Source organism: Phaseolus vulgaris, chromosome 3 (genome assembly GCF_051622355.1).
Source record: "Phaseolus vulgaris cultivar YP4 chromosome 3, ASM5162235v1, whole genome shotgun sequence".
In the NCBI taxonomy this organism is placed as follows: domain Eukaryota; kingdom Viridiplantae; phylum Streptophyta; class Magnoliopsida; order Fabales; family Fabaceae; genus Phaseolus; species Phaseolus vulgaris.
The window spans coordinates 7,691,229-7,763,317 of NC_143500.1; the positions used below are offsets into that span (position 1 = coordinate 7,691,229).

The 72,089-nt window shown below is 30.9% G+C and overlaps 6 protein-coding genes across 9 annotated transcripts in view; 1 reads left to right on the forward strand and 5 right to left on the reverse strand.

The window, feature by feature from the left end:
• Positions 1-29,687: 29,687 nt before the first annotated feature.
• On the reverse strand, positions 29,688-31,361 carry LOC137806415 (scopoletin glucosyltransferase). The gene has a single exon (XM_068606530.2). It carries the CDS (start codon positions 31,267-31,269, stop codon positions 29,833-29,835), a length of 1,437 nt encoding a protein of 478 aa, XP_068462631.2. The 5' UTR covers positions 31,270-31,361; the 3' UTR covers positions 29,688-29,832.
• Positions 31,362-38,996: 7,635 nt separating this feature from the next.
• LOC137805784 (scopoletin glucosyltransferase) lies at positions 38,997-40,442 on the forward strand. The gene has a single exon (XM_068605708.2). It carries the CDS (start codon positions 38,997-38,999, stop codon positions 40,440-40,442), a length of 1,446 nt encoding a protein of 481 aa, XP_068461809.2.
• A 4,554-nt stretch (positions 40,443-44,996) lies between these two features.
• On the reverse strand, positions 44,997-46,628 carry LOC137806416 (putative UDP-glucosyl transferase 73B6). The gene has a single exon (XM_068606532.2). It carries the CDS (start codon positions 46,539-46,541, stop codon positions 45,117-45,119), a length of 1,425 nt encoding a protein of 474 aa, XP_068462633.2. The 5' UTR covers positions 46,542-46,628; the 3' UTR covers positions 44,997-45,116.
• Positions 46,629-56,499: 9,871 nt separating this feature from the next.
• Positions 56,500-58,174, reverse strand: LOC137806417 (abscisate beta-glucosyltransferase). Its single transcript, XM_068606533.2, has one exon. The coding sequence runs from the start codon at positions 58,098-58,100 to the stop codon at positions 56,676-56,678; it is 1,425 nt and encodes a 474-aa protein (XP_068462634.1). The 5' UTR covers positions 58,101-58,174; the 3' UTR covers positions 56,500-56,675.
• An 8,303-nt stretch (positions 58,175-66,477) lies between these two features.
• LOC137806418 (putative cadmium/zinc-transporting ATPase HMA1, chloroplastic) lies at positions 66,478-68,640 on the reverse strand. Of its 4 annotated transcripts, none has more exons than XM_068606536.2 (4): positions 67,751-68,613; positions 67,196-67,330; positions 66,907-66,987; positions 66,478-66,821 (listed from the first exon to the last, which is right to left on the reverse strand). In XM_068606536.2, exons 2-4 carry the CDS (start codon positions 67,314-67,316, stop codon positions 66,649-66,651), a joined length of 375 nt encoding a protein of 124 aa, XP_068462637.1. In that variant the 5' UTR covers positions 67,317-67,330; positions 67,751-68,613; the 3' UTR covers positions 66,478-66,648. The 4 variants fall into 4 exon arrangements, 3 of the variants coding, with proteins under 3 accessions (XP_068462637.1, XP_068462636.1, XP_068462635.1); XM_068606535.2 differs by having other exon boundaries at positions 67,196-67,366; positions 67,751-68,596; XR_016519696.1 differs by having other exon boundaries at positions 66,907-67,366; positions 67,751-68,640.
• A 2,590-nt stretch (positions 68,641-71,230) lies between these two features.
• LOC137806422 (CBS domain-containing protein CBSX1, chloroplastic) overlaps positions 71,231-72,089 on the reverse strand; it is a 4,804-nt gene continuing 3,945 nt past the window's right edge. The window contains exons 7-9 of the mRNA XM_068606541.2: positions 71,992-72,049; positions 71,783-71,901; positions 71,231-71,681 (exon numbers count right to left, since the gene is read on the reverse strand). Coding sequence (XP_068462642.1) covers positions 71,824-71,901; positions 71,992-72,049 — 136 coding nt within the window. The 3' untranslated portion in view covers positions 71,231-71,681; positions 71,783-71,823. The remainder of the gene's footprint in view (positions 71,682-71,782; positions 71,902-71,991; positions 72,050-72,089) is intronic.

Consider the following 72,089-nt stretch of genomic DNA (forward strand, 5'->3'; position numbering starts at 1 on the left):
AGTCTACCTATGTATCGTTTTTGTTAACATATGGGTTTTGGTATAGTCCCCCATACTTTTGTATTTTCTTTTTTTTCTTCCTTTTTTTAATAATACTTTTTTTATGTGATGACAAATAATTGTTGTTATTTGAGGTGTCAGTCTAGCTGAGATGTCAAGTAGCATAGTGATGCCTAACATGAAAGCTTTTTATAAAAAATAATAATACTAAAGTATAATTTATTGTTTATTTATATTATTAATTACTAATAAATTTGTACATATGTATGTTTAATGTTATATTCATATGTGTTTTTTTTTTTAAGTTTGGGTAGTGGATTTCAATTCCACATTGAAATAATTTTTATTGTAAAATAGTGTAAATGTTTAAATTGGTCCTCTGAATTGTGTGGTATTGTATTTTTAATTTTTGAAAATAGCATTATTATGAAAAAAGTTATTGAATGTGAAAAAGTTACTCAATTTTTCCTAACATTAAAAATTATGGGTTAAAGTTAACATCTATACCGAGGTGAGATCGATATTATCTGTGTACAAGAGTTGAAGTTGTACACATACATGGTAAGCCAAATAGAAAATTGTTTTTTTTACCTTTTCAAAAGTTATGACTTCATAATATGTCATTTTCAATTTAGTTCTTCAACTTAACCTCATTTTGATTCCTAAAATTAATTTTGAATCTTTAATTAAGTTCTATATATATATAAAAAAAATATCAGTAAATACAACTTTATAGTTTATCTTGACCTTTGCATTATCTATCTTTATATCGTGTTCATCATTTAAAATTTAAATATTCACAAGATTAAATGTAATGTTAAAAATATACTTTTAAACATTACAAGAGATTAAAAATAAGTTTTAAAAATATTATACGCATTAATAGTATATAAGTTAATAAGTTGATTTAAATAAAAGATTTTATTTGAAATCTTACAGAATTTTATTAGTGATGTCTTGGATTTAGTTAATAACTGTTGCTATATTTAATTATTCATCAATTAGTTTAATGATTATATAAATAAATAGATATCATGCAATATACTATAACAATGAAAAGAGTATATGCGCAATATATAACTTTAAAATATACTATAACATTTTTTTAATTTAAACTTTAGTTGAATAAAAGATAATCATTCTATAAGCACAACAAACAAATATCATATATTAACTTTCATATATTTATTTAGTCCAAGGAGTCAAAACAATTATAGTGAAAAAAATAACTCCAAATCAACATTAAATTTTGAGGTTAGAGGAAAAGACTTAGAAAATAGCTTTAGAGTAAAAATATATATTTTAAATAATACTTAAATATTTTATTATTAAAATAAAAAGAGTATATAAATAAAAAAATAGAGTTTTTATTTCAAAAGAACATCCATCTCTCTAAAAGTTACATATTTTCTTCCTGTGCCTTCTATCTAAATTTTTGAGCATTTCTGTCATCAAAATGACGATTAGAGTTTGTCATTGAATTTTTGACAGTGAATATTTCAAGATTGTATGTTTAGAGTTTTAGACAAAGTAAGTTCATTTTTGCTCATTTTTCTTTTGAGTCGGTTTTGATTTGGTTAGGTTTACTTTTAATATAAGTCTTTGCATGTGACGTTTTTTGCTTTAGGATCAGTCTCTGTTAGCTCAGAGTCCTATAGTGATATAGCTAGATTTTGCTTTATCAAGACTTTGGGATGCAAGTTTAGTTGTCATTGGGCCCTGTAGGTGTTGAAGCTCTTAGTGAACACCTACTCAAACTCAGGTAAGGGGAGCTAATTTTATTTTAAATAGAACCCTAGGTTAGAAGATTTGGATGTGGGGGGTGACGTAGTCACCAATCTGAATTTTTTTTGCATGATTACTTAGTTTTTAGTAGACACACACATATATTGGTTTCTAAATTAGTTTCTATTATTGTTAAATAGTTTCTAAATTGGTATCTAATTAGCAACCAAGGATATTGCTACCAATTTTTTTTAGTTTCTAAAATGGTCTCTAATTTAGTTACTATTGCAATTAATTATTTTGGTATCTAAAAATTGGTTTTTATTTCATGATTTTCTTGTAGTGTTTATAGATAGATGATGATTCTTTTAAAATAAAACCTGGATAACTGAATTTCTATTTATATAATTTTTTATTTATTTTAATAATGAAATATTCATGTGTCATTTTAATTGTACCACTTTTATTCTAAGACTAATTTTTTCGATTCTTACAAAATATATATATATATAATTTAATATTTAATACTGGTGCAATATTTATTTAAATAATTAAATAGAATATTTTTTTTATAATTTATTTTATTATTCCATTTATAGAAACTGGGTATGAAATAATCGAATATATAAATGTATGAGATGCTGCCACATGTAAGAAAGTTTATAATCTCGTGTTTTGTATAATAAAACTTTGGAACGTCAATGAAATAAATAATAAATATTTTGTAGCATATCATATTTATATTTTAAGAAAATCATTAAAAAAAATTAAATTTAGAAATAAAAAATAATTAATTACTATATTTATTAAATTAGTTTCTATTAGTTATAATATAGACTGAATTAAATTAGGTCAAACGGATTTATCTTTAACTTATTAAGTTCACTCTCTTGATTGAGTTATTTAATCAGACTAAGTTTTACAACATTAAATAATAGTTATGATGATGATAATAATAATAATGACTAGATAAGATGGTGAAGAGGATGAAAATCTTATCATAAAATAATAATGATGATAGTATTAATAAAATAATAATAACAATGATAATATTAATTAGAATATCACCAATAATAACAATAAAAATTATGTAAGGTTAAATTAAAATTAAAATTGAAGGTAAAAATAATGAAAGAGAAGAATGAAGGATACGTAGTTTCTATCCAATTCATTTTTAAGATAAAAGTTACAATAAAATAACTATTTTATCATAGCATATCTAACATTTAAGTCGTAACCAATTAATGGATTAATTTGAAGATAGTTTGTTTATAAAATAAATTGAGTTTTTAAAATACTTTAAAGTAAGAAACTTCCGTGTGTTTTTCTCTTTTAAACATTTAATTATTTCATCTGACAATTATTTTAATTTTTGTGCATGTACGTAGTTCAAAATTTTCACCAAAGTTATCACCATAGTATATTTATTACCTATTATAATACATAAACGTTAAAATATATGGGTTAAAGTCGGATCGCCTTGCAGGTACACATACCTAACCATGAGAAAAAGTCGAGAGGTCTAATTGATGAAGCTCATCCTAATAAACTTGTCAGTCATAAGTCCAACTTGAAATAAGAGTGAATCGAGAATCCAATCTAAGAAATTCAAAGAATCCGAGAAGTCAACACTTAAAGAAGATTAGGTTCTAGACCCTTTGTAAGAATAGGTATATTATTGACATTTTACTCATGCTGACAACTTATTTTAAACCTTTTATTTAGTTTTTTTTTTATATCAATCTTAATTTTATCAATTCATGAATATGAATATATGAACTAATAGTTACAAACTTTATATTTTTTTTTCTTTTTTACCATCAACCCATGCAACATAACTGTTTGACCAAATCATACTTCTCACTGCACACTGTCAATGCAGAGAAACCTGGCAGGATCATTGAATCTTACTATAGGAAGCTGTTGTATTCCACTACAAACTTTATATTTCACTCAACACTAATTTAGATTCGAAATTTAAATGATACTTCATATTATTTCATTAAAGTATTTGCATAATTTAATAAGTCTTGGTCTAATATATCTAAGTAACCGAGTACTGATATATATATATATATATATATATATATATAAATGAAGATAATGGTAAAAGATAAAAGGAATATAGTTATGAAGGTCTAGCTGAATTAGCTGAGCAGGGTAAGTAAATTACTGTAAATTCCCTTATATGTGTTTCATATTCCTATAGGTAAAAAAATTAAATAGATGTAGTTCTTTTGGTTAAAAAAACACATTTTAATAGTTATGTTCTGATTAATTGTGAGAGAAATACGTGAATTATATGTTGAAACATTAAAAATACATAATTAAAAAAGTGAAAATAATGAATTCTAGTTTACAACAGGAATTTATTGAATCTCCTATTTATAAAAAAAATACAATTCCTTTAAACTTCTTTTTATAATGAAATACACCATCTTAAAGGTTAATAACTTTTATTATTAATAATAAATAAATTAAATAAATGGTTCATTTCAGAGATATTCCAATCTTAAAAAAAATAACTAAAATATCAAAATTCATCTGAATTACAAACATATCATAATACAAACCTATAAAGATCTAAGATGCCATAAGAAATGTAAAAGTTAATAACTAATCTAAATTATTCTTATTTATTTGCATAAGAGTAAAGGAAAATCAAGGAGAAAGTTCGACTAGTATAAATTAAATCTTCATGCCATGTTAGGTTATGAGAAACCTCAAATTATTTGTGCCTTTGCCATTTGAAAAGTTCATTGATTTATATTCCTCTTGGTGTGGCATGGTTATGGTGAGATGCATTTTGTGATCCAACAACCTTTAAATTAGGGTGTAAAGTCAAGCTTCATAATAATTCAAAGAGGCTTTTTCAATTGATGATGAATCATCCTAATCATCATGCTCCTCTTCCTCCTTTGACCCCACCAATGCATCCCCTTTGGTATATCAAATGAAGAAGTGTAACCAAATGACCCCAAATTAAAGCATATGGAGAAAGTCAATGAGCCCACTTCACACCCTTCAAACTCTCCTTTTTCTCCCATCATTTGGTCATTGCTATCACCAAACTACCACACTCATGCTTCAATCACAAATCCTCTTTAGCACCCTTTTGGCCAAATTCATTTCATTAGTTAATTCAATTACTATAACACAAGTATTTAAGGTGGGGTGGAATAAATCTCATCTTAAGATAATATTAAACAATACAAAACTAATTAGTGTTATTAACACATGCAATCACTTACTTTAAAGTACATTGGTGAATTATTCTAATAGGTTAGGCTAATAAGATTGTTTAGCTTCATTTTTTATTTAGGATAAGTTAGACAACTCCATTTGAGATACTATAGTCCTAACTAACCCCCTTCATACCATTTTGTAACTACCATCTTTATAATATCTTCAATGTGAAGTTCTTCTATTTATTGAAATAAATTGGAATCATTTTTTTTTTGAAGTCCAAAATACTCATGGTCAAGCACATCAAGATATGGAAATCTATTTGAAAGAGTGACTTTCAACAATTATTTTTTTGGCACATACCCCACACTCAAAAACATAGTTATTTCTCAATTACAATCCATCATCTTGACATAAATTGGGTGGGTTCTTAACCTAATTTGTATGTTTTGCTCACACTTGTTGGTATGAAAATGTGTAAAGTTAATAACATAAGCATGAGCTATGTTTGTAGTTTTGAGCATTAGACTTTAATGTGAATAGTGACAGTGTTAGAAATTTGTCCAGGTGTCAGCAGCTTCATCTTCACTTGGCTAGTCCCATTAATTCAATGTTCCCCTCACTGTTCTTTTCCACTTCTTCACTTTATCTTCCTTTTTCTTTCTTTGACCATTCCCTCATTCAAAAGGCTTAGTTTTCTTGCTTTAAGGTGTTGGAGAGCATGTGAAATTGATAGAATGGCTTGAAGCATTGCAGTTGAGATTGTGATCTTTTTAAGGGCCCTTCAAATTTGGTTCATCTACCTTTCTGTTGTTTGTCTAATTCAACTTTCTTTCTTGCTTCAACAATTTTCCTTTTCATTCTGTGCAAGGCTTCAACATCACTCTGATGCTGCCAAACTTTCTTATGCAATGATTCATAGAGGAAAACAATTGTATATTTAGTCTCTAAATCAGATTCAACTTCATTTTAACTTTTGTACTTCAGATTGACTTTTTTTAACTTTCAAAATGTTTTTTTTTCCGAACTATCTATGGTTTTGTCAATAACAAAATTGATGGAGAGTGACACATTTTTTTAAAAACTAAAACTAAGTTTTAAAAAATACAATAACAAAAACACATTTTTTTTTCTATTTAGGAAATAACTAAATAATCCTTAAAACTATTTTACATGCATAGCTCAAAATTAACATTAAATAAAAATGAACTTTTAAAATAATAATTAATTAAATTAACTATTATTTTAAAAATAAAAAATATTATTAGTATCTCACTCTTCTCTAGAGAAGTGATAAGTCTCCATGGTTTATCTTCAAGCATAGTGTTGGATAGAGCTCCAAAAATTGAAAACCATCATTCGAGGATACTTTTAGAAAAACTTGAAATTAAGTTGTACTCTTCAAATTTTTATCCTCAAAAGAATGGTCAAAATAAAATTGAAAACATAGCTTTTTCCACTATGCCTAGAGTAATCATAAAAGACAAACACAACTCTAGAGATGAGCATGCACACCATAAAGTAGTTCACAAAACTACTTATATTTCTACTTTTGAGATTGTATGTGGGCTAAATCATCTTTCTTCTTTTGAGTTGTTACCATCTCCTATAGGATTTGTGCCTAAGGAGAAAGTAACCACAATTGAAAATTTTAAAATGCATAAGATGATTAGAGAACACATACAACAATCAAAAAAGAAATATTGTAAAAAGTTGTCAAACACAAAAGAAAAAGAAAAATGGCAACTTAGTGAAATTAATTTTCAAACTAACACCTCTGCTTTATTTGATGATTTCCGTAGGTACACGTTTGACCCGGGAGGGCAATCCTAGTTCTCAAAGCAAGAGGCTGCTATCTGAGATCAAGCCCGAAGATTTGAGGATAAATCTTCTAAAGAAGGAGATGATGGACACCATCCAGCCACAACAATCCCCCTAGGAAGCAAAAGCATTGGATTTGAGGACAAATCCTTTTCAAGAGGGAGGGGATGATGGAGGAGGGCCAAGCACAACCTCCCATGAAAGGCTAGACCCCAAGTCAAGAGCGTCTAGACCCAAGCCAAGCATCTAAAACCAAGCTAGAAGCGTCTAAGATCAAGCTAGGAGCGTCTAAGACCAAGCTAGGAGCATCTAAGATCAAACTAGGAGCGTCTAAGACCAAGCTAGGAGCGTCTAGGACAAGAAGACTTGGATCAAGCTATGAATGGGAGAATGACATATTGGTACATGTTCCGTGAAGGCCCATCAAGTGTAGCCTAGTTTTAATTGGGGTGTAAATAGCATAGCCATGTGGACAAATGTTTATTTTTATGCACATTAGAATTAAGGAGGAGTTAACCTTGATTAGCTAAAGGTTTCTAGAAGCCTTCACTAATCAAGTTCGACCATGTGTAAGTTGGAGGGCCATGTGCACCCATGTGCCATGTGCTCCATGTGCCTCCATGTGCCACTTCTTTACATTTCATTTGGCTTACATTTGTGTAGCAATTAGGTCATCAAATCTGGTCCTCTTTAGCCTATAAAAAGAGGAGCCTACACCTTGTATTTGGAAGATTGAATAGAGTATTGTTATGCTGTCAATTTAGTGCCATACATTACTCATTGCCTAGCTTCTAGGTTTTAATCTTCATTTCACCACCTTCAAAGGGGCTGGCCGAACCTCCCCATGTCCATACTCTTCATGCACTTTCAAGGTCACCACACCTCCTAGGAGGACCTTGTCCACTCTCATCCATAAGCTTCCGCACCATCTTCAACCAATCATCCAAGAAGAGCTCATAGGAAATCCATCACTTCCATTCTCACTTTTTGTTGTTCCAATCCCCAAATTCAGCCACTGCAGAAGCTTTTGACGAACTCAGGGAAAACAACCTCGGGAAGGCATTCTTCAAAGCCCCATTCCCCACCCAATTATCTTCCCATAACAAAACATCCTTACCAGTACCCACCTTCCAATTGATAGCTTATTCGAAATTCCGACCCCAACCTTCCAAGCTCCAGACCTCCCTCAAGTCTTCCCACCAAAGAGAATCCTTGTTATCTTTTTCTCCCTCTCTCAAACTTCTCCAACCCCCATACTTGGAATCAATAACCTTCTTCCACAAACCATCATTATCCGACCCCAGACGCCAAATCCATTTACCTAGTAATGCCAAATTAAAGGTTTTAGGTCAATAATCCCAAGACCACCATCCTCACGAGCATCTCAAACCTTTTTCCAAGAAGTCCAAACAACCTTTCTTCCATCAGAACCCGACCCCAACTGTTGCATTTTTTTTACTTTCAATTGCTGGTAAATTCCTTGTTGAAGCAGTTTTGGTAAATTGAGAGGAGATGCAACTGGTGTTTTACTTTGCTGTTTAATTGGTGAGCAGAATTTAATGCAGATTTTTTTTGAAAAAAAACACTATTTCTGTAATCGTTTACATAGCTGAATTTGCTGGTTCTAGGCAATTGTATAACTTTGTTGCAGCTGCTGACAATTAATAAATCTGAAATTGGCTTGTATTTTAAAGTTATTGGTGCAGTTTTTATTTTCAAAATAGTGCATGCAGGAATTAGCAAATAAATTGATTACGAAGTGGTGTCCCTGCTTGAATACAAAGCTGGAATTGGAAATTGTTGATTGGTTTAGTGCAGATTTCGTGGCTTTAATCACTTGGATTTGAATTTGTGGCAGAATTAAAACATTGTATGTGATTTGATTTTTTGATGCAATTCATTGCGCGAGAATTGGTGAAAGTTTGCAATTAAAAAATAATTTATTGTGGGACCCGCGAGAATAGAATTGTGAAATTGCATTTAAATTGGTGAAACAGGAAGCGAGAATTTGGTGAGAATCTTGCCATTGGAGACTTCTTGTGGGACCCTCGAGAAGTGGATTGAGAAAAAAATATAACCAGTGGCTATTCATGATAGCTAGAATCATTGATCAATTTTTACCATTTCCATTTTGCTGAATTGAAGGAATTAGCGAGGCAATTGATTCCTGCACCATATCACTACACCCAAGACGAAAATACTTTTAATATATTATTTTTTTATTAAGGATTTTTTTTATTGGGAATGGGCTTTTGATTTTTTTTCAGGATTTTTATGTCCGGAACACAAAAAACTCTTTTCGATCTATTTTTCTGGAATGTATTATTTTTAATTCTGAATTTTCATATCTGGAATAAAGGGTATTTTCAGAATTTTAAAAATGTGTTGGGTGCAGGTTAAAAAATGTTGGTGTAGAAGAATTTTCCAGGACGGGGAAATTGAACTGAAGCCTTTTGGGCCAAAATCGTGACTTGCTTGCATTTGGGCTGTACAAATTACATATGGTTTCTTCTTCCTGCACCCCTATATTTTTCTTCCTGCACCTCCAAAATTTTCTAAATAGCGAAACTGGCCTTGACCTTTTATTTGAAAAAGGGCACCATGGTTACCGGAAATCGGGATCTGGGAGTGTTCTAAGGATTCATCAATCCAGAACTGAATCATTTTTTTTTCTAGATAAGGGAGTGTTCCGGAAGCAAATTTTGCAAAAAATTATTGATTTTCGAATTGATGAATCCAGAAACCTAATTTTGTTACGGATTGGTGGATCCGGAATGTTTTTTTTTTTTTTAATTATGGATTTCTGAATCCGGAGTTCATATTTCTGATACGGATTGGTGGATCTGGAATGCTTTTATTGAATGATGGATTTTTTTAATGTGAAATGCATATTTTGAATTATGGATTGGTGGATCCAAAATTTTACTGGAAGTGCTAATCCGAAATTTTTCGGATTCCATAATCCATAATGCAAAAAAATAAATACAAATCAAGTGCATTTTAGGATTTTAAAAAATAAAAGGGACAGTTTGATCTTTGCATAACATTGTGGGGTGCATGAAGAAAAATGTAGGAGTGCAGGAAGAAACTGCCATTCCATATTTGGAGAATTATTTGAGGCAAATTAAATCAATTTGAACCTACACCTGATTTGCACATCAAATGATGGAAATGATTTTAAATGAAAGGGGAGTGTGAATAAAAAAATACTTCCAGAAATCCCTTATCTGGAATATATTTCTGGATTTGGATTTTTGTAACACATTTTTAAATTCTGAAAATTCATTTTCGAAAACATTTACTGATTTTGTGTTTTTGGATTTTCTTTTCCAAAATGATTTTTTTACATTCCAGATTTATTTTTTCGCAATGAGATTTAATTTTCGAATTGTATTTTTTGAATTTTGGATTTTCAAATCCTAAATAAAGAGTAAATTCAAATTTTTTGAAAGGTGATAGGGTGGAGGTTCAAATTGGTACGGTGTTGGAAGAATTTGCCATTATTGGAATAGTGAGATGCAACTTCACTTTGGTGTTACGAGAAAGTTGGCCCATAATTTTATTCTTAGCTTTTATTTTCATCTTGTAATTTATTCTAGTGCTTATCTTTAAGTGCTTTCTTTTTTAGTGCCTACTTTATTTGATAGCCTTTAGTTTCTTGATTGTCTTGAATTTTTTTTGACAATTGAGTTTATCTCATGTGTAATCTCTCTTGAGTTTCACTTTTCAAATTGAACTTTTATTGTTTTTATTATTGGCCTTTTGAAGTGGAATGTACTTTGGATTTGTTCTTTGTGAGACTAAAGCTAAGTTCTAGGTAGCATCCTAAGAGAAGACAAAAGACTATGTAAGGGGTACTCACCTTTGGAGGACAAAACAAGTAGATGCTTGGAGAGAAACACTTGTGAGAGAGGAGAAGATAACTTTGAAGATCTAATTTTTGTAATTGGCCATTATCTTTACTTTAGGTGTCTTGGAAGAGCCTTTGGTGTTCTTCCATATCTTGAAAGTTTTCTTTTAATTGTTTTCTTTAGAAAGTGCTTTTAGACAGTAAGTGTGTCTTGAAGACTCACAAGTACTAACAAGCCTAAGTTTTGTCTAGTTTAATTTTTGCAATTTAAATTCTTACTTTTTAATATTTTCTTTTAGTTTTTTTCTTTAGAAAACTCTTTGTTTGTGTTGAAGAAGTTTTCATAGGAAGGATATTTGTGAAGTGCATTGGGATAAGTTGTGGCTAGGAAAGACTTGGTATTTAAGAGTATCTATTGTGACTCACCTCTCTTTCCTGCGAATTTACCTTGTGTGCTAACCTCACTTTTCTTCTTGTGAAAAAATCTTTTAATAATATGTCTAGGCATTCTTCTAACCATAGAGTAAGTAACTTGAGATCTTTTTGAAAAATGTTTCAAACTTTTGGATGCTAAATTTCATAGAAAGAAAGATGAAATTTTGAAACGAACTGATACTAAACTTGTCATTATTGACACGAAGCTTAGAATTCTAAGGAAAAAAAGAAGAAATAAAAGGGCTTAGAGAAAAAGGAAAAAAAATTATAAATGGAGAAAAAAATATTAGAAGAGAAAAAAAATTTAGAGAAAAATTACAAGCTCTTAAAGAAAGAAAGATGCAGGAAGAAGAAAGAGAGAAAAAAATAAAAATAAAGGAAAATCCTTTGTTTAAGGCTAAACCAAACATTGACATAAACTCTTCTTTTATAGAAAACTCTTCTAAGGATGTGCTTGAAGAAAAATATGTGTCTGAAGCTGAATTAGATAAAGATATGAACCTTTCCTCCACATACAAGGCAAATGAGGGGTTGTTTGAAAAAGAAGAATAGGAATCTAGAAAGGACGAGGAGTATCTTATAACACCTCATACAAGCCTAGTTGAAAAAAAAGCCTTAAAGGGGATTGCAATACTTTGAACTCTCATTTTCCTTTAAATCATGATACTTACTCTTATTCTAAAAAATCACAAAAACAACACTTTGTGATGTTGCCTATCTTGGACAATGAACAACACAAAGTGAACAAAAATATTTTTGAAAAGGGCCTTATTTCTTCCCAACAAAACTTTTATAAAAAAAAAAACAAAGGACCTTAGTTCTTTACTATTTTCTTTGAATACAGTTGTCTTAAATTTCTTATCTAACTTCTCTTTTATGTTTAATGTAGGTTAATATTTGACCCTGAAGAAAATACTTGATAAAATAAATAGAAGTTGTTGTCATTGAGCATCATTCATATCTTAAGGCAGATCCTTTTCAAGAGGGAAGGAATGATGAAAATCATCAAACTTTGAAACTTTCGACTAAGAAGTAGACGAAAAGTGAGCTTTAATGAAGAGATTATAGAGTCTTTTTTCTTCTTCTTAACTTAGTAAAAATTGTGTAAAGTAGTTAGGATTTATTGGACCTTGTATTTTGAGCCTAATTAGAGTAAGGTGTAAATAGAAAAACGAGTAGGGTGTAAAATAGGAAAAGAGGGGTGCAAATAGGAAAATTGACAAGGATGGCATGAAGGTGCACATGTCCTCTTCTCAATGGAGAGGATTTTCCTCCAATGAAGACATGTCACTTGTCACTCTCCCAATGGAGAGAATTTGCACCAATAAGAATGTGACATTTGTCACACTCATTTGAGAGGTTTTGAGATACTTTTTACTATATATAAGAGTATGTTCTACATGTATTTTCAACTTTGAATTGAATTAGTAATGAGTAATGAAATGCTGCCTATTTTTTGTCATTCTATTTGTTTCTAAGTTCTCTCTAGGTTAGTCTTCTTCAAAACTTAAACTAGACTCTTTCCTTCGAAACAAAACCAACGCTCACGAATGAGTGGTGATAAAAATCGCAATTCACACATGTTTAATAAACTTGCAATTCAAATTTCATCATTGAATGTCACCAAAAATAAACATAAGATGAACATGGATAAAAACGCATAAGTATTTCGCAATCGCATAAAAAAAATGAAGGTGGATGAAGACGCAACAAGAAAATTCAAGAAAATCTGCAAAACAACTCAGATTGTTTTTCACACCTTCACAATCATTGTTCCACCACATATTTCATGATTTTGCAAAAAAGTGGCCTAGATTACTTTGTACATCACTTAATTTCTTTTTTGAACCACAAAAAAGTTTCAGAAAATTTTCCAAAATTTTCAAAAATAAATTTTGGAGAACGTCGAGGACATGCAAAATATGAAAACTTTTCTCAAATAAGAATATCTCAAACTCATTAACCATTAAGATGAATAAATCAGTATTAACAACCTGATATCTTATAACGAAAAGATGCAGAAAAAGTATGGTGAACATGTATATGAATGATAATAGTGCAGTGAGACTTTGAAACTTCGTAACTGTAGTATCCCTTACGGAAATACGATATAAAAATATTCGAAATCTTTTCAAAGAATGACGTTAAAATCTATATACGAAGATAAATTATACACTGACTTAGTCTGTATCTTCTTTTTTTTTATCTCAGATGAAAAATTATTTCTTATTCTTTTCTCATAAAAAAAAAAATATCATAAGCTAGTCAAAAATTCTTAAGATATTGGTTATAATTCTATGAGCAAAATCTATTAAATATTTTAGATTGTCAATGATTAGGTTATTAAAGCCTACAAGAGTATCTACAATTGTTGGATATATGTTTTCTTGAGAAGATACATTCGGGATATTTGATGTCAATGACTCATGAAATTATAAGAAAATAATTAAATATCAATTAATTTAAACACAAAAAATAATTAATTATTTTATTGACTAAATTAGATACTATATTAGTATATAAAATAGTTTTTATTACTAATATAAAATTATAAAGTAGTTTTTAAATTGATATCTACTCGTAACTACTTAAGATTCAAAATTAGTCACTAATTTAATTAAAGACTAATTTAGTTATTAAAGTAATTAGTAGTTAAAATGTTGATAGTTAATGTTAGATACAAATTTGGAAACTACTATCAATTTTTTTATTAATAATAAAAACTACTCCTCTATCAATTTTTATTAATGATATAGAAACTACACCTCTATCAATTTTTATTAATAATAGAAACTATTTTAGATACCAATAATGTTTTAGTTTATAAAGTGGTGTATAATTTAGTCAACATAATAACTAATTATTTTTTATCTCTAAATTAGTTGATATTTAATGATTTTCTTGTAGTGTTAGTCAATCATATAAGAGATCATGACACCACCTCTGTTTGGGTTGGAAGTGGAATCATAATATTATATGGTTGACTCATGGCTCATTGGTGTCAAATCTCCTTGGTATATATCTATTAGAAAAAACCCAACATGGTATCAAAGTTGATAATTTGTCTTGGTAACCAGCTCAAATGGGGACAAACATGTTTTGTTGTGGTAAAACCCAATAGCAATTAGGGTCACTACTATGGGAGAAGTGTGTTAAGATGGTTTGTCTTAGTAACCAACTTAGATAGAGAAAGCATGCCGCGTTGTGGTAAAACTTAACTCACACTTGAGGAGGAACGATTAGGAGAGATTGTTAAAAATTCAAGTATGAGTTGAAAGTCCTAAATTAAGTAGAAATAAGAAAGTTGATAAATATACAAGGAAAAGACTCACAAACATATTGTCTTAAGATTTTGAGTTGTAGGTAGTGTCATGATCTTTTAGAACAACCTTGATAATTTGATCATAAAAACATTCTTAAAGGTTGTACTAATAAAACAACTTTCACTCACAAGAAAATTAAGTTATATATTGAGTTGCCAACAAAAATAGAGAAATTTCAAGAAATATGGCAACCACATAGGACAAAACAAATAAAAAAACAAAATTGCTTCTAAAATCATGAACTTCTAATTTTTATTTGATAAGAAGTACATGAATTTTAGAAGACAATTTTTTCTTAATTATGTCTTGAAGAACCTGTTCTTCTTGGCTTTTTTGTATATATGTAGCTTGATATGTTTGATGTTTATTTCAAATGGGTGTTTGATCCTGGAAATTGTCATGAAACAATAATGCAAATCTAATGACAAATTCTTCTCAAGGGGGAAGGGATGATGGAAACCGTCCAACCACAATATCCACAAAATAAGAAGGATGAAGTCCTAGAGCTTTGTTCGAAGACTTGCTAGCACATTTGGGTCTAATTGGGATTTTGTATATCTTTTGTAGGTCTAATAAAGAGGACAACTCTAGGATGAATGATTGTATAGATTATCTCAAAGAAGACCTCCATACCACGAAAGAATACTAGAACCTTGATTAGAAGACTAGAACTTAATTGACTTTAGCACGAAAAAGTCATCATCATTTTGGGCCATACTTTAGTTTACAATAAATATATAAAGTAGTTTACAATTTCATTAGCCATGTATTGGTCCTAGTAGCATAGAATAATTGGCATCACCCCTTTTAGACCACTTTTTCCCACAGTTCACTTCACAATTTGCACCTAAACCTCACTTCAATTCCACTTTTGCATGCATTCATGAATTTTTACAGCAAATGCACTGTATTGTTAGAAGTAATAATTTGTCTCTAAGGATGGATATCGAACCCACAAGGAACAGTTGAATAATCAAGTAAAAGATTCACTAAATAGAAAACAAAATAATAAAGTTTGTTGGAGTTTGATATGGTTTCAATGATTAATAAGAAAACAAGTTAAAAATTTTGTTGCTTCAATTGGAAAAATAGGAATTGGGGTTCATCTTTCTCACTCTTTTGTATTTTGATTAGCATGAAAATATTGTGTCCTTTGATTGATATTGATGCCCGTATAAAAATCATTTATATTGATTTCTTGCATATAAAATTATTAAGAAAGTTCAAAATATTGATTCCTTGCATATCTATAAAAGCTTCTTATCATTAAGATCAGACGTTGATAGCAATTAACCTTTCAAATCTATTCCTAGCATTCAAATATATTAAGCACTATCATTTGGGTCAGGAACTTAAAAGTACTTTCTAGTCAAATCTAAATTTCGAGATCATGGGAAACCAAACATTACAAACAAAATGACAATACCAATCATCAATCAAGAACATAATATTATGTTTAGATATCACCTCAATACATAAGAGTTTGAACAAATTACTCTCAATCCCAAAGGATAAAAGAAGCCACACATGATGAATGTTATAAATAGGGAGAGCAAGAAAAGAAGATATAGGATGTTTCTCCTCAACGGCTACCTCCTCTAGGGTTTCTAACACCTCCTATTCTCCCAATTGGATTACCATTCACTCAATGATGTTTTTCTCTCAATCATTCATGTTTAGGGTTATGCCTCAAGCCTCCTATTTAACCTAATTTTGCTTGGACTAAGTGACTTCTCGCTTGAGTGTTGGGCTTGCATGGGCGAGAAGCACGAAAAAAGGCACAAGGTTACTGAGCAATCTCGTTTGGGCAAGATTGAGCTCGCTTGAGCGATATTCTCTGGTGGTGTCTGGCTTCGGCAAGTTTTGGGCGAGTGCTGGTGTGTTCCAGCTTTCCCTTTTTAACTTTGTATATTTTCCTTTTGCCCAATCCTCTTCATTTTTTCCTAAAATTATGAAGTTAACACAAGTTTGAGAATAAATTGTTCTTATTCAAATTTAAATCACAAAATATGTAAAAAAATGTATAAATTCATAAATTAGGGGCTATTTTATGTTTATTTTATCAATTAATACCTATAAGTGTCTATATTTTAATATGAAATATTACTGAAATTTGACACTTATCATGCATCCATCCAACTCCATACATAACCTGAAACTCCAAAACAAGCAAAGAGAAAAAGTATTTTCCATCAACAATAAATATCACCAAAGATATATATATATATATATATATATATATATTCACCATATAACTCATGTCTAATAATAAGTAACACAATGTTTGATCGTCATATTTACACTCTTCCAATAAGTTTCAAAAAGTTTAGTTACCTCTTCCTTGACATTTAAGCAATTAATCCTGACTTGAGCGTTATAATATGAATCTTTAAGTTTTCATAATTTAAGCGTTGGACATAGAAACCACTAAAAATAGAAAAATAAAGAGATTTTCATTCTTCTACATCACGAATATATATTCTAACATGTTCGCTATATCAAACAAGTGAATATCATATTTCAAATACAATGATAATTCTCATATGGTTAACATTTCTTTATAATTCCATATCTATTATACACTACAATTTTTTTATTACAATCACAAGTCACATCTAACAATATTGATTAGAGAATAATTTATAAAGTAATTTTTCTTTAAAAAATTAAGTGTAAAAAATAATTTTTCAGAAATGTAAATTTAAGTCTAAATCGAATTTAAAATAAAATAGAAAATATGATAATTTAATAAATAAATATTTTTTATTATGCTTATTTTAATATAAAATTTATATTAAAATTAAATTAATTTTATTTATCATTTTAATATTTTTTATTTTTTATAAGAATAATAATATATTTATAACTATTTAATTAATCATTTTATTATATTTATTTAAATATAATCGATTAAATTTAAATATATTATCATTTAAAGATAATTGAAGATGGTGCAAAACTGAATCTTTCTTTACATTGAAAAAAAAAAATATTATTTCAGTTTTCCTGTTGATTCGTTTTGATTTTTGCGCTTTCTATGCTTATTGAAAATTTTGTAAAAAATTATGTAGTTACTAAATTTAAGAATTATCTATCTCTAATAAATCAACTTCTCTCCTCTAGAATCCTCTAGAATGTAACTAAACAATCATAATTTTTGTAAATTTGAAGAAAGTTTATAAAAAAAATTAGTAAAATAAAATTTTAAAATAAAACAAAATAAATGTTTAATTTTCATTTACAGTTTTTAAATTCTTATTTACTTAAAATTTATCTTAATATCAAATTAAGAGTAAAAATATTTAAAAAGTGTATTTTAAAATATATTACATTTCTATTTCGTTATTGATATTCTCAATATTTTATAAAAAAATTAAATTGAAAACAAATTTACTTAATATCTTAAAAGTATAAATAAATATTGAATATGTATTTTATGTTGTGATATATATATATATATATATATATATATATATATATTTAAAGTGAGTGAATGAATGTGTCGGTGGGTATTATTGGTATGTGTCACCATCATTGGGGCATGTGACAGGGAGGATTTTAAATGTTCAATAAGGTTTATTTTACACTCTAATTATTTTATAATTATTTTTTAAAATATTATATTATATTATAATAAAGATAATATCTTTTTTAGATATTAAATAGATCTTCTAGAAGGATATTTTGGCAGGTAAAATCCACCACCCTCAGTCACGGAGGGAGATTAGAGCCTCCCTTCACTAGAAAATGACACGTTATAATACTTAGAGGAATCTTGAATGGAGAAAAGTTATTTTTTTTTGGAACTTGAACTAATAGAAGAGAGTAGATTTTATATATAATTTAGTTGATGTAATAAAATAAAATAAAAATGTAAAATAATTTAATATAACTTTTTTAAATATAAATAAGATAAAAAATAAATTTAGATTAAAAATAGTATAAATATTAGTAAAATTAGATTTAAAATAAATTTAAATAGATATAAAATCATTATGAAATATCAAAAACAAAAATATTATAAAATTTAGAAAAATAATTATATTTGATTTTTTATTTTAGTAATTTATTAAATTATACTAAAATATTCAATATATAATGATAAAAACCATAAACGATTATATTCCTAATTGATTATAAATCTCCTCAACACTAAATAAACCTTTTCGATTTGTGTGTTTATTTATTTTTTTATACTTCCTGTAAAAATAGAAACACCTAGCTTTAGACACTACCATGAACAAACATAGGGTGAATGTTTTGTTCAATAATGAATAGACTCATACCACATTTATTTTAAAAATAAGGCTAAGCATTTTTTTCTTTTGTATTATATTTAATAAGTATTTCAAAATTAAAATAATTCTTAAAGTTTATTTATTTAATAACCTTTTAAAGATTATTAAAAAGTATATATAAATTTTTTATTTATAAAATTGAAGAAGGATAATTAGTGTTAACATAAAATCAAGAAAATGATAATTTATTAGACAATTAAAAAATAAAATAAACAAGGAGATTATCAATCACCTATATGATAAGTCTAGTATAGTTTAACGCCTAGTTTGCTTTAGTAAGGTTTTGAAGAAAAAATACATTATTATGGTTCTGTGATATTTGGTGGTTGATAGTTAGGATTTTGTTCTCCTACGATGCTCATTTTTTAAGTGGTTAAAATTATTTTTCTTCTTAGTGTTATGAGATGGAGATGGATTCTTTTGGTTTTCATATTTCTTGGGGGTGTCTCAAGGATCAAGGTTGTTTTTCACAAGTCAAGTCATCTTATGTGACTCAAGTACAAAAGAAGACATTTGCACAAACCTTGAATAATGCATGTGATATCCCTCTTTAACAACTATCTTCTCCTTGCATCAAGGGAGATTTGATATTTTTTTTAGATTGATGAAAATGTGTATTTCACAGTTCTTGAAGATTGTAAAAATCACCTACCTAGAAGAATAGTACTATCCAAAGGTTACAAACCTCTTACTCATATGGACGTGTGCAAAAAGTTGGATCTTGCATGAAAATCTTTAGGATCTTTGGAAAGTTATTCCTCTAGGAAAATGATTTCATGAATTTTCTTTTTCTTCTCTTGAAGACATGAGAAGAGTCCTAATAGTGGGATCTTGGAATCTTAATCAGGGTATCTTGAGATTCTTTGCTTGGACTGAAGACTTTGTGCCATCTTTCATGAAACGCACCAAAGCTCCATGTTCGATCAAAATTCACAGTCTTCCTATGGAATATTAGCACCAAAAACAATTTTCTCTATATCAAGAGAATTTGACACTTCTCTTTCTCTTGTTGACTGCACCATGAATAAATCTAGAAGTCTTTTTGCTAGAGTGTTGATTGATATTGATATGCTATCTGCTTTGCCAAATCAAATTTTGGTAGAAAGACTTGGTTTTGCTTTTATTCCAAATATTGAATTTGATAAATTGTCTCCATTTTGCTCTTCATGCAAAATGATAGGGTATGATTTCTAAATGTAGACGACATCCTGATAATCTCAATAACACAACAAGATTGCCTACTATATTTTCCAAACATGTTGATGTAAAGTATAAACCTGTGATTGTCCAGACCAAAGAAACTAATGTTATTTGTCACAAGGAAGTGGTTGATGTCATAGAGAAACAAAATTATGCAGTGGAGGTACAAATATATGATGTACCTATTTGTAATGCAAGGGTGGTGAAAGTTGAGGGAACTGCTATTGATCTCGATACCCTTGTTGAAGTTGTTGTTGACCAGGTAGAGAGTGAATCTCTTGTTGGTCAAAAGTTTAAGAAAATGGCTGAAGAAATAAGGGTTGGTTCAGGATCTCAAAATGATATTTTTGTTGATATGCCATCTTTGGAAGATGTCCATAAATAAGATGATTTGCTACAAAAAAAATTCTTTGCCTCTTGAAAATTCTAGTCTTTTAAAAGGAGTCTCTCATATCAAATATGTAACTAATGCATAAGTCCTAAATTAGTTTTTGCTAAACGGGTTAGTTCCAAATTTGTTTCTCAATATTTAGTTTTGCAAAATTGTTTCGAATCTCTTTGAGGTGGTAAACCAATTTGTTCTCTAAGTTATGAGCTGAAAAGTTGGAAAATGATGAACCATTAAGGAAAGACAGTGAATTAGTTTAAATCTTCATGAGACTGAGACATTCTCCTAAAGTTGGATTGAAAGTGAAAAAGATGACCTCCAAAACAGGTCAACCCAATAAAAAGTAATGTTAGTGATGTGGAGCAACATTACAAGATTTTATTACCGTTGCTAAACGATAGTTCATCTAATTGGATTTTTTAAATTTATTCGTTCCATTTCGCTGTCTTTGGAAGTTACGCATTAAAGAAGGTTCTTTTGTTTGCCTTCTTGTCTTTATTTATTTTTCTTTTCATTTTTTTGGTTTATACTCTAAATGTAGTTGCTTAGGCTACTATTGAGAGTTTCTTTTCCTTTTCTTTTTTTACATGAGTTTGGTCTAGTATTACTTATTTTTTTTTTAGTTTTATGTTATTTTCATGTTATGACACATGTTGCCTAACATAAATTTTATTTTAAAAAAATGTTAATATATTTTTTATTTTTTTAAATAATGCATTAAATTACAATTAATTTAAATAATAAAAAATAATTTAATATAAATGAAAATTAATTGATGTTGTTTAATTTATTTTTTTATGTAAATTGTTATTGTTGATGATTATGAGTAGAAAAAATTAATAAAATAAATTAAAAAAGAAAAATTATATTAATTACATTATAATAATTGGAATCACGTGACAAAAGTGAGAGAATTAACAAATTCTGTGTTCAATAATACAAGAAATCTTCCACTACAATTAATTCCTCATAGACAAAGACATGAAGATGGTGATCATGATTGAAACTATGTATTCTAGTCGAAAGTGGCAACTCACACCTTGGAAAATACACAAACAATGACAAAATTGAATTGTTTATTTAAAACTAGAAATTTGTGGAGGACAAATCTGATGAAATAATTCGTAATTTATAAAACAGAAGTTACATTGATAAATACAACATAAAAAAACATTTATATTTAATCGAGAACAAAAAATAATCTCAATTATGTTTTTCGATTTCAGTTAAATATGTATTTGTTTAATTTATATTATGTTCATATTGTTTTAATTTCATTTATTTTCGTTCCATGTAACTTTAGCTCTCACTAGAAATTTGAATTAATTTTATAAAAAATTAAACCTCTCTATACTTAAAAGTTACATATTAAATATTATTTCATATATTTTAAATTAAATTATTTTTAATATTATTACCTCAATTTTTTACACTTCAATAAGTATATAATAATTTTTTCCAGATTTAATATATTTTTTATTCCAACTAATGTTTATTAATTATAAATCTAATTTATTTTTTAAACATTAAATTTTCATGTTTAAAATAAAATTTTCGAAGTTTAATTAATTTCAATTTTAATTATTTCATAAATAATTAAACTGTAACAAATAATATTTAAAGCTACAACTTTAAAATATTTTAAGAGATTGGATCTTTCTAATAAGTTTTTACACATTGTAAATTGAAATTCATACATTATATTATTAATTACATTGCAAATTAACAGCCATACTTATATTATTAGTTACACATTCATTTTATAATAACTAAAAATAATAATATTAATAATAGTTAAATTTTTAAATAAGAATTTTATTAATTTCACAATTTACTGAAGAACCTACGTATTTGAAGATACGAGTGGTGCAGATTGCTCTCAGTACACTCATTGAAATTCTTACGTCATTCTATACGCACGATTCTCATCGCCTCATTCTAGAAGGAAATAGATTATTTTTTCTCAAAAAATATTATTTTAATATTTACATATATTTAAAAACATTAGTTAGTTTATAAGTGTGATCTGATTAATTATTTTATTTCAGTAAAAAGTTATTTATTTATTTTATTTATAATCTGATGCAGAGTTTCACCATATTATCACTTTTCACCGTGAAATGTATTATTAATTTAACTTCTAGAATCATTTTCGTCAACAAATCATTTATTTTTTCTGGTAAAAAAAAAACAAATCACTTGTGGAAATACTTTATTATTTATTACTATCATTTATTAATATTATTTAAAAATATTAACTTAGAAACAATAATACCTTGTACACATTCTTAAAATCCAGATAAATTAAAATCCCTGCTGCTTCTATCCACTTTAGTACCTTTAGTAACCCCACTCATTAAATACTTAATTTTAATTTTTTTAACACGATATAATATATCATAGAGTTGTAGTTCAAATAATCGATTTAAATTTTCTAAATTTAAAGTAAACAACTTTCATTTTTTAATTTTTATATATTTAAGCAAAATATATTATATACAAATTAAGACTCTATAATTAAAAATTAAATATTTCACATTATATATAATATTTAGTAAATGGATAAATAATCATACTATTTTTTTATAATTGTATTTTTTTTAAAGTTTAATAATACTTTTTCTAACAATTTTAAAATTTCTAAGTTTTTACACCATATATAATAAATTAAAAAACTAAAATCTTAACTAAATAATATTTTGGTGACTATGTCAAATTTTCAAATCATTTTCAATATTTTTGTGGGATCAACTCAATCAACCAAATGTTTAATTTAATACATAGTATTGGAATTCTTTCAATAATTCGGTTAATAATTTAAATATTTTTTTTTCTAAACTCTTAGGTTAAATGTGTACAATACTTAATTTAGTTTTTGAATTTAGTGATTGACTTTAACAATATTATTTCAACAGATTTAATGTTATAACATCAACGTTGTGTTGGATGTGAAAATAAAAAAAATGAATTAAAAGATGTGATTTCGTTTCTTAAAATTTTTGACGGAATGATTTGTTCTAACATACCTAATAATTTCACATTTTAAGAAATATTTTAAGAATAAAACCATAACAAAATTTAAAACTCTAAATGAATAATATCTCAAATATAGTAATTGATTATAACAATATTATCTTAACAAAGTTGTATAAAGTTGTATGGTAGACAAATAAGTTTATAAGTGAACCAAAATATAATTTGAGAGAATTTTGACTTATTATAATTTTTTTTATTTTGATAGATACAAAATTGTTTGAAGAGTCTATAAATCACTTAGAGAATAAATAACTAGTTGATGCATGACTTAGAATTTGAATTGACTCAACTGAGTGTAATGCTGCTCAATGTACAAGACTTGTGCCAAAAGCATAAGCATGGAAGCCTCAATTCCAAAATCACTCTGACAACTGCTAACAAGTCATTGTCAATCCAAGGTCTGAGCTTTGCTTGAGAGCAAACAAAGAGTTAAGTTGGGGGAGTTGATAAGTTCCTAGCTATAACAAAAATCATAGTTAAAAATGCACGTAAAAGAGTTTGTACAATTGACAGGAAGAAAGCATGCCAATCACCCCAACCACAAATGTGTATGAAGAACATGAAAAGAAGAAGGAAACTACATAGAATTGTGCAAAAAAGTCAGAAAAACAAGTAAACAAGGGTGGAGCATTAGAGTCAATGCGCTCAACGCATGGATAATGGCTTAGTGATGAGTATTTTAGGGCAAGTGTACTGCATGAGAAGTAATAATTTTCCCTAAGGAAGAATATTGAATCCACAAGGAACAATTGAATAATCAAGTATAAGATTCACTAAATAGAAAACAAAATAATAAAGTTTGTTGGGAGTTTATTATAATGATTGCAAGAATTGTTTATATGACGGTTTAATCATTCTTCATTTTTTTATTTAATAGCAAGACTTTGAGACTAGACTTTCAAGGCTATATCTGAGGTTGGATCTTATGCTGATGATTCAGATGAGGTTAACCATGTGTATTCTACACACAACGAGATCATTAGGACTAGGTGTTAGGTCGAGTCTGTTGGTGGAAGAACAAAGAAAGACTTTATGGAGTAGAACAACTTGTTGGAAGTTACAAAGGTGGAAATGATAACTTGAAGCAGCAAGTTTCTTCTTTGTCTTGCAGTTCTACAGACATTTCCTAAATCAGACAACAACTCTCAACAAGTGAGGAGGCAAATGAAAGATTGGCTCGTCAGTTCCAATCCTTTCAATCGCTTTTTGATTTAATTATGCAATTCCTACCTCAAGATGCTTAGAGTCTTCTACAATAACATCGATCTATGCAGAACCAACCAAATCCACAGATCCCAATGCAGCAAGACCAACATCATGATCAACAACAACAAGAGCAAGCATAAGAACCAGAGCAACCACAACAACAAGAAAATAATTAGGATGGCAAAATGTTGATCAATCCTCTCCTGATTATGCACATTATTAATTACATTGTTATTAGAATTTTAATGTAGTTTTTTTTATGCACATTCTTTATTTCTATTTCAAGTCCAATGATTAATACGTATTTATGTACATTTATTTAATATCTTAAGACCAATAATATATGCATTTTATGAATGATACATTGGATATTAAATTCATTTGTATGTTATTTATTTGGAGAATGTGGAATTGACATACGACATAAACAATTGTATAGGTATATGAAATTTATGAAAAGCCTACAAAAATTTGTTGTTTTCGGAATTACCTAATTACTGACAAATGCATCCATTGGTAATGTACGGGAAGACCCATCCGTTGGTAATGTACGGAAAGGACTATCTGTCAGTAATTATCGAAGGCCACATCTATTGATAATTAATAAAAGGCTCATATGTTGATAATTATTGACGAACACATCTTTCAATAGATTATTGACGAATTCATTCATCAATAAATGGGTTCAGATATTTAGTCCAAAAATGAAATTATCGAGGGATAATCTCTCGGTAATTTCTGAAGGATAATGTCGTCGATAATTATGAAAGAATTTACCAAAAGATACATATGTCGATAATTACTGACATGCATAATAAATCTATCGGTAAGCATTATCAACAATAGTTTTACCGGTGTATTTAGTACCGTAGTTTTTTTGTCAGAAAAATACAATTATCGATGAATTTTTAACATTATCTACAGATTCTGACAATCGGTAATACCACATTTTTTGGTAGTGATTGTCATTCAAGCTCAACAGGTGTTGATTTAGCTACTCATAATGATTGATACAATACAATAAAATTCTAAAGCTAGCACCAAAGATTATGAGTTTTTCAACTAGTTTTTGCTCCTTTTTTCTCGTGTCTCTCCCTCAAAAAAATCTCTCCAAAACTAACCTTAAGCTTCTATTTATACTATTGAGTCATTTGGTCCTATTTTTATAAATTTCGCTTAGTGCTTGGCTAATTCGCTCAACGACTTAGGATTTTTCATCTAAAGGATTTTTCGCTTAGTGCTTCTTATGGTTGCATTCAACGAATGGTCTTTCTTAGCTTAAGAGTTTATAGTATGCGGCCAACCTACATAATATCAGCCAAGATAGCAACAATTCCACAATACCCTGCTTCAAGTGCTGCTTTTGGAGACAACCTTTTTTTTGTGAGAAGACCATGAGACAATATTAGAGCCAAAATACACACAATATCTTATTATAGATTTTTTGTCATCTATATCACTATCCTTCTCTGAGTCACAGAAGCCCTGAATTGTGTTATTGGTGTTATGTTTGATAATAATTTTGTGATCTGCCTTTGATATACCTTAGGATTCATTTGGCTGTCTTCCAATGATGCTCTTAAGGACTGTGCATGAACTAAGATACTTTATTCACAGAAAACGTGAGTTCTGGACGAGTGATGAGCACATATTTAAGAGTACCCATTATGGATCTGAATAAAGACGAATCAGAAAAGGATGTAGAAGCATTTTGTGGAAGCTTTAAATGGGTAATCATGGGTGTAGGTTGCAAATAGGACTCAAGCATCTGTGTTCGTTGAAGAATACTTTGAATATAGTGACGCTGCGATAAATGCAAAGATCCATCCTGAAGAGTGGAGACGTCAATACCAAGGAAGTGATGTAGAGGACCCAAATCCTTTAGAGCAAAATCAGAATTGAGAGTGGAAATAAAATTCGTAATACCAGTAGGTACAGATCTAGTGATAATAATATCATCTACATATATAAGTACAAACAAAGAAGAAGAATGAGTAAAATGAACAAACAGTGATGGATCACTAGTTGTGGAATTAAAACCAAGACATTGAAGAGTGATACTTAGCTTTTTGTACCATGAACAGGGTGTTTGTTTGGCCGTAAATAGCTTTGTGAAGCTTACACACTAGCTGAGGATTGACATGGTGGTTGTTGCCTGTAGACATCCTCATGCATATCACCATTTAAAAACGCGTTATTGACGTCGATTTGATGAATGTTCCATTGAGCAGATACTGCATGAGCAAGCACCACTCTGATGGTAGTATGTTTGATTACAGGACTAAACGTCTTTGAATAGTTAAGACCTTCAGTTTGATTGTAACCCTTGTCCACAAGTCGTGCCTTATGACGCTGAAACGTGCCATTTGCATTATACTTGTTCTTAAATATTCATTTACAGTCAACAATGTTTACTCCTAGCGGTAAAGAAGTCAAAGTCCAAGTTCTATTGTTGATCAGAGCACAAAATTCATTTTGCATGGTTTGATTCCATTGAGGATATTGTAGGGCAGTTTTGAAATTAACAGGCTCAGAGGGCACAAAAACAAGAGATGCAATATATATTTTGGGCTTGGAAATACTGGACTTAGTCCAAGTAGTCATGGGATGAATGTTTGTTTTGATTAGATAAATAAACAAAAGAATCAGTGGTGGTGACAACATGTGAGGATGTGTGATTGTGTAAAGGTGATGTGGGTAGTGTGATATGATCAGAAATAGGAATAGAAGGAGTAAAGGAAGATATCACTATTAAAATAGGAGGAGAAATTGGAGACACTAGAGCATCATCAGATTTGGATAAAAAACCATATTTTGAAATAGAGTATGGAAAAATATCTTCATTAAAAACTAAATGTATATATATAAATTCTACCAGTAGGCGAAAGACATATGTAGCCTTTATTACATTGACTATAGCCAAGGAATAAACAACAAGAAAACATGAAATTTAATTTGTTAAGATTGTAGGAATGAAGTAAAGGATAACAAGCATAACCAAAACTTCGAAATTTAGTATAATCAAGTTTGTTATGAAAAAGAAGTTCATGTGGAGTCTTACCTTGTATGACAAAAGAAGGAAGAACATTCATAATCTGACTAGCTGTGAGAAAAGCTTCACCCCAAAAATTCATAGGAAGCGAAGCCGCAAAGAGCATAGACAGCCCCATATCAGCTATATGGCGACGCTTCCTTTCAGTGGCACCATTTTTCTCATGTGTATGTGGACAAGTGAAACGGTGTTGCATACCATATTATTGATAAAATATTTAAAACAGTGAAATTGTTTTGCATTATCTGTTTGAATAATTTTAATTTTAAGACCAGTTTCATTCTCAGCTAATAATTTGAAGGCAGGTAGCGCTTGTGATTTAGAGCGTAACAAATACAACCAAGTGAATTTGGAATAAGCATTTAAAATGAAATATAATATTTTTCACCATTCATAGCATACATAGAAGCATGACCCCATATATCAATGTATATTAATTGTAAAGGCAAAGTATAGACAATCGTAGAAGACGAAACAAGAAGTTTATGAGCTTTCCCTTGAACACACGCATCACAGAAAACAGGTATAGTAGTACAAGCAATATTACATTGATTTAAGATGTTCTTGACTACATGAAAATTGCAATGTCCAAGTCTGTTGTGCCACAAATTTAAAAGACGTGTAATTAGTAGAGTAAGGACAAGATCTTAGAGTAGGAAAAATGTATAAACCATCTTTAATGATGCCTTGAAACAAAATTTGCTTGGTTACCTGATGTTTAACATAATAAGAATCAGAGTAAAAATCAAAGAAAACATTATTATCATTGGCAAATTTGGAAACGCTTAACAAATTTTTATTAAGCGTAGAAGCATGCAAAAGATTTTGTAAAGAAAGAACAATGTTAGTGACAAGAGAAACACAAGATGCAAAACCAATATGAGAGATAACCATACCTAGACCATTACCAAGCTTAACATATGCAGAACCTTTATATTCTTGATTATCACTAAAAAGAGTTGGGTCATGTGTTATGGTGAGAGGCCCCACTGTCCAGATACCAGAGAGGGTCTTCGATGGTTGAGGGTGTGCCAAGAATCGATGGTTCACCATCATCAAGAAAGAGAGTAGAAAAATGAGATGTGTCAGCAGTGACCATTGAAGAAGATTGCTTACCAGTCCATCGCCAACATTGAAGCGCATTATGACTAGTTTTAGAACGTAGTTGACCGCAAACCCGATTAGATTTCCAGGATGCAGAAGTAGAGGAGTTCTAAGAATCACGGTGAAATTGATGTGGTCCATTAGATCGAGAATATCTGCTTGAGTGTTTATGTGGAAAACGACCACGACGAGAGTATTGATTGAAATAGGGACGAAAAGATGGGGTTTGATGATACTGAGAGTGAACAGAAGTAGCATTAACTCGAAAGGGTGAGTGAACAAGTTTATACCTTTGAAAACGTTCTTCTTGGGCAAGTAAGAGAGATTCAATGTCATTAATAGAGTAAGGATCACTGCAAGACGTAATAGGTACAATAAACACATTGTATTCTTCTGGTAACCCTTCAAGAATACTCTGAATGTGATCTTCAGTAGTGATTATTGTGGCACCGACAGCAAGCACGTTGATAGCCTTTTTAATATCATGGAGATAAACAAAAACCGTTTTGTCATTCTTGGGAGTCTTTAGAAGCAATTTCATCTTCTGAATTTGAGCATTCGTAAGAGATGCAAATTGTTCTTGAAGACATTTCCAAATTTGTGCGGAAGTATCCAAACCCACAACTTTTGTAAGAATCTATGTAGTCATTGAAGCAAGAAGTCAGACTATGATAAGTTGATTTTGTTGTTGATATTGAAGAAAAACATTTTACGATTGAGAAGTAGAAGAAGAAGGAGATGAAGAAGGAACTTGATTTCCTTCAAAAAAAAACTTAGGCCACATATTGGCAAGAACTTGATGACTCCAGAGAAGAAAATTATTTTCATCAAGTTTGAGACTTATGGAAGTGGTGAATTGTTGAATAGAGGTCATTGTGGAAGAAGATGAAAAAAGTAAAGCAAAGGAAGAAGAAGAAGTTGGGACGAACACCTTAGTTGAAAAAGTTGACTTTAATACCATGTTAATAGGAGAGAGAATGAGTAAAGAAAGAAAAGAGTAAAAACTTATATATTGAAAAGTGAATTAAAACTAATAATATAAAGATAAAGATAAACTAACTGATAATAATAAGAAAAACTATGAATAATAACAAAATTAGTTATTTTAACAGTCAAACATTATGATTTGAGAGCTAATCTTCGTAAGTCCATCGTGAAAGGAAAAGCTAGATAACCATACATCTTAATTGAATGTCGTGGAGGGTGTCTCAAAAATTCAATGAACTTAACTCTTCCATTAAAGCTATCAAATCAGACTGAGAAGATCCTCCTTCTTCCATGGCCTGCCTAGCCAGCTGTGAAAGCACCTTTGCTTTGTTCCTCATTTCAATGGCTTCTTCCCCACTCATTATCCTCTTCACTGCCTTCTCCACTGCATCCCATGAAATATTATCTCCTTCCAATCCAATCCACTTTTTGGCACCAACAGGCACCCCAATTTTAAGGACTTCAGTGACCAACTTCTCATTGAAAAATTGGTCAGCAAAAATTGGCCAAGTTATCATGGGAACCCCAGCAGACACTGCTTCCAAGGTTGAATTCCATCCACAATGTGTCACAAACGCCCCAATTGCCTTGTGTTCAAGAATCAACACTTGAGGTGCCCACCCTCTTATGATTAGTCCCTTACCTTCCATCCTTTTCTCAAATCCTTCAGGTAACCATTCAACTCCATTTCCCTTGCTTTTCCGCACCACCCACATGAATGCTTGACCTGAAGCCTCGAGACCAGTAGCAATCTCTCTAACTCTAGAATCAGGTAACACTATCGTACTTCCAAAGCATACGTAAACAACTGAGTTGGGTTTCTTTGTGTCAAGCCATTTCAGACACTCATGCTCATGCATACACGCCTCCTTTCCTCTATTTGCCTTTTCTTCCATGTCCCTGTTGGAAAGAGATAAGGGACCAATATGCCATGCTTTTCTTCCAAGCACCTTGCTGAAAAACTCTGCATAGTCTTTCTCAAGTGCGTAGAAGGTATTCACCACAACCCCATGGCTTCTCAACTCTGATTCAATTGCTTCCTTCATCAGTTTGGTCATGCCCTTGTGCTCAACCATGGCATAAGATGCCAACGAGGTCCCTGCTATTTTGATCTCACCCGGAAGATTAGGAATGGTGAGTGACTCGGAATCGGAAGAAACATGGTTGTTAGAGCTGTAGAGTCCCAAACACGTTGTGGCACACAATGAGAAAAGACTAGTCCCGTGGAAGACGAGTCTAGGAATTCCAAATTTGGCGGCAGAATCAGTTGCCCATGGGAAGAACATGTCAGCAACAACGCAATTCGGACGCTGCTTGAGCAATAGTTGTTCAAGTGGCTCTTGTAGCAAAGAGGTGGCCATGAAAAAACGATGAAACAAATCTTGGGAAGATATTGAATCAGAAATTTCAAGGCCATCAGGTAAACCAGCCTCTGCAGTAGAGAAGTGGATAGTTTGGATCTGGATGTTGTTGTTAGTTTTGGCTTTTCCAATGGCTTTGGAGATGAAAGGTGCGTTGCTTGGTGTGGTGATAATGGTGGCCTTCACACCCTTTTCTGCAAATACTTTAGCCATGTCAACTGTGGGAATTATATGACCATAAGACAAGAAGGGGAAGAAGAAAATGTGTAGAGTATGATGTTCATTACTACTACCCATTTTTCTCTTTACTCACTAAGTATATCTCTGTAAACTTGGCCCTCTAGCTTCAATAAAGAGGAAATATATATAGAGAAGGCCTTTACATTGTGAGTGTCATATACCTTATACTGTAGAAAAGGACCCACATCAACACGATTAATGATACTTATTACAGTTTCATCCATTTAATACCCAAAAAAAATATTATTTTAATATAAAATGAAATATTATTTTAACAAGTATACATTGAAAAACACAATTTTGGTATAACACGATATAATTTTTAAATTATTTTATTTTAATAAAAAATTAATTCTATCTTCAGTTATAATCTAATTCAAAATTATCAACATATTAAAATTTTTATAAAATATAATATTTTATTCTACGAAATATTGTTAAATAGTTGTTTTTACTATTAAAGTGTAATTTTTTATTTATTTAATTAATATAGTTACAGTTTTTAATACATATATTTAAAATAAAGATATATTAACAATTTGTCTTTTTAAATAATTTTATTATAATTTTAAATATTATTATTTTAATATTTTTTCATATCATTTAATTATATTTTTTTATATATTTATTTTTAATCCCAATGCATTGGATTTTGTATAGAAGTTCGAAAATTGTAAAGCATCATTTCCCACGTGTATAAAGATAAGTGGATGGAGAGATACGGAGACAATGACAAGTTGATGGAAAGATACCGTAGACTACCCATCACTATAGTTGCAAAAGTGTCAGATACCTTATTTTTATAATATTATTTATTATTTATAATTATTATTTATGAATATTTATTATGACTTTATAATTATTTATATTATAAAAATAATTTTAATATTACGTACATAATTCTTGTGATTAATATTATTGTATTATTAAAAAATTTAAAACTATTAAGATTATTTGTATTCTTAATATTATTAATAAAAATATTTATATTAATAATTAATAATAATAATAATAAATTTATTTTTGGATATAGATTCGTAGGTAAAATTTATAATATTTATCTATGAATAAAATTTTTGAATAATAATTTGTAGATAAAATTAAATTTCCTTACATATTCAGATTCAAATGTGAATAATATTTGCAAACAATATTAAACTTACTTACATATTAAGTTTGTGGTAAACATTTGGTAAATCTAATTATTTTAGTGTTTGAAGAAAAACTTGAAAGAAAAATTAATCAGTATGAATTGGGAGTTTATGTTGTCTGTGCGTCAAATAAATTATGATAGAATGAAAGCAATGGCGTAAAATAACCAAGATATAATGAAATTAAATGGATGATGAAATTAAATAAATTTGTTTCTTGAGACTTAAAATAAGAAAATTAAAAAGTCATTCAATTTTATCAATATCCTTTTATTATTATTTTTTACTCATCTCTATATATATCATCTTAATTTTTGTATATTTAACCTACTTTTTTATTTCTATTTTTTTCATTTATTTTATTTCTCTAATAGTTCTATTTTTTCCCTAACTTATCTATTAGTTTTTTTTAATGTGTGGAAATAAATAAATATGTGATACATGGAAGAAAAATAAGTAGACGAAAGATAAATGGATAAGAATGAAGTTGAATTTTTAATTGCTTAAATGAAGAGAAATAAATGGAATATAAAATTTTAAAATTGCTTGCTTTTAATAACTTGAGAAAAGAGAAATTAGTAAATCGATAAAAAAAAACTATGGCTAGCATGGACCATTTGCTTATATGGTTTAGGGTGAACTAAAATTATTTATATATAGTATTTAGTAACTAAAATTATTCCATAAAAATTTACCTTTTTGTACATTCGTTTCTAACAATTATGTTACTTTGGCACTACCTTTAGCCATTAAAATCAATTCGAACTCCAAAATATTCAAGAAATGGAACAACATGGCAACAATATCTATGGCAAAAAATATTACACAAAAGTTAATCATCATGGTTAAAATTAACTAAATATTTTATATTGAGAATATCAAGAGGTTAAAAAAAAATCACTTGAAACAAATATTACAAAAAAAAAAGTCAATCTATCGATTCATTTGGCAGCAAAGTTGGTGTCTTAGTAGGAAGAGAGAAATGCTTTCAGCGCAAATCAAACGATAATGATAAGATAAGATAGGTTGGCTCGAAACCTATTTCTTTGAAAAAAAACATTAAAAATTAAAATTAAAATAGTTTAAAAGATTATTTTTTAATATTATATTATTTGAAAGATATAAATATAATACTATTATAACATAATTTATTAACATTTATAAATTAAGTTAAATTATCAATTATAATAGAGGAATATAAATGTAAAAAGGTAATAATTATTTTAATTTATTCAATTAAAGATATTAATTAATCAATTAAAAATTTACAAAATAATTATACAATTAAATATAATTTTAATATATATATATATATAATTTAAAAAGTATAAAATTGAAAAAAAAAAATTGGTGGGCCGAGCTCACCCTTTAAGCCCCTGTTTGGATTGGGAGGTGACACTGTAGCCGCAGACGGATCTGGGGTGCCACCCCCATTTGGATCCGGTCATGGTGGAGGGTGTGAGTGAGGGTGAGTTGAAAGTTGGGCCAAATGAGAGAGCTTTCAGAAGTGAAGAGAAAGGAGAGGGTGAGAGAGTGAGAGCCACGTAGGATAAGAGAAAAGTCATGTGTGCCCTTCACTTGGACGTATCTGGCCATGCATGAGGAAGTATTATGTTTGAAGCTTTTCAGCAAAAACATGCATGCACATCAGCAACAAGCACATGAGATTCCTCACCATTGTTCAGGAATCTCTTTGACCAAGTTCAGAGCTCAATGAATGCATGGTAAGTTGGTGAGAGAGTGAATGAGCGTAATAAAAGCTTCAGCAGCAATATATATGTCCTAACCAACCTCACAAAGCAGAAGCAATTCACTTGTTCACAAAGCACAACCTAGAGAGCTTGGAGGGTCGTGAGTAAGGATAGTGGTAGGAGAGTGCGGTTGGTTCTCGGTTTGTGACCTGAGGTGAGTTTCTGTGAATTTAGTTTCGTTCTTAACTGATTATGAGTGAAAATGAACGTTTGCTATAATCGATTATGTGGGAAAAAATAGTTGATTATCGATTATGCTCACGACATAATCGATTATCTGTAAAAAATTTGGTGGGATAATCGGTTATGGTGTTTTTTGAACTTGAAGTATAATCGATTATGTGGTATAAACTTGTGGATAATTGATTATGTCGTAATTTACAATGAGGTGATAATCGATTATGTTTCTTAATTTTCCAGATTTTTGGATTTCTATTTTTTGAACTAATTTTTGAATAATTTTTTTTTTCAGGCACACTTTGATAAATCTTAGTTGCATTGTGTTTTGATTTTGTTCTGCTCTCTTCAGGTATGTATGTTATTTTTTAAATTGTGTTTGGATGTTTAGTTTTATTTTGAATTTAATTTGTTTTAATTATTTTAAAGTACTTGTTAATTAGTTTATAATTTTAGATGTGAATGTTTAGGAAAATTGATTATCTAAAATTGTATATTATTAATGTAAAAATTTCATGAAATTTGAATATATTATTTTTGTGATATGAATTGAATTGAATTTATTATAGATTGAAATTAGAGATCTATTATTTTAAAATGTCTTTATTAAAAAGATTATAAAAATTATTACAGTAATTTTACAAAGTTAATAAATAAATTTATGAATGTATACATAGTAATTTTATTTTTTTAACTTTGAAGCTGTTAATAAATAAATTTTTTTAGTTAAATTTACATAATAGATTATTTTTTAGAAATTATTATTTTTACATAATGTAAATATAATTTTTTTAATGTTAGTTTTTAAAACAAATATTGTATTAATAAAAAAAACAGAAAAAGATTACATAATAAATTAGAATTTGTAATAATATGTGTACATATTTAATTCTTTATAAAAAAATATATTTATTTATTTGAAATGATTATTTTTACTTAATGAAAATAGAAATTTTGAATGCTATATTTTATATTTTGGATATTTTACGTACACATACCATAAAATACATATAATTTATTTGTCATAGTTTACATAAATTATTAATGTTATTACGAAAAAATTAAAACAAATATAGTAATAATTAAAAAGAACAGAAAAAGATTACATAATAAATTCGATTTTTTAATAATATATGTAGATATTTAATATTTTTTTAACATTTAATGCTTTATAAAAAAACATTTATTTATTTGAAATTATTATTTTTACAGAATGTAAATATAATTTTTTAATGTTAGTTTTTAAAACAAATATTGTATTAATTAAAAAAACAGAAAAAGATTACATAATAAATTAGAATTTGTAATAATATGTGTACATAGTTACTATTTTGAACATTTAATTCTTTATAAAAAAATATATTTATTTATTTGAAATGATTATTTTTACTTAATGGAAATATAATTTATTTTTAATTAATGATTATTTTTTAATGATTAATTAATATTTTATTTTCTTATTTATTTATATATAAGGGTAATTTTGTAATCTTACCATTTATACTATTCAAAATATATTAAAATACTCTCACAACTATCACATCATTCACACTTTCCAATAAACTTTCTTCACACATCCCTTAATCCAAACACCCTTAACTTTCTCGACACTTTCTTCCCACTTCCACCCTCAACTTTCCACTCATCCACAACCCCTAATCCAAACAAAGCATAAGTGTGTAGATCGATATTTGTAAAGTAAATTCTTCTTACACCTAATTTTTTAACCTATACCCAGCATAATTTTAAATTTCAAAATATATTTTTCATTCTGAAAATAGAAATTCAGAATTGAAAATTATACATTACATAAAAGTAATTCATAAGAGATTATTGTGTTTCAGAAAAATCTGAAAAAAAATAAGAGTCTCATGGATAAAAAAATTCAGAAACATATTCTGGAAAAGATCTCCCAAATATTTTTACATGTACCTCATTTTATTTAAAAATATTTTCATTTTTTTATACTAAAATTGGGTGCACCATATGGTGAAGTAAATGCCTATTTTTAATGAAAATATTATTTTTATAAATTTCCAAAAAATTATCCTTATTTTGGATTTGAAAATCCATAATAATAATTAAATCTAAAAATAAAAAAATATATTTCGAATAAAAAAATCTGGAATATAAAAATAAAAATGCATTATGGATAAAAGCTTCTAGAAATAAAAAATATATTCTGAAAATTAAAATTCGAAAATATTTTTGGATAAAAATTCTAGAAGTAATTTTTATTTATCTCCTTTTTTTTATAAGGTTATTTTCTTTATTTAAGAGTGAGAGTTTACCATTTCCAATTGCTGATTGGATGAATGTTGGAATTTGCCCCTATCACGTCCTATATTTTAACAATCTAGTCCAAACTCATAAATACAAAGGGATCCGTTTTATCATTTTTAAATAAATATGTACTTTTTATATTTTCAATAAATAATACATATTTCTTAATTTTTAATAAAATTATTCACTTCCCTCATTTTATTTTAAAATAAAATTTTCAGTAACTCTCTTAAAATAAATATTATGAAAAGTCAAGTTTTAAAACAGAAATATTAAATTATTTCTTATAAATAAAATATTAAATGATTTAGTTATAAAAAAAAATTCTTTTATTTTTTCTAAAATATTATTAACTGATGTTCACATATTATGATAAGATAATATATAATAAAAAAGTTCTTATTTAATGTTTACTGTATTAAAAAATCAACAATTAGAATTGTATATGTACATATCCGTCTTCCCATATCTAATTTAAGAAATTAGATATTATCTATTATATATATATATATTTATTTATTTAGGATAAATATAGTATATAATATTCTTATACTATATTAGGATCTTTGGTTATATTTTGTAAATTATCCGGTTAACATTTCTTTAGTTCAGAACTCTTTATAAACATAATGTATATGAAATTATTAATTAAAATAAAATTAGAATAATTAAATGTAATCTAAAATAAAGATTAAACTTTTAATTATTAAATAAATATACTACCATTCACAATATAATATGTGTTCATGTAATTATATCATTAAAAAAAGTACAAATTAAAACATTGACTAAAAGCTTACAAAGTAAAAAGGCATTAAATTTGAAGATTTTAAATAGTTTGGAAAGGTTTAGATTTTAAGTTCACTACAAAGTTTTAATTTATGAAAATAATTTAAAGAAATAATTAAATTATTCCTTATCTTTTCATTGACTAAAGTAATCAGGTAAAAGCTACATACCTCTAATTTAAGGTATATAATTACAAGAAAATTGTCATAGAAAGCTTTTTAAATAATCTTTTATTGAATAATTATATTTTAAATAATTAAATATACTGTCTCGTTAAAGTATTAGTTCACATAATAACACATTGTAATTAAAAAGATTTCATAATTATAACATTGACTAAAACAATAAAAAAGGTATAATGTAATTTCAGAAAGTAAATTTAGGATTTAGAGTTTATTATCTTAAACTACTCCAAATTTGATAATTGGGTTATCGTTTTCAAGCCGTTTACCCTAACTAATTTATCAAATTTGTGAACTAATCCAACTCATTTTTTTAAAAAATGAACAAATTAAAAAAATAGTTTAAAAAATAACTTTTTTATGCTATATTATTTAAAAAAGACATATATACAATATTATTTTAAAATAAATTATTAATACTTATAAATTAAGTTGAAATTTTTAATTATAAGTAACACATTTAACATGTAAAGGTAATAATTATTTTAGTATATTAGAAATATTAATTAATCAATTAAATATTTAGAAAATAATTTATACAATTAAAAGTACTTTCAATATATATATATATATATATATATATATTTTGTTAAAAGTATAAAATTAAAAAAAAAATTGTGAATCCATCCACCAACTCACCCTTTGTTGAGTTAGGTCAAAATGGACGTCATCCTTGTAATCGACTTTCCAATGACTTTTATTCAATAAAAAATACATATATTCTTATAATTTTTAAATAAATATGTACTTTTTATATTTTTAATAAATAATATTTTTTTTTACTTTTAATAAAATTACTCACTTCCCTCATTTTATTTAAGAATAAAATATTCACTAAATCTTAAATAAAAACTATGAAAAGTCAACTTTCAAAACATAAATATTAAATAATTTCTTATAATTTTTTTAAAAATTATTGAGTTATAAATATTTTTTTTTATATTTTTCCTAAAATATGAAAAGATGCCTATAATGGAAAATTGTTATTGGATGTTTACTATATTCAAAAATCAACAATTGCAGTTTCATTAAAAAAATATACCTATGAAATAGATAGTGAATTAAGTTATGGTATTTTAAAAGGAATTATATTTGTTAAAATTTAAGGAAGAGAAATGCATATTGAAAAATGATACTTTAATAACTCAAACTTTCAGTTGTATACAAGCATATTGGACTCGTATTCTGTATAACCTTCTATGTAATAAGTTTAGAAATAAAATAAATATATATAATAAAGAGTAAATTATAATTAAATTATATGAAATATATTAAAATAATAATATTAAAAGTTGAAATATAGTTATATAAAAAAATTAGAGTTATTAATGTATTTGTTGCCCTATATAATGTGATAAGCATAGCCATAGATATCAAGTCCTGTTCTTGTATTTGTTTCTGTGCAAAATCTGAATAATATCTTACACAGCTGCAGTATTCAAGTGTGAAAGATGGCAAACAAAGATGCTTCTTTACACATATTTTTCTTCCCTTTCCTTGCTCATGGCCATACGATACCATGCATTGACATGGCCATACTGTTTGCTGCAAAAGGCGTTAGAACCACCATAATCACCACCCCACTCAATGCACCAATCATCTCCAAAGCTATAGAAAAAACCAAAGAGATCAACATCCAAACCATCAAGTTTCCTAGCACTGATCACACTGGTTTACCCCAAGGATGCGAACACGTTAGCACACTCCCTTCACTGCATTTATTGCCAGCCTTTCATAAGGCTACCACGTTGCTGCAGGAGCCCTTTGAGCAATTATTGCGTGACCAGCATCCGAATTGTGTTGTTGCAGACATGTTCTTCCCATGGACAACTGATTCTGCTGCCAAATTTGGAATTCCCAGGCTGGTGTTCCACGGGATGAGTTTCTTCTCATTGTGTGCTTACGAAGTAATGAGGCTTTACGAGCCTTACAACAACACTTCTTTTGACTCAGAACTGTTCCTTCTTCCTAATTTTCCTGGCCAAATCAAAATGACAAGGTTGCAGGTGGGAAGCTTCTTTAGGAAAAATGATGTGGAGGCAAACAGATTTTGGAAGCAAATCCATGAATCAGAGGTGAGGAGCTATGGGGTGGTTGTTAACAGCGTTTATGAAGTAGAGAAGGATTATGCAGATCACTATAGGAAGGAATTTGGGAGAAAAGCATGGGCTATAGGCCCCTTGTCTCTTTGCAACAAGGAGAAGGAGCCAAAAACATATAGAGGAGGAAAAGAAGCGTGTGTTGATGAAATGGAAAATGCATGGTTAAAGTGGTTGAACACGAAAACAACTGGTTCAGTTGTTTACGTGTGCTTTGGAAGTATGACAGAGTTTCGTGATTCTCAGTCTCGAGAGATTGCTTTGGGACTTGAGGCGTCAGGGAAAGAGTTCATGTGGGTGGTGGGGAAGAGAAAAGAGAATAAAGAAGATCAATGGCTACCCGAAGGATTTGAAAAGAGAATGAAAGAGAAGGGAATGATTATAAGAGGTTGGGTACCTCAAGCGTTGATTCTTGAACATGAAGCTATTGGAGCGTTTGTGACTCATTGTGGATGGAATTCAACCTTGGAAGGTGTGGTGGCTGGGGTGCCTATGATCACTTGGCCTGTGGGTGCTGAACAATTTTACAATGAGAGGTTGGTGATTGAGGTGCTTAAGATCGGTGTGGCTGTTGGAGCTAGAAAATGGAGTCACTTTGTGGGAGATGAGGATGGTGACATAAAGTGGGATGCTGTGGAGATGGCTGTGAAAAGGGTAATGGAAGAGGAAGAAGGAGAGGCCATCAGAATCAGAGCAAAACTGTTTGCTCGTATGGCAAAACGGGCGGTGGAAGAAGAAGGTTCTTCCTATTCAGATTTGGATGCCTTGCTTCAGGAGCTGGCCTCCCTTTCCCATTAACAAGCTTCAAATATAATGAACATTCACTTCTTCATGTCATATTTGTTGCAAGAAAATGAAACATTAATCACCAAAAACTGAATGAATAAGCTACTGAAACGAAAGTCTCCCAGATGGCTGGTTTTATTTGATTGAGACATTTCGTCAAATAGTTGATTTTACATTTTGGGTCTTTCTGTTTTTATGTTTGGGCCAAGCCCTTTTTTATTCTCACAATGTGTATTTAAGGACTCCTTCTTCCTGCACCTCCATAAGTTCTTTTGGCACCCCCCATAATTTTTTGTATTCCAAACATGTCCTTCTATAATATTTTGGATTACGTAATCTGAAAGTCTTTTTTCAAATTCATAATTACTTTCTGGATTATATAATCCATAAGCATTTTTTCAGATGCGTGATTGGTTTTCGGATTATATAATCCATAAGTCTTTTCTAATATGAGATTAGCTTCTGGATTATGTAATCCAGAAGCCTTTCTATTTCAAAATTCAATGTGTCATAACATGAGGCAATGCATCCTATTTATAAGAATGGGTGTCTTGGAAAACAATATGAGACAAGGGCATAATGGGCATGAATGAGGGGCGGCCTAGGGTTTGACCTAGGTCAATGTCGCCCCTTAGTTCTAACTTCTATAAGCTAGGGCTACATTCCTTCCCTAAAGGGCTAGACACAAGCTAAAATGATAAGCACACCTTCATATTATGCTAAAAGAACCCTATTCTACTGAAATTAAAAATAAAGATGAAATTAAAAATAAAGAAACTAGCTGATGCTCAGCTCCCATGGCTTGGACTCTACTTCTTGTGATCCTCTAGGCAAGACTAGGCGCCGAAGCATTGACTAGAGGTGGGTCCTGACCTAGCCCTAAATCTTGGGTCATGCTCCGAGTCATCCTTTGGGAAGGCTGAGCTTGGTTAGTGGGTGTGCTATCTCTCAGGTCCTCATCACATGGGCACAAATATTCTTAACCACAATAGATTGTTTCAGTAGGCACACATGGATTCATCTTATGAAAACTAAAAGTGAAACTAGGAATCTTCTACAACATTTTTTACCTATGTTAAAAGCTAGTTAGATTAAACATTAAAATCATTAGAATCGATAATGGAAATGAGTTTTGTTTGAAGGAATTCTATGATAAGAATGACATTATATATCAAAACTCCTGTAACGAAAGATCTCAACAAAACACTACAGTGGAAAGAAAGCACCACATATCCTAAACGTAACCCACACATAATGTTTCAATCCAACTTACCTGATCTTTTTTGGTCTTTTGTGTTTTGCATTTGATTAACCACTTACCTTCTCCTGTAATTCAAAATAATTTACCTTTTGAACTTTTGTAAATAAATGCAAACTTGATATTTTTTATATAAAGGTTTTTGGTTGCTTGTGCTTTGCTTACACTCTTGAAAAAAAAAACAGGCACAAACTAGACCCTAAAGCATGTAAATGCATTTTTCTTGGTTACAAGCAGGGAACTAAAGGCTATATTGTTATGGATGTTGGATCTAAGGAAATTTACATGTCTAGAAATGTTATTTTCTATCAAAACGTTTTTTGTAATTTGAGAGATAAAAATATTCAAATTGTTGCACAAGAAGGCAAAGATTTCATGAGATATGTAAGTGATAACACTATCCTACTTGAAGTCGGGGACCATACTGAAGAGTAGAGATATAGTGAAAACAACACAATGCATGATGAACTAAGGCAATCTACTAGGAGCAGGAGAGCACCTGCCTACTTAGAAGAATATCATAAAATCATGGTTGCACCGTATCAGAATCTGAACAAGAAGACACTATATCCTCTTAAATATGTTATTTCATATGAAAGATTATCCCATAGGCAACTAAATTATATTTTGTGTATTTCATCACAAACCGACACAAAGTTATGAAGAGGTAAAGAAATATCTTGAATGGATGAAGGCCAAGGAAACTAAAGGCTCTTAAATCCAACATAACCTAGGAAATCACGGATCTTCCTAAAAAAAATCATCAAGTGTAAATGGGTGTACAAAATCAAGCGAACAGCCGATGAAGAAATTAAAAGGTACAAGGTGAGACTCGTTGGAAAGGGTTATATGCAACGTGAAGGGATATATTACATGGAAACCTACTCGTCGGTAGCTAGACTTACTACCATACGGAGCATCCTTGCAATTGCATCTATCATGGATTGACACCATGAGCAGCTTGATGTAAACAATGCATTCTTGCGTAAAGATTTGGAAGAAGACGTTTACATGGACTTGCCTCCCAGGATCATCACTTAAAAGGCACATCAGATTTTTTGTCTAATGAAATCCTTATACAGTTTGAAACAAGCCAATAAGCAATGGTATGATAAGCTTACTACCTTCCTTTACACTATTAATTTTGTTCACTCAAAAGTTGATAATTCCTTGTTCATTTGAAAAACTAAGACTTCTTTTGTAGCTTTCCTCATGTATGTTGATGATATTTTGATTGTGGGAAATAAAATGAAAGAGATACAAGCTGTCAAAAGTTCCTTGAATGCAACTTTTGAAATTAAAGACACGGGGCACCTAAAAATCTTTTTAGGTTTAAAGGTTGCTAGAACGAAAAAGGGCATCCATGTTTGCTAAAAAAATTATGCGCTTGAGATTTTGGCAGATGTAAGCATGTCAAATTCGAAATCTGTAAGTACACCCATGGTGAAGAAGAATGATAAACTCTTTGATCAAGATTTAGTTGTGCATGACATCTTCATTTATCGAAGAACCATTGGATGTTTGTTATACTTTTAAACACGAGACCCGATATCAGTTTCTCAGTGTAGTGTCTTAGCCAATTTATTCAAGCTCCCACAAAACTACACCATCAAGTTGCACAAAGAGTTCTAAGGTATATAAAATCCTCTCCAACACAAGGGTTATTTTATCCCAAAGATACAAATGTTCAGATCAAAGCTTTTAACGACTATGATTAGTTGTAGAATACATGTACCTGGAGAGGTGTAGAATACTTGAGTACCTAGAGAGGTGTAGAATACTTGTGTTAGTAAAGGCTCTTAAACGGGTTGCTTCAAAGGACTGGACGTTGTCTAAAACTTGCGTGAAACAATATAAATATTGTGTGTACTTCTCTCCCTCTCTCTGTCTTTTATCTTTTAGATATTGTATTTGTTATGATAACTTTTCTAGTTTTACTCAAATTGAGCTCATGCTCTATTCAACCCCCTTTTAGAGCCAATTGTACCTTTATCTCTCGAATGTGGGACTATAATTATCCAAGCACCAAGTGGTTGTTCAAGCATTGGACAATTTAAGATTTGAAGTAGAATCTAGAGTTAGTGGCTTATTACAACAAGTCACGTCACTTCAGGGATAGTGTAATGCTTGAGCGACGAGAAAGTTAGTGTTGATTCTCTCTCACCAATGGTATTTAGGGGACCAAATGTTGGTTTGGACAATCAAGTGAGAAAGATGTTAAACCAATTATCTTTTCTCTAGGATTTTGGTCGCTCAAGCGAGATATGTCATAATAATTCTCTTTCCCGTAAATTTGGTATCACTCAAGCGATATGAATTCGCCCAAGTGATGATTTCACAACTTTGCAATGAGTATTTCCCTATTTATTGAAGACATGTCACTCAAGGGAAGGTAGTTTTGCTCAAGCAATATATCTATGTTTCCTATGGTATATTGTACTTGAAATGTATGTTTTGTAGACACTATATATAATGATTGAATGAAATGCATATGATATTTATATATTTGTTGAGATAGTATCTGATGAATGAATATACATGATATTGTATATTATGTGCATACTTGGGATGATGTTGTGACTAACTGTAGTTTTATATAGTACAAGAACTCGTTAAGGAAAAAGAAAGATATCATAACTTCACTAATAGTCTAACTCACAAATATTAAAATAGTAGGTGGTGAGAAAATGAGTGAGATCTAACAATAGCATTATTTGACATACGCATAAGCACTGCAAACCATGAATAAGAAGCAATTGGATTAAATTGAGTTGATCTAATCATTCGTACAACCACATAAGCTCAAAGTTACCATTATAAATAGAAAAATATCCTAGGATACAAGGTATGAAAATTTTGATCGTGAACTAGCACATATACTCGAACCTCAATTATCTTGAATATCAAAGTACAATCGCTGGTACTCCTGATTCATAAAGAACCAAGAACACCAAGAACATTCAAGCGTCAAACAAGAATATCAAGAAACCTCTCCCTAAAAACTTACAAGAACAAAATATATATATATATATATATATATATATATATATATATATATTATAGAAGTATGGCTTACATTATGCAACGTTATTAGAAACAAAATGTTAAAACTCGATTAAGTTACTATTATAATACAATATTAAGTTATTTTAATGAATAAAAAAATCCTATTAATTTATTGTCATTGAATAGAACTAAAATGTGTTGTATTATACATTTTTTTATGCATTCATTATTTAAAATTAAATAGAAGTCGGTCAAAAATTGATGTTGAAATAAATATGTAAGGCAAATTATAAGACTAAAACTGATATAAAGATGGGGGTAATATTGATGGCAAAGATGGTCCTAGGCAAGCATATAAAGTACGTATGATGGACATGATCGATCATCATATTATTGCAGAAAAGTGTTTGTACATGGAGACATCAAAGCGGTGTCGATCTCAAATCCTGAATTAAAGAGTCGAAATCGGAGTAAGAGGATCCTCCTTCCTCCACAGCTCGCTTTGCCATTTCAGCAATCTCCTTCGCTCTGTTTCTAATCTCCTCTGCTTCCTTCCCCACCATTATCCTCTTCACAGCCTTCTCTATAACCTCCTTCTTCACAGGCTCCCCTCCCATCATCCCAATCCACGTTTGCACCCCAACACTCACTCCAATCTTAACTATGTCCGTCAAAAACTTAGCATTGTAAAATTGCTCTGCGTACATCGGCCATGTCACCATTGGTAGCCCTGCACACACTCCTTCCATGGTTGAGTTCCATCCACAGTGACTCACAAACCCCCCAACCGCTTTATGATCCAAAATCATCACTTGAGGTGCCCAACCCCTGATGATCAAACCCTTTCCTTTATCAACCGTTCTTTCTTCAAACCCTTCTGGAAGCCATTCCAGATTCTCACTCGATCCTTTCTTCACAACCCAGACGAAAGCCTGCTCCGAAGCCTCCAAACCCAACGCGATTTCCTTCAGTTGCGCATTGGGGAAGCTTGTCATGCTGCCAAAGCAAACATAAACAACAGAATTAGGTTCCTTTGAGTCTAGCCACTTCAAACACTCGTGCTCGTCAATGGCTGATTCATTTCCTCTATGTACTTTTTCAGCACTCTCCCTGTTGGACAAACAAACTGGTCCCAAGTGCCACGCTTTTCTTCCAAGCTCCTTCCTGTAATGGTCTGCGTAAACCGGTTCGAGTTCGTAGAAGCTGTTGGCAATCACGCCGAAGCTTTTCAACTCCGAGGCGTTAGCTTCTTCCAGAAGCTTGGTGAAATCCTCGTCGTGCTTCGGGGTCTGCGGAAGCTGCATCTTGGTGAGCGTTATTTCCCCCGGGAGATTCGGAACCACGAAGGGCTCGGTGTACGAGGAAACCTTGTCCTGCGGCTTGTATTGTCTCACGCACGCGGACACGCACAATGGGAAGAATCCCAATCCGTGGAACACGATCCTAGGAATCCCGAACTTGGCAGCGGAGTCCGTAGCCCATGGGAAGAACATGTCGGCGATTATGAGGTCAGGGTGTTCTTGTTGCATCAGCTGCTCCAGTGGGTCCCGCAGAAGCACGGTGGACTTCAAGAACGGGATGATCTGCATTCCGGTGAGCTGGTCGGAATTCTCGACACCTTCGGGTAAGCCAGTTTTCTCCGGCGATGGGAACTTAATGGTTCTGATGGCGATGTTGGTTTTTCCTATCGTTCTTGAAATGAGTGGCTCGTTGAGGGGAGTGGTGACTACGGTGGTTTTGACTCCTCTTGAGGCAAAAACTCTAGCGAGCTCAATAGAGGGTATGATGTGACCATTTGCGAAGAAGGGGAAGAAGAACACATGAAGGTCACGATCCTGAATACCCATGGTGGGTCTGTGAGGGGAAATTGTTTTGCTGATAGTGCGAAACTATGGTGATAACTTGGTTCTGGTTATAAAGGAACAGCACGTACTAGAGTGGAGAAAACCGCGTTTTTCACGGGTAAATATTAAATTATCATTTTCTTATTCACCTCATGCGTTATATTCTGATTTTTTTAGATGGATATGTTCCCCACGGGATCCTCGAGCGTATATATAAAAGAATATTGTTACTTTGTTATTTTTTTTTTCATTTCATAATTAAATATATTATTAAATAATATTTGTAATTATCAAAAGAAAGTTAAAAGAATAGCATTATAAATACATCACAGCTTTTTGTACTAATATTTCACATATTATAAGATGATTTGTTGGAAAAAAAATTAATTAAATACTCGCTCGTGATGGAACTATTTAATTAAACTTTTATTAAAGATAAATTAGTCCATTTTTCATATTATTTCATACTTCCATAGAATCGATTATGGTACCTTAGGAAACGTAAATTATTAGTTGATTTTATAATTTCTTTACTAGTAATCACTTATCAATTTCTTGTTCAGTAACAATATATACTGTACAATCCCGATACTGTCAAGAATTAGGCCGACGAGTTCTGCTAGGAAGGAAAAGCAGGTTTAAGCTCAATCCTACAAATTCTCATGAAATAACATCATAAACGATCTCCTCAATGCTAATAAATATCCTAATTTGCTTGTACAATATTTCTGATTATATCGCTTAAATACTTTTAGGAAAAGTTACCGTAATATGACAGGTTAAATCTTGGAGAAATCAGAGTCCAAGAGTCAAGTTCATGAGGCCTTATAAATAGACAACCACTCCAGGGAGTATCTCAACTCGCTTTTTTTACATTATATTCACTATATACACAAATATTTTGTGTCTCTTACTGACTTGAGCGTTGGATTGTAATCATAGGAGGAGCCCTCACTCGTTCTCTGGAAGCTGATCCACTAAAGCTTGAAGGGCGGATTCCGATTGACCTCGAGCCGACAAGAACATTTGGCACCCACCGTGGGGCCCAATAAAATGGTTCCCACAACCATTCCCATTATATAAAAAAGATACAAATCATGAGTGTTGATCAAGAGTGATCAAAGGCTTTGAAGAATCCAAATCCAAGTGTTTGATGCAAGGCTGGAGTTGCTGCTGTGTTTAGGATAGGATCTGGGTAGTTTATTTGTGTAATCCACTCTTTGTTGAATCTAAAGCTAATGTGTTTTAAAACCTTTTTGAGTTTAAAGTGTTTTTCAAACTAAGTGAAAAACAACATGTTGTTTTGTCGAAACAACCGATTGTTTTGCTCTTGGGTGTTTTTGAAAAGGTTGAAAACTGTTTTGGTTTGTTGACTTGCTATCAAATCAAAACAATCGATTGTTTCGTGGTTTCAATCGATTGTTTCTTTGAAAATCCTAACAGAAATCTGTTTTGTTAGTTAAAGTGTGCTTTAAATGATTTCCAACTGAATACGTTCCTCTATTAAATGCTTTGACCAATCTTTGAAAACTATAAATAGTTTGTTTATGTTTTATAACATACAAGAAAAATATATTTGAGTTTTTCAGTTGTGAAAGATTTCTTTCAAGTTTTGAACATTCACATCAAGCTTTGGGTTTTCTCAAGAGAGAGTGGAATAGGATTACATCTGTATTGATTTCAGATTTTCAGTAAACAAGTGTAATTCGTTCTGAACATTTTGTAAATTCTGGAGTTTTTGCCAAGGAGTGTTGTGTGCTCTTGAGGTTGTCAAGATCAACATTCTTGGTGTGTGTTGTGCCAAAGGAAGTGTGTTTCTTAAAGGGTTTAAGGTCACTTCTTTGGTGGTTTGTGTGCAATCTGTTTTGATTGCTTAGTGGATTGCCCAGTGGCTTCTGGGGATTGGATGTAGCTCTTGGTTTAAGAGTGAACCAGTATAAACTGTTTGTGTATCTCTTTCTTCCCTTAAACTCATTTAAATTCAGTTGTTATTGCTTTGCTGGTATAAACAACCGATTGTTTCGAAGAAACAACCGATTGTTTTTCTGGTGCTTTGCTGTTTCGTGCTTTATATCTTGGCTAACTGAATTTCTGATTGAGTTTCATACAAAGGATTTTGTTCTAGCTGAAAAAGTTTTCAAAAACCCCCTTTAAACAATTCACCCCCTCTCATTTAAGGCCATATATTCTAACAATGAGGACTAGATAGATGCCTGCCCCCTGAAGCCGAAGAGGTTTTCACATTACAGCAGGTAATGGAGACGATGCATACATTACAACACGAGAACGAGGAGTTGAGAAGACAAGTTGAGAAATTCCAAGCCACTCAGGAACGCCTCCGTGAAGAGTCTGCGGTAGAGCAACAAAGGTTAAGGGACGAGGCCGAAGCCTCTAGACGACTGATGGAGGATGCTATTCGGGCACATGAGGAGCTGCAGAGAGTAAATGGGGATCTAAGAAGGACATTGATGACTTTTTACGGCAAGTGCACCGCGTTTGTCAAAAGTAATAATTGTCCCTAAGGACGGATATCGATCCCACAAGGAACAGTGAATTACCAAGTACAATAATCGCTAAATATAAAAACAGAACAATTAAAAGAGTTTTGAATTAATTGTGTTGGCACTGATCAATAAGAAAACAGACAAAGAATTAGTTGTTTCAATTGGAAAAATAAGGATTAGTTTCATCTCTCTCACTCTCAAGTATTTTGATTAGCATATCAATATTAAGTTCTTTGATTGAAATTGATGCCCATATAAAAATCATTTATATCGATTCCTTGCATATAAAATCCTTAAGAATGTCCCCTAACTATCGATCCCTCGCATAATTATAAGAACAACTTAGAACGAAGCTCAGACGTTTAATAGCAATTAACATTTCAAGTCTATTCCTAGCACTCAAATATGTTAAGTATTGTTGTTTAGGTCCGAACCCTAAAAATACCTCCCGGTCAGATTTAAGATTCTCAATTTGTCATGGAAAATTAAAAGTAAAACAACAATACCAATAATAAATCAAGAACTGAATATTAATATATAAGATATCACCTCAATAGATAAGAGTTTGAGCAGATTACTCCCAATCCCAAAGGGTAGAATTAGCCACGCATACTTCTAGTACCTTCCATTCTCCAAATTGGGTTACAATTCACTCTATGGTGTTTTCCTCTCAATCTGGCACACTAAGGTTGAGCTTCTAGCCCTATATTTATCCTAGTTTTCTAGGGTTAGGTTGTTTATTGTGTCGCGCTAATGGGCTAAATGATAAAACATAAAAAAAAGGCCTAATCTTTCTTTGCATCTTTTTCCATTCTGGGACCTTCTATCTTTATTTTTTTAGCTCAAATCATTCATCTTTAATCCAAATCTCCAATCTTCCTTAGAAATCTGCAATTAACGCCAAATTTGGGAATAAAATACTCTTATTCAAATAAAGATCATAAAAAATGTAAAAAGGTATAAATTCATAAATTAGGGATTATTTTATATCTAAATTAGCAATAAATCCTCATAAGTGCCTATATTTTAATATGAAATATTACTGAAATTAGACACTTATCAGACATTCCGAGGGAGGACGGATGCAAGACCTGCGGACCAAATTCAAATTCAAGAAAGATGGCGAAGGGATCCCCGTCTGTTCTCTCCGGCCACTATGGAAGAACCAATTCCCCCACATTACATGACGCCAAAAATGCTTGTTTTCTCAGGCCTTGAGGACCCTGAGACGCACCTCAAAGCTTTTCAAGCCCATATGCTGAATTTGGGGGGCTCGGATGCCATCAGATACAAAATGCTTCAAGGCACCTTCACCAGGACCGCCTTAAAATGGTTCAGCGGCCTTCTGGATGGAACCATCCACTCATTTCAAGAGTTCTACCAAATGTTCGGTGAACAATTCGCGGCCAACATCATCACACCACCAAGGATTGCCGACCTTTTTGACATCAAGCAAAAGGAGAGCGAGCCGCTGAAGGAGTACCTAAACCATTTTTGTGAAGTATCAATATACCTCTAGAACCCTCAGGACGAGATGGTGGTGGACGCGTTCATAAAAGGTTTGTGGGTGAATCCTTTCAGCGAATCCCTACTCAGAGAGAGACCGATGTTAATGACGGAAATCAGGGAAGGAGTCTCAATTCACACAATAACCGAAGAGGTCATCCGACGAAAAAAGTCAAACGAAGGCAGGACGAAGGGAGATACAAGGAGCGGATTCGAGAAGCTCAGTCGAGATCGACCGAGACAACTGTCAAGCAGTCGGATAATAGGTATGTGCCCTATGTGGCTCAAAAGGAGAACAGACAAAGAGATACACCACGATTACCACCGCCTCCACGTTTCCTACCATAGAAAGTGAAGTCATCCTACAGATTTGGAATGCTTCAAATCTAAAATTTACTTTAGTTAATTGTTTAATGTTTTCCATCTATATACACTATATTTTGTGTTCTCACTGACTTGAGTGTCGGAGTGTAATTGCAGGTGGAGCTCTCCTCATCCCAGAAGATCGGTTCGCTAAAGCTTGGAGGTAGCTACCAGCGCCTCATCCAGTTGGTCGACCGAGTACCAGAAGGGAGACTAAAAAGAGCTCATCCAAATGGCCGACCGAGTACCAAAATGGAGACCAAGAAGAGCTCATCCAGTTGGTCGACCGAGTACCATAAGGGAGACCTAGAAAAGCTCATTCATAATCCGACCGACTTCGAACAGGCGAGAACACATTAGATGGGGGAATCATCCCAAGAACATCATAAACGGCCTCGCCAAGACTAATAAATACTCTTATTTGCTTGCACAATATCCCTGATTATATTGCTTAAATACTATAATTTGCTTGCACAATATTCCTGATTATATCGCATAAATACTCTGATTCACTCGCACAATATCCCTGATTATGTTGCATAAATGCTTTGATTATATGACAGAAATGTTTTGTTCTCAATACATGATATCCATATATATTCAAATCTTAGGAAAAGTTACCGTAATATGACACGTTAATTAGGGATGGCATAGCAGGTCAACCCGCCTCGCATAGGTCCGCAAAATGTGGGTCGGGTTGGCCCGCCCCGCAAAGTGAGTGCGGGCTAGACTTTTTGTCCCGCCCCGCATAAGGGCTGGCCCACATTCAATTTTTTTATTTTATTTTTTTTAGAAATTCAATGATTTTTTTTTTACTTTTTCTCTTGAAAAATTGTCATAAAAAACAAAGACATTAGGATTAATACAACAATAAACATTAATTGAATGTTACATAATCCAAGTATCAACCTTCCAATATTCTTAACTTACCCACTACCTAACATATCCACTATTATTTATAATTACGTGAAAAATATCATATATGTATTTTCATCCCCAAAACTAGACAAAAAAGGAGTCTTAAGGAAATTATAACTCTAATGACCCTTGTAATTTTCTACCCCAAATGAAAAAGGAAGGAAAACAAAACATTTACTCCACTGCTGCCAAAGGCAATTTATTTTTTTTTGGTTTGTGGGCTTGCGGGCCAGCCCACCCCGCCCCGCTACTGGCCTGCACGAGCCGCGAGTTATGCGGGCGGGCTAATGCGAGTTGAAAAGGTGAGCCCGTCCCGTGTTTTTACTAGCGGGCCGCGGACCGACCCACTTTGCCATCCCTAACATTAATGCCTGGAGAAACTAGAGTCCAAGAGCCAAGCCCAGGAGGCCTTATAAATAGACACCATCCCAAGGAGTATCTCAACTTGCTTTTTTACATTATATTTACTATATATACATAGATATTTTGTACTCTTACTGACTTGAGCGTCGGAGTGTAATCACAGGAGGAACCCCCACTTATTCTCTAGAAGTTGATCCACTAAAGCTTGAAGGAAGACCACTGAAAATTCATTCATATTTCGACCGACCTCGAGCCGACGAGAACATATACCAAACTAGATATACAAATCTTGCGCCCAAAAAAATGTGCGGAATTAAGGTTTCGACCAAGATCTGTGAGTGGATGGGGGAGAAGAAACTTAAAAGTTAGGTTATTTTGATATAGAAAAAGTGATTATAGATGATGTGACTGAAATATAAAAAAAAAAGTATATAATTAATTTATTTATTGAAATATAATTTATTTATTTTTGAATTAAAATAAAAATGAATATTTTTACATAAAGATTTATATATTTATTTTATATATTTGTGTTTGAAATTTTAGTTAAAGAAAAAAATTATAATTATTTTTAGAATCAAAATAATATAAATAAAAGAGTACATTTTAATATTTAATTTTAAAAATTCATTTGTTTCTGTAGAAAAAATGTATATTAGTTTATAATTAAAATTTGGATTAAATATATATTTTTATCTGTATTATAATGCAAAATTATTATTTTTTTTAGTCGAAACTTTTTAAATCACGTAGATATTTATAATAAAAAAATTATTAGAATGATTTTTTTACAAAGAGAACATATTATTTTTTTTAAAATTGATTCTTCAAAAACATATTCTGCAATATATTACGTATATATATGTATGTATATATAATTTCTAAAAAAATCTATAAGAAATTTAAAATAATATATTATATGCCATATTATAAAATAACTATATTATTTAATTGATTCTTCAAAAATATATTTAGTCCTCTTTATTTTGTTTTAATTTTTATAATATATTTTACTTGTAATATTTTTTATTTTGAGCTTCTCTGATCGGAAAAAATGGCAAACATTAAAAAATAAAATGTACACATTATAAAACCATTTTTATATTTTATTTTTATTTAGTATATATATATATATATATATATATAATTTCTACAAAAATCTACAAAAGTTGAAAATAATATATTAATAGCATAAAAATATATTTCAAGATTCAATATATCACAAATTTAAACACTCCAAAAAAATTATTAAATATAGATAAGTTTAGAAAAATAATAATTAATTACTGTATTAATTAAACTAAATATTATTATAAAAACTAAAAAAATTATTAATTTAAAATACTTTCTATTATTAATAAACATTTTATAAATTGATATTTACCACCTAGTTAAATTCTATTGGTAAATAAAATTTTGATAGTTAATTATATATAAATTTAAAGACTACTTAATAATAATAAAAACTTTTTAGACAATAATAATTTTTGTAATTTATAAAATAATATCTAAATTAAATATAGTGATAACTTTTTTTTTTCTAAAATTAGTCTTTATTTAATTATTATTTTAGTGAAAGTGAGTGTTGAAATTTTCAAATAATTATTGAGAAAAAATTAATTACACGATGTATGTTTACTTTGTTGTTATAATAAAAAATGAATTACTATTAAAAATTTAATTGAAAAGTATTACTTAAATTTATATTAAAGTTATATAAATTAATTGTGTTTTATGAAGGATGATTTTGACAAATGAAGTTGATGAATTTGACTTTACTACACTTTGTACTGATCCCACTGCATACCAGAAAATCTGAATCTTCAACTCTTTCCAAACATGCATAAGACCAAAATGACAGAACACCAAACAATAGAACCATTTCTCTTTTAAAGGTATTCAATTCCAGAAGATGAAGAGATAAAGGAAAAGATAACATACTTTTATGAGTACATTATCATACTGAACAAAATGTTCCACTGGAGAAATAACAACAAAATTGAGTCATTCTCGTTCCTCCGCAACTAATTATTAGTTAAAACTTTAATAACTAGTTAAATATTAATTTATAAATTAATTTATAAATTTTATTAATAATATAAATTATTTTAAATATTAATAAAATATAACTTTTAAAATAATATCTAATTTAATTAATGTAATAATTAATTAGTTTTTATTTAATATTTTTTGTAATGATATTTAATATGATTAATTAAGTTCAATAAAATTATATAAATATTCTAAGTAATGTGGTAAATGTTGTAATTAAGAAATAAATATTAACGTTGTTAATTTACACATGGTATAATTTACAATCCATACACAACAATATTCAAAAAATTAATCTTAGGAATTTCAACTTATAAAATGATTAGATTATTGTATTTGAAAAAAGAAGTGATTTCAATAAAGCTGTACAAGCTTTTGTAATAAGAAAACCAATCCTCTTGACTCTTTTGAGTTAACGCTTAGTGAGTATTATAAAAACAAGAAATCACTATATAAATATGAGTGGGAGTTGAAAACAAGACATAAAAGAATTTGTTTAAACCATTAAGGGTTGAGTGAACTCTGGAAGACATAGTGTAGTAACCTGTGGTAAGTGAAATTTTAATTCTATAAAAGCTTGCTTTGTTGTATGATTGTAGGGAAAAGGTGATTGTGAGATAGTTGCGAACAAATTTCCTATAAAAACAAAAGAGACCAAGGAATCGGGTGAACATGATTGAGGCCAACCAGTAATAGATTTTCCTTTGTCTATATTAGGGGAAAACTCCTCTGGAGGAAATTATATGATCCAAATAGTTAAGGTAGCAAAACTGCATTTAGATAACTTAGCAAACAATTCCAGAAAATTCTAAATGAATTAGGTGATCTTGAAATCTAGGATTGTAGTCCAATATGTCATTAAAATATAGTAAAACAAATAGTCTAAAATAAGGTTGAAGGAGGTTATTCATAGTTTCCTCAAATATCAAAGACGCATTGGTCAAGGCAAATGACATGACCAGAATCTCATAGTGTCCATTTGATATTTTGAAAGCCATTTTGTGAGTGTCATCGAGGTTGAGTCTAATTTGGTGATACTCTGAGTATAGGTCAATCTTAGTAAAAATTGTAGTTGAACCTAATTCATTTAGCAATTTATCAATGATAGATATGGAAAAATAGTCACGAATGGTGACTACTTTTAGGGCTCTATAATCCACACAAAGGGGTCGTCTTTTTTTATGGGTAGGATCGAGGAAGAGAAATGACTTGTACTAGGTTTGATGAAACGTTCCTAAAGCATCTTAGCAATGAGGATATCTTTTTAGAGTGGGGTATTGATATAATTTGACATTAATCGGGGTAGTGTTACAAAGGAGAGGGATGTGATGTTCATGGGGGTGTTGTGGTGGTAGGCCATGAGGTGGCTTGAATATGGCTTGATATTGGCGCAGGATGAATTCTATGGTAAAAGGTAAGTTATACAGAGGTGAAGAGGGTGTTTGTAAACTAGATTCGAGTGAAAGAGGGGGTGGAGAAGTAGGCTCAACAGGGAGTAAATGTGGGGAAGCCATGACGTGGGTAGATAATATTTAGCAAAATTGATGTTAACTATCTTAAGTAGGTGTAGGGTTTGTGATTTAGGGTTTAGGGTTTAATCTGCTTAATCTGCTTGAATAAGATTAAGGGTTCACAACCATTCGATCCCTAAAATCACATTTGTTCCCTTTATGGGTAGAAGGTAAACTGGGATGGTGAAAATAGGTATTTGGAGGGATATATCCACTAAGGGACAGATGCCCTGACAAGTGATGAAAGCGTTATTGCCAATCATTATGGTGAAAGGTGAGTTGGATTGAATGGATAGATGTAAATAGTGTGCAATTAGGAGAAAAAAAGATTAATCAGTAATGAGATGATTGTGGTGTAGCCGTTTGAACTACCTAGGAGCCTTTTCTTTCATGTGAAAGGACACCATAAATAAATCGTTGTTCATGAAGAATATGGTAAAAATAAAAATATTGTTGACTTGTTGTTATCAAGAACATATTTAAACGGGTCAACGAGTTAGATTAGTGAGACCGACTCATGCAAGTTAGATTACTGAGACCGACTCAAATTTTTTATTAGTACTCGTCATTCCTGTTGACGATTCGTCTATAGTCCGAGTGTAGATAGTTGTTAAGCGGTCTTAAAAAACTTGAAGGACATCTTCTAGATTTTTGGATTGAAGTCTTGGAGGCATTTAATAAAAACACCAATATTAGGTTTTTGCTATATCTACCAATAAGTAATGGGCACTAAGAGCATAAAACTATGGTAAAACTTTCTTATTCCATTATTCCAAAACCCTATCACCTAGGTGATATTTTTGAGCCTAAAAGGAAAAGGTTCATTTGCTCATATAGAAATAAACGTGCAGTACATAGTGTATTCCTTCGTCTGAGGCTGAAGATTGTGCCTGTATGTTAAAATTCTCTTTTTCAAAATTTTAAGCCTGGTTTGGTAATGTGTGAGCTTGAAGCTCATGAATTAAGGCCTCAACATCGGCGTAAGACGTTCCACCTTCTTCCACAGCTCTTGCAGCTTTCCCTGCAATGTCTTTCACTCGCCTTCTCATTTCCTCTGCCTCCGCGCTCTCCACCATCAGCTTCCTCACTGCCACCTCCACCTTCTCTCTCCCCACTAACCCTTTCCATTCTGCATTCCAGGGCCACCACTCCCTGTTCCCCACTTGGACTCCAATCTTCAGAACCTCCGTTATCAACTTCTCGTTCGAAAATTGCTCCGCCGTCAGAGGCCACGTGATCATGGGCACTCCCGCACTCACACCTTCCAGAGTAGAGTTCCATCCGCAATGAGTCATAAACCCTTTGATCGCAGCGTGCTCCAAAATCAACAACTGTGGAGCCCACCCTCTGAGCACCAACCCTTTACCCGTTTCCTTCATCCTCTGCTCGAACCCTTCCGGAAGCCAGTTCCCGCTCCCGTTTTCTTCGTTTTCTGATGGGTTGTGGAGAATTTTCCCCACCACCCAAACGAACGATTGATCAGAGGCTTCGAGGCCGTAAGCAATCTCCTTCAGCTGCTGTGGGGGCAACCGAGCCAGGCTTCCAAAGCTGATATAAAGAACCGAACTGGGCTTCTTAGAATTTAACCAATTCAGGCACTTTTCTTCATCGACGGTGGGTGGCTTCCCTCTTTCGGTTTTATCTTGTTTGGTTCTGTTGCAAAGGGACACGGGTCCTACAATCCATGCTTTCTTTCCCCATTTGTCTTTTAACCGATCAGCATAAGCTGGTTCCAAGTCGTAGAAGCTGTTGACAAGAGTGCCGAAACTCTTCTCCTCTAACTGCTTCATGCCCCTCACCCTTTCAGGAACCTCAGACGGGTTTCTCAGAAAAGGAGGAAGCTGAGACATCGTCATTTCGATTCTGTCGGGAAGATTAGGAACCACGAAAGGCTCCGAGTCCGAACTCAAACTCTCAATCGCGGCAAGGCTTAAGTTTTCCTGGACGCAGCGAGCGAAGCACCCGATTCCGTTGAAGAGGATTCTGGGGATTCCGAGCTCGTAAACCATGTCGCCGGCCCAACGATGGAACATGTCGACGACGATGCAGTGCGGGCGGCGTTGGAGGAGGAAGTGGCGCAGGGGTTGGAGGAGGGCGGAGGTGTCCAGGAAGGGACCGGCAGACATGTCTGCGTCGGGTACGTCGGCGGAGAGAGTGTGAATGGCGATGGGAAGACCGGCTTTGTGGTGGCGCGTGATTAATTTTTGAAAGTTAGGGGCACTGGAAGGTGTGGCTAGAATGGTTGATGATGCTCCGTGAGATGCAAACACTATTGCTGCGTCTATCATTGGGATCTGATGGCCTCCCCCCAAGTAGGGGAAAAAGAAGATTTCAACCGGTTTCATGTTGAAAAGGGAAAATGTTGGCTTAGCTTGGTGTGTTAGATGGAGTGAGTTATAAAATCTGAGCTTCTACTATTTATTTACTTTTCTTTTGTAGATTGATAGATACATAAGCTTAGAGCTAAACGTCATGAGTGACATATTGGAAGTAAAGTGGCAAGAGTATTTGACTAGTGGTGTTCGTCTCAAGTTTCCAATTGCTGTTATTGGATAGAATTGTCAAACACGTGTGGAAGTAAAGCATTATGTATAAGAATTAACGACTACTGATATGGATTATAATTGTGATATGGAATACGGTTCTTACCATTAATATTTATTTTAAATACATTTTTATTTTAAAATGATAAAAATAAAAATAAAAAGATTGTTTATAACTCGACGAAATTGACGGGTTTCGTCATTTCCAATATCAAGACTCTAATGCGTATGATGTGGCCAATTAAGAAGATATCAAGATTCTAATATGTATAGTCGGTCATAATAACACCGTTTCTAGAAGCTCTGATACAATATGGAATTTTCGAGTTTCACCCATCTACACCTCCACACTTTTCTTTCTTGCGTACACACCTGTGAAGGAGTGACTGACATAAATAATAAAACAAAAATATTTTTTTACATACTCAACCCTAAAATTCAATAAATATTAATATTTTAATTATTTATAAAAATTTATAATTTTTTAAATTTTAAAAATTTTAAAAATTATTTTAATATTTTATATTTTACTTATATTTTCATTAAAAAAAATCTATTTTATTATTATAAATATTAATATTTTGTTGTGGAAGTAAAAATATTATAATTTGTTCTCGCCGGTTGACTCGAACGACAGTTCCTGACCCTCCTATCTCTGTCTGAGAATCGAACTTTCTTGATCGAAGAATCTCTCACCTACAAAGACAAAGAAGGGCGCCTTGACGGTCGTTTGCACTCCGACGCTCAAGTGTATAAAGTAGTTTCAGTCTTAGAAATTGTGTACCTTGCTAGGGTTCTTAGCACCCTTTATATAGGTTGAAACTAGGTTTACCTTTCTTCTGTTACCCATGTCTAGGGTTTCTTGAGAACGTCCCTGCACCACTATTACACAATCTTAGCATAATCTGGCACATAGAACTTCCCTTAACTGGAGTGCAACGACTAACAATATGGACGCCTGGGAACCAACTTGTGCGCCAAATCTCTAGGGTCATCTGCTCTGCGGTGCCCTAAGTATTCACGTGTCATGCATGCATCTTCCCTTGGAAACCCTAACCCTAACGGGCCTTTGTGCCTCCAAGAACTATTTACTCGTGTTGCGCCTGAATGCGCTATACCACCTACATGGATCCCTCATGTCTTAGGGCTTCCTCCCATCACTGATGTTTAACTGATAACTAGTGTAATTCTGGGGCCCACCTTACGTGACCCACTATAGTTGTTCAAGGCATTAACGTCCGATCTCTCCCTCTGTTGACGAAGTCTGATGTCGATCCCTGACGTCGATGTTCGAGAATTGATCGGTACACAATCCATAATAAAAATACTACTAAGAGTGACTCAGATAAGTAATAAAAATAAAAAGTAACTTGCAAATAAATTGATATTCTACTAAATTAAAGTGATTGTTATACTAGTATTATATAAAATCAAATACCTCTCTATTTCTTTATTTATAATAATATTAAAAGTAGCTAATTTTTTTATATTATAACATAAAAATCTCTTTATTTTCTATTTTATAATCATAAATCATTTATTTTTTATGTTGTAAGGAAACACATCTTTATTTTCTCCCTTAAATTAGCTACAATATATGATACTTCGGTGAGATTAAACATTACTATTATTTTTCTAAGGTTCTGTCCAAAATTTTAAGGCTTTAAAGTTATCACTTTTTCAATTTGATTCTCAATTAGAATCCACCAACTTAACGTCTCTATCCTTTGCTGTATCTTTAAAAAAAACGCACTTTGAAATGTGTGTCTATTTCTGTTTTTAATTTATCTCTATATTTTTTTAGTTTTATCTTAAAGTTTATCACTTTTTGACCTTTTTAAGTTTAGCTTAAATTTATTACATCTTTTACTTTAAATATAAAGTATTAGTAGGTTGGTTAAAAGTTTTTCTTAAGAACTAAAGTAATTTAAGAGAAAGAGGGTATACCTTTTTAAGAGTGATACACAATTAAATTGAGTGTAAAAACTTAATGGATAGTGATATTTATATTTGTTTACTTGTGTTAATCACTTTTTTATTTTTCTAAATTTTTTTTGTGGACATACTTTTTTAAAGATGAATTTTATCCAAAATTCATTTCATGACTACAAAAGTTAGAAAGAGAAACTTATTATTATAGAATACAAAAACATGATGACCACAATCAAGTTTAAGGATCAAAGCTAGATCCACGACATGTCTCAAATGTGAACGTTATGGATATAGTTTTTTTTATTAATGTTCTAGTGAGCAAGACATCAAGGATTATTACATATACTTTATATAGAGAGAGAAAAGAGAGCAATGAGAAAATCAGAGAAAAAAATAAAGATTTAAAAGAATATATGGAGAAATAAAGGAACTTGACGAGAAAGAGACAAGAATATATGAAAATGTTAAATACTAAGTTCTTTAGTTTTAAATTTAATAAACATTGCATGGATTTAAAGGGCATTTCTATTTTATTTTTGTTGCTTTTGAGAAAGTTTATATTCTTGGTTTGCATTGATTGAATTAGTTATGAAATCTGTGAATAGTCACTTAATTTTGGTGTTGTTTGATTTTTCTATAGGTTGTATTTGATCTTAGAAGAAGAATTACAAGCACCTAGATGATAAATATTTTTTATTTCAAGAATTACTTTATATTTTTAATACATTATATATTCAACACTTGTATTTATGTGTTTGTTTGTTGGTAATAACGATTTATATTTGAGTTCAAATTCTTCTTCTTCTTCTTCTTCTTCTTCTTCTTCTTCTTCTTCTTCTTCTTCTTCTTCTTCTTCTTCTTCTTCTTCTTCTTCTTCTTCTTCTTCTTCTTCTTCTTCTCTTCTTCTTCTTCTTCTTCTTCTTCTTCTTCTTCTTCTTCTTCTTCTTCTTCTTCTTCTTCTTCTTCTTCTTCTTCTTCTTCTTCTTCTTCTTCTTCTTCTTCTTCTTCTTCTTCTTCTTCTTCTTCTTCTTCTTCTTCTTCTTCTTCTTCTTCTTCTTCTTCTTCTTCTTCTTCTTCTTCTTCTTCTTCTTCTTCTTCTTCTTCTTCTCTCTTCTTCTTCTTCTTCTTCTTCTTCTTCTTCTTCTTCTTCTTCTTCTTCTTCTTCTTCTTCTTCTTCTTCTTCTTCTTCTTCTTCTTCTTCTTCTTCTTCTTCTTCTTCTTCTTCTTCTTCTTCTTCTTCTTCTTCTTCTTCTTCTTCTTCTTCTTCTTCTTCTTCTTCTTCTTCTTCTTCTTCTTCTTCTTCTTCTTCTTCTTCTTCTTCTTCTTCTTCTTCTTCTTCTTCTTCTTCTTCTTCTTCTTCTTCTTCTTCTTCTTCTTCTTCTTCTTCTTCTTCTTCTTCTTCTTCTTCTTCTTCTTCTTCTTCTTCTTCTTCTTCTTCTTCTTCTTCTTCTTCTTCTTCTTCTTCTTCTTCTTCTTCTTCTTCTTCTTCTTCTTCTTTCTTCTTCTTCTTCTTCTTCTTCTTCTTCTTCTTCTTCTTCTTCTTCTTCTTCTTCTTCTTCTTCTTCTTCTTCTTCTTCTTCTTCTTCTTCTTCTTCTTCTTCTTCTTCTTCTTCTTCTTCTTTTTTCTTCATTGTTGTTGAATTTTATTCATAAATTTCAATTGTTAGTTTTCAATTTTTACATTTTTTAAGTAGTAGACTATTGAATTGAGAATTACTTTCTCGTTTCCAATTTTTAATTTCTGGTTTATTGTTGTTTGATGTTACCTGCTTTTATTTTTGGTCATTTACATTTGTGTCAATTACAATTCTTACAATTTCAAGGTTTTTGTGTCTACAATTTCATAGTTGACAAACAATATGATAGACAATTGTTACCAGGCATGTGATAGATGATCAATTTACAATTATTTTTACAATTTCTGACCTAGGTTAGCCTCTAAATTGAACTTTTAAGGGGGAACTTGTTTTGTTTGAAAAGCTTGATGCAACTGTGGAATAAGTATTAAATGAAAGTTGAAGACGATAAAGGACATATCTTGAAAACTAAATAAGTAACAAAATTTCATAACACAATACACGCTTAAAGTACAAAACACCAATAGAATGAAAATGAAGATTTGATGCCTCCAACCATATGCATTTGATGAATTTTGGCTCACCTTGTTAATCTTGAATATTAGAGTCACATTGAGTTGTAATTTTGATTTTAGTTTGGTCTTAAGTGAATTTATAAACCTTTGATCTTGACGCTTTCAGCTATAAGTTTGATTTCAATGACTTTTAACCTTTTTAATACAAGTGAGTCATTTTTAATTAATTAAAATTTATGTTAATAAGTTAAAAGGATCTTAAAATATTTGGAATTGCAAGAAAGAACGTTTTAATCAATTGAAAAGAGGTTTTAGTTGGCTAAAATGTTGGAGCCTTTGTTGAAACTCAATTTCACCTTGCTTTAAACTATTAAACTGTGAATTAATAAATTAAAATTATTAAAAGACATATATTAAGTGGTTTAAACTGACTAAATATATCTTTTAATCAAATAAAATGTTATGAAACTTCATTTCATGTTGTTTTGGTCAATTAAATATTTAATTGGCTAAAATTGGCATAACGACAAAGTATTGATTTTTATTTTGAAGCCATCAATTTGAAGTGACATAGAGAGACTAATTTCAAAATACAAAATGTAAAAAAAAAAAAAAGATTTGCTGACTAAAAAATATTTTTTAAATACAAGATTTTATAAAGGATCAAAAGTTAAAAATTCTTTTTTGGAACCACCTCATGCTATAGCTACAAAAAAAAAACTGTGGCTAATTTTTTCAAGTGATTCTGTTCCAATTTTATTTATAAGTTGTTATTATTTCTTTATCAAGTGGTCAAGATTTACTTATGATAGGATTTCACAAGGTTATGAAAAAAAACATTGTAGCACTAATGATGTGAGTTGATTTTTTAGATGTTTTCATTTTGGTGACACTTTACTTTTAGAATTGAGATTTTAGGAATTTAAGAGTGAAGATTTTAGGAAAATTTTCACTGGACATTAACTTAACCAAGTGGTTAAGTAGATGTGAAGGTTTATTTCACAAAGACAAAGATAAAAGACAAGATATGGTGAGAATGGATGCAAACTCAATTAAACATGATAAAAATCGAGAGCAAAACCAAGGAAGACTATAAAGACAGTGAACATAAATGGAAGGAGAAATGAAGGAGAATGGAAGAAGGAAACTTAGATATTTGTGCATAGTAACTTTTCTTCTATTAATTTCAACTTGTAAAACACAATAGGTAGGCCTCTTATTTATAGGGGAAGGAGTCTTGGAAAACAAGCAAGAGGATAGGATGAGAAAAGGGAAAAAAAAGGAATGTCTTAGGGTTTGACTAAGTCAATCCCGCATCCTAGGCTTATCCTTCTATAAACTAGGTCAAAATGTCTTCTTAAAGGGTTAGAAACAAGTTAAAATGATACCTACACCCCCTATTATGCTAAAGACACCTTATTCTAGGCTATCTTTGCTATTTGAACCCTTAATTGAGCCCAAAATTATTTACAACATATTCTATCTCTTAAGAAAACCAAAAGGAAGAACAGTTGGTGATTTGGTTTATGCCCACTCCTCTGGTCGGGTCCATGAACTCCTTGGTGGGGTCTTGAAATGTTTGCTGAGATGACTGCTCACCATGTGCTTTGTCTTTTGCTTTCTTGGTCATCTTCATAGCTACTTTGTTTGTATCAACTCAAGATCAAGTTCTAAATTAGAATCTCGTTTTTCTTGTACAGTTCTTGTAAAAACTTGAAATTAATGGATTAACTTGAAGTTATTAGATGTAGTCTTCTTATGAAGGTGGATTAGTATAAATCTGTTTTTTTTTTCTTCTTGATCTTTATCACTCATATTCTATTGTGCTTGTTAACATTGCATGCTTGTGTTTAATATAAATAAAATTCATATACTAAGGAACATACTTGTTGATTAAATTGTATATTGAGCACATACTTGTTGTTGGTTTTTTCATGTTGTCAAAGAAGGATCTTATTATTTCTAACTCTTCATGGTTGATTTGTAGAACAAATCCTCCTTTCTCATCCATCACAAAAAACAATTTATACACACATGGATTAGGACAAAAATGCAACAATGAAGGTTGCAATTGTGTACAATGATGGACATCGAAACACATAGAGAGACCATATGTTGAGTGGGTAACAATGAATGTTGCAATTAAGTTTATACAACAATTAAGGTTACTCAAATTTACATGGTTGGAGGTTTCCAAGGATCAAAAGCTCTAATACCATCTCAAGAATAAAATAAAAAAATGTTTCTCACCTATAATTTCTCATTACATACATGAATATATACATAAATGGGCAAGATAATCTCGAAATCATATTGTCCTTAATCATATAAAATAGTATCCCTCGAACTATGAGATTTAAAATATTGAATTAAACTTAATATGACAAATTTAAACAAGTAAAATAAACATCAGAAGTCTCCTAAAATAACTCAACAATTCCAAACTTGAATATGAAACTTGTGTTTTTAATTGTTCCTTAATTCTTGTTCCTTAATTCAACTTGCACGTTATTTTATTTTGTAATGAAAATCTAGAGTTATTTATTAGGATTCTATTTGGTATGCTTACTTCCAAATTTTCCTTTAAGTTTGGTTTGTCATTTTGTTTGAATTCTATAAGTATTGTCATAATCTATCTTCATTTGAAGTTATCCATTTCTAATTTAATTTTTCTTGATTTTACATCTTTATAGTCTTGATTTTAAGTCTATGTAATTAGGAATGTTTAAAATTTACTATGATTTTTTAAGAGTTCGCCTCTTTCTAAGGTAGAATACTTGGTGTTGTTGAAGACTAGTTGAAGCAACTGCTTGGGAGATCTCAAGAGACAAGAAAAGAATTAAAAGAGAGTGCAAACACTTGTGAGAAAAGACCAAAAGAGAGTTGCACTAAAAATCACAAGAAAAATCACAAAAACACCTTTGAGACTACTTTTTGCGATAAAATTTTCCATCTTTTTTTTTTCATGGTTACAACGTATTTCTTCATCTCTGAGTTGTTGTTTTCAATCACAAATATTGTAGCTACTTTATATTTCATTTTGTTGTATTTTAGCAATGAATTTCATTTCATACACAAACTGTAATTTTGTCATCTTGTGTAATTTTTGGTTCTTTTTTGGTGTCTTGGAAAATCATTGGCATTCTCTCATCTCTCTACTTGAATTGTGTAATAGTAGGTGTTTAAACTTGTGGAAATGTTCCAAAAGACTCGTAAGCGCTTAAACTTGTAGAAATGTGTTGAAAGACTCGTAAGTGTCACTTAGACTTCCACATCAGGAATCCATCTAGTTTACATTTTTTTACAAAGTCTCACTTATTTTATGTTGTTTGGTTAGAAGCTACATTTTTTTACAAAGTCTCACTTATTTTATGTTGTTTGGTTAGAAGACTTCATTTAGTTTACATAGGGATACGCACACACTTGAAAATTTTGGTGAAAATCACTCCATTTTTATGAAAACCTTTCAAAACTTGGAGAAAATATTTTGATAAACAAATGAGTGATCATGATCGAATGAGCCTAAGTGATGAAATTAAAGACTTAAAAGTAACATAAAAAAAATAAAATAATATGTATTATAGATATGTTTGTTTCAACTTCTGAAAGAAGAAGAAAAATCTAGAGTAAATATGGTGAGGAATCACATGGAAGAAAAAAAACATCATTTTATTCGTTATACATCACCAAGTAAAGTGGTGTATAATAATCATAATCATGATTATTACTATCAACACATTCAAGATTCCATCTACGTTCTAATTGTTAACCGGTAATCTGAAAAGAATAAAATTTATTCTATTTTACATTACCAGGGTTAACTTTTATTCTATTTTATCACTATTACTATTTTTATTATTAACAAACAATAAAAAACAAGCATCATTTATTAAAAGGTGACATATATAGAAAATGAGGACCAGGAATGCTCTTTAAACGAAGAAAGATAAAGAGTCATTTTGAATATTTTAATACAAAATAATATTGTAAAGGAATTCAAATATTTGATCTGTAACATTTTCAACACCCGGTGACATACTTTGTTACAAAAGAGTTGGGTTCTGGATCACTAAGCTGCAAAATAAGTTTGGTTATATAAGTATTTCACATACTATCAATAATTATTAAGAACAATAAAAAGAATTGGAATCATGATTTAATTGTCAGAAATATTAATTTATTAAGCAGTAAGGTAACAAACCACAATGCAAAGGTTAACTATATCCAAATCATCAAGAATAACTATGAACATCAGTTAACGATTACAGTAAAAACTGGTTATCCAGTTGAAAACATAAAAAACAATATCAAGACATCAGTCACTGTTTAACCTTCTAAAGAAAACCAAAGTTCATCATGCATGGGAATTCTCTTGTATGCCAAGTCAAATGTATTGGGGAGTTTATCATCCTTGGTATCCAGAACAAAGGCAAAATCTGGATTATTTTCTTTCAACTCTCTGACATCAACGATTGATCGACTGGTGAAATGCTCTTCGGCTGCAAAATCCATCACATAAGATAATCAAACTTTTTGTAGAACATGAAACTTAAACCTTGGTTTGTGAAACAAAATTTAACTCACCTATATGTGCCAAAGAGTTTCCAAAGATGGAAAGAAGCAAGCCTCCTTCCAAAGAGTTTCCCATAAATATTGATGCAAAGGCTGCCATTGCCATTAACACAGGATGTTCACCTTTCCACTACTCATCTCAATAAGAGCATCAAGTGATTTTAAGTCTTAATGTCTTCCAAATGCAAAATGGATTGGGTTTGATGTTATAAAGAGGTGCTCTAGTATCCACCCCAATTATGTAGCTTAATAAGAAACTTAAATAAAACAAATAAAAATGTTGATCAAGTTGGAGAGTTACATGGGAAATCAACATCCTCAAAGTCATCACCAAAACCTCCATCATTGCTCCATTCTTCCATGCGATCTTTCCAAGCCACACTTCCATACCCATACACAACAATATCTTTCTTGGAGACCATGGGTTTGGGTTGCACTATATATAATAAGAGAAGCACCAGTTGACATTTCACTAGCATATAACCCCAGGATGTAAAGCTTAATTAGAGTTTTAAATAATCAGAGCAATAAAATAGCCATATCAACACTCAACAAAATTCACCACAACCCAAAAATCAATGCAAAACAAATCTAAGAACCCTAGACAACAAGCAATAAAGTTATTTCCCCTTGTCTCAGCCTTAGAAAACTTCTCTCACAGTTCCAAATCCAATTAATCATGCAACCAGTAACATGCCATGTGAATGAATTTATCCAAACCGCTTTTAAGTTCAAAACAAAACAATCATAATCCGATAAAAAAACAATGATAAATAAATACATTTCAATCCATTAAAAAACTAACCTAATTCGATCAATTGCTCAACTGAAACAAAGTGAATAGACAAAAAGATACCTTCATGCCATGACTGCAAAGTTCTGCAGCTTATCACATTGAGGAGTTGGCATATTCCTATTCCAACTCTGGCTCGGCATCTCCACCTGACAGTATCTCCGAAGCACACTCCGATAATCCTTTATCATACTTTCCTCAACCACCACACGAGCATCAGTCCCCATCGGAGAATTTGCATCAAACACCTGTGATTTCATGAAAAACTGCACCCCGTGCAGCTCAGTCGTTTTCGAAATCTAGTAATTTTAGTACTTGCTTAGAAAACGGCAAGTACGCGAACCTTTTCTCTACTTTAGCGTTTCAATCTGTTTCTCTTTCTCACCAACCTTTTATCTCATCTCCTCCTCCATGCGGACTCTCTTGCTCCGCTCCTTGCTTTTCCACACTTCCAGAACGTCGATCCTTCGCTCCAGATAGCGCACCTTCATCTCGCACTCTGCGTTCAACTGCTTCAAAGTCTTCGTCTCCCTCTCCAGAAACACCAGCGTTCTCTATTGATCCTCGAGCACGCTGCTCAATGTCGCCGCCTCTGATCTGGCCTCCTCGGCGGCATTCACCTCCAACTCCAGCTCCTCCGCCTCTCGTCGCAACGACTCGATCAGCTTCCTCAGCTCTGGATCTCATCCTTCTTCGGCGCATTATCGGACTCCAACGCCTCCATCTTCAACACGATGCCGTTCGCGATATCCATCGCGGTGGTAGAAATTAAATCGAGGAGATTCAGATCGGTGTGAAGAGTGCTCGTGATTTCTCGGTGGCGAAAGGGAAGGCTGAGGGGAAGAGTGGAAAGTAGTGCAGAGAAACAATGACAACACATTTCTTCGATTCGCAGTGTCACCGTTATTTGTTCGAACTCGTTCACCGATTTCACTTGTCACCAGAGTTGTGACATTATTATTATTATTATTATTATTATTATTAGTAAACAATTTCATTTATCGACCAAAAGAAAATTAGTGGCTAAAATATAAACATATTTGGTGGCTAATTCGGTGACAGAAATAAACAATTACATTTAGCGACAAAAAAAAATCAGTGACTAAAAAATAAACATATTCGGTGACTAATTCGGTGGCAGAAAATAAGCAATTATATTTAGCGACCGAAAGAAAATCAGTGGCTAAAAAATAACCATATTCAGTCACTAATTCGATCACAAATATATTTTTCTCAATTTATTCAAAACAGCCACCACTTTGACAACCGATGCTTTTGTCACTCTTATGTTTGGTCGCTAATTCGGTCGCAAAATTAACTAACATCATTAACAATTCATTCGGTCGCTACTTCGGTTGCAGATTTGACACTAAGAGTATTTGGTGACTATTTCGGTCGCAAATTGCGACCACTTATTTTCAGTCGCTGAATTCGATGACTAAATTGTTATTTTTTGTAGTGATACGTCATAATCCTAGAAATAATAATTATCATAAGAAACCTAGAATAAGCTTTCCTCCTTCCATGAAAAATAAAATGTTAAATAGATGACAGAAGTTATAAAAAAAAATCATAACAGTAAACAAAAATTATAAAAAATAGAAAAAGAATTTAAGAAAAAGGTAAAATAGCTTATGAGAAAAAAAGGAAAAGAAAAATGAAAAGAAAACTTATAAAAGTATAAATGGAAAAGAGGAGGATGAAAAAAGAGAAAAAGAAAAGAATGTGAAGGAGCATAAAGAAAAGATAAGAAAATAAATGCTGTAAAAAATAAGAAAAAAAAAGAGTTAATTAAAAAATCTTTAGTAATATAGATGAGAAATATTCTTTAATGAGGAATTACACAACTTTGAACTCTCTTAATTTTTCTTCAAAAAAATCTGATATTAAAAATCTTTTTGTTTTATTGTTCAGTAACACCAAATAGTGCCGAAAACAAAGTGAAGAAAAACATAAAATAACAAAAGCAAGATGTGTAACAAAGTGAAGAAAAACATAAAATAGCAAAAGCAATATGTGTTTATATGTTCTTTTATAAAGAATACTGCTATTTTGTCTTAGCTTTTGAAAAAAGATTTTTTCTTGATTTATATGTAATTATAAAAAGTATTTTAATGTTTGAAATTTATTGTGGATTGATATTTGATATTGAAACGAGATAATACAATATTCAACCAATAAAAATTATTGTTATTAAACATAACTAAGATATGATGACATATTTTTTTATGAAGAAGTATGATAACAATTGCTTTGTCACCAAAATTTATAACTAAAAGATAGAAGAAGATAAAACTTCAATAAAAAAGACTTTACTCATTTGAAGAGTAAAATACTAAATTTTTTTTTTCACTTTTTAGTTTTATAAAAGTTATATATATGTAATCTTTCTTTGCAATTTTAAACTTTTTGTAAAGACATAAGTTACTTCAAATTGAGCTTTATTTTAGCCCAGAGTAGAATTATATTTTTCTTGTCAAATTTGAAATAATATTTTATGTTCACGGCTATAGCAATTATTCAATATTATTAATTTATGATTTGGTAATACTTTAAAACAAATAAAAAAATATAAAATAAAGGATAAGATTATTAATTGTGTTTTTGAACATTATACAATTAATATTGAAACAATTCTAGTAAACATTAAGTATTGAAATTTTTTTCCTATAAGTTAGTCTTTATTAAGTCATTGATGGAGATCCATCTAAAACAAAACTAGTCACCACAACTCAGTTTAAAAGCATAGACACAGAAAAATGTATTTTCTCGTCTTGTATAAAGTTGTAAATAGTAGAGATTATAAATTTTCTTTCTGACCTTAAATTTTGGATAAAAAATAGAATAAAATTCAAACTCTAAATCTAGGATTGAGAGAGATATGTACTAGAACTTTTAAAACCCTAACTTATCATGCAAATTAGAAAACCCTAACTTATCATGCAAATTAGAATTAGTAGATGACAGATATTCTAAACACTAATCCTAACTTGATAAGTTTAAATTAGGAAAGCTTTTCCTACACACTTCACTAGCTTCTTCCTACACACTTCAATCCCTCCCGAACTAATACAATCCTAGCTTGCATTGCTATGAATCTTTTGTTTTGTATTTTGAAGTGCGGAATTTGGTGGAATTGAATGACTAAAATGGACGAAAGAAACTGTGAAATATTGGTGTATGAAAAATGATAATGAAGCTTAATAGAGGTTAGGTCAACTCTTAAAAGACTCCTTGCTAAAACACTTAGAAATAAATAAAACTAGCAATGAGTGAGTTAAGAAACTAGTATTGAAGCTGAAATTTTGGCAACAATTCAATAGTCTTTTAGAAGGAAGCTATCAAATTCAATAGTCCTCAAAATCTGTCATGTAAAAAAAACTAGTAAAATTTCATTTCAATAGTTTTCTTAATATAAATAGTGAAGAAGTTTTTAGTTTGAATTACTATAAATACTCAAGAAGTATTTAATTTGAATTTGAATTAAAAAAATCAATTTTGCATATGAAAATACATTGATGAAATACATATTCAACCCATAAATTTACTAACAAAAAAACAAACTTATCAATAAAAGAAGATTGTAGAATGTTACATTCATCATACGTTCATATCCATGTAGGGGAATGTATTTCAGTCCATAAAAGAATTGATGAGATCAGATGTTGACCCTATCCAGAGATATTCAATACGGCAGTAAACTGGAGACACTCGAGAACTTGGTGAATAATCTTAATATAGGAAACCGACCAGAGCATACTAACATATAAATTAAAATCCTCAACAATTTACAATATAAATTTATAATACAGGGCTCCAAATTATCTGTTCCACCCTCAAACGTCAGAGTTAACAGAGACCAATAAAGAGGATGTAGTGTCTCCATGCTCGTAACAATCAATGCACCAAACAATCACTTCACTCTATCTTCTTTGTTACCCACCACTAAGATCTCACAAGGCCGTCAAAAGTTGCTTTCACCTCCTCTTTTAGCCTGTCATACATTCATAATTGTCTAAACATTCACTACATGACACTTACATACATACATACATTATACGTAGCTTATAGTTTTGAAGTTACGCTGAATCTCACCAGCACAACCTACAAGCAAAGCTATTTCAATGAAGTTTCTTTCAAACACTATCACCACTCTCCGCGCGTTTTGATAGCAGAGCTGCCTTAACTATATTTCCCCTTGTAATAAGTCCAGCCTAGAAAGAACGCAGAAAAATCAATTAGCTAAAGTCACTAGAAGAAGAAGCACACCAATTAATCTTGCAAGAGAGAATAGATCTCCTTACCAGCTTTCCATCATCATCGACCACAGGTAGTCTACGATATTTTGTTTCAAGCAACAGCCTATACAAGAAGTAATGGTGTGGGCATCAGATTGGTATAA

Bases quoted from the DNA above. Each gene is read 5' to 3' on its own strand.
- LOC137806415 (XM_068606530.2), bottom strand. From the start codon at position 31,269: ATGGGTAGTAGTAATGAACATCATACTCTACACATTTTCTTCTTCCCC.
- LOC137805784 (XM_068605708.2), top strand. From the start codon at position 38,997: ATGGCAAACAAAGATGCTTCTTTACACATATTTTTCTTCCCTTTCCTT.
- LOC137806416 (XM_068606532.2), bottom strand. From the start codon at position 46,541: ATGGGTATTCAGGATCGTGACCTTCATGTGTTCTTCTTCCCCTTCTTC.
- LOC137806417 (XM_068606533.2), bottom strand. From the start codon at position 58,100: ATGAAACCGGTTGAAATCTTCTTTTTCCCCTACTTGGGGGGAGGCCAT.
- LOC137806418 (XM_068606534.2), bottom strand. From the start codon at position 67,373: ATGCTAGTGAAATGTCAACTGGTGCTTCTCTTATTATATATAGTGCAA. The intron at 66,988-67,195 runs GTAACTCTCCAA...TGGCAATGGCAG, and splicing joins TGAGGATGTTGATTTCCCAT to CCTTTGCATCAATATTTATG. The intron at 66,822-66,906 runs GTGAGTTAAATT...TGGATTTTGCAG, and splicing joins AAACTCTTTGGCACATATAG to CCGAAGAGCATTTCACCAGT.